Raw genomic sequence first — 72089 nt, 5'->3', positions numbered from 1 at the left:
AGTTAATAAAGCGAGTCAAGCGACACACGAACCAGTGAGACCAATTACCCCTACTGGGAGCTTCTTCACCAAGCTAACGCCGGCTCAAGAGTGGGGGGCAATTTATGAGGGGTAATTTGGTCCTCCCAATCGTATAGCGACACATGGACTTTGGATGACACCTCGGTGCTGAGTCAGCAAACTAGCTCGATAAATTAGCTTGGAGCACCTCGCCCATGCCAACCTCCACCTCGGCAAGACTGAACTAGTAGGCCCCATAAGATTACGACAACCTGTTCTAGGAGCCGGCTGAGCTGTAGAGATTCAAGATGACCTGTGAGTAAGAGCTCGCTAACCACCCCCAACAGTTGTCCGACAAAAGCACCAATTTCTTGATCGTTAGAATGGTCTGCCATATTGCATGCCTCGACTTTACTCGGGAAGACCATAACCTCCACGAGAATCTCGCAACTGATGCATTGACATGCCAAATAAAACGGAAACAGCTCCGCGAGGAGCTCAGGCCCGTTACCACGAGGGCCCTGAGCACTAATGCCTATAAAAGGCACCTATTCCCACTTGAAAAGGTATGCACACTAAGTATTCTAAAGCTCTCTTAATCTCTTAGAAAACTCAGAAGAAAACACATTTTGACTTAAGCATCGGAGTGCCCTCCTCGGGTAAAAGACATCTGGGCACTCTCACCTTCTTCTCCTTACAGCATACAACAGCTCCGTCATCCGAATATTAGCTTGGTCTAGCCAGGCAGACGTCCAAGTTAGAGTTCGAGTCATCGGACATGAGGGAGCTTCTAGATTGCGCGACATCAGTAGTAATATGTAACAATCTCCATCTTAAACGTGGGATCAAAGACAACGACAATCACAAGCACCAAAGAACATTTATCCCAATATTTATCAAATTTTTGCTTCATTCTAATTGCCATTGAACCAGCATACTCTTATTCACTATTTAGCCACTGAAGCAACAGAAGCATGATTGTGCAAATATCGGGAAAAAAAATACAATTGAGGCTGGGGAAGTAGTGCTTGAGAATTTTTTTGTGCAGATGTAAAAAAATGCAAACAATCTCATACCACTGCCCCCATCTCCCATTCCTCCTAAGATGGTAGATTCTTATAGTCATGGTTAAGCTCTACTAGTCAACAAAATGCTTCATTTAACTCTAAAACTATGTCCAACAACCAGCCCTCTTTTTTGTTGTACTTTCTCTTAGCTTCTTACATTGCCAAATTTTTTCTTCTTATGGGGCGTCAGCCTTACATATTTAGCACTTTCTCGAATCTTATGAAAGGATAAGATATCCATCGTATGGACACCCGAATCTTGCGGAATAGATTGGGCGAATTTCAAAAATTTCTCTCCATCCTACTGGGAATCGTATTCCCTATTTTACAAAACATCATATTTTTCAAGGATCAATCTTGAACCAAGAACCGAATCAGATCTGAAAAAAAGAAGTAGATAAGGGATATACCTGATACAGAGAAATAGTATCTCCCAATGGAGGTGTTCACGCCCAAGGAAGGAACCAAAAACTGCTCCCACTGAAGATGGTGCAGTGCAGGATGGAGCAAAATCAGCAGCGTTCTACAAAAGAACCAGATCCTTCGCAAGAATCAGCTGGACGGCACGTGAGCACTTCTTCCAATCAGCCCTTTTCACAAAGGATGGATATCAAAATCCAATCTTGATCACTCCTACTGACAAGAGGAGATCGAACTAGTAGATATGGCGGCGACAGGAAAGAGGCGACAAGAAAGAATTTTCACAGAGGTGCTGAATTCTTTCTTCTGTGATTTCAGCTTTGAAGAGAATGTGAATATGAATTTCTTCTAAAGGCTGCCACCCCTTCCTCCTTTTATCACCTTAAAGGGATCATCTCCTAATCCCATTAGGAGCTGTTGATCCAAATCATATTTGGATCAGAATTCCCTCTAAGTGATAAGGGTAAACCCTTATCTTATCTGCAGATTAGATCAGCCATCTCCTAATCCTATTAGGAGGTTTCCAGATCTGAATCACATTCAGATCTGAAATCTCTGAGTGGATAGGGTTATGACCCAATCCTATCTGCTAATCTAATCTCAGAACTCGCCCCTCATTTAACTGATCAAATCAGCCCAGTTCGAAATGGGTTTTATGCCCAATAAGGTTATGTGCTCACTTAGCCTTCCAAATTGCTGCCCAGTTGGGCTTCCTTGTATGGCATGGGACCCAAACATTGATCTACACATCAGCCACATGGGTTCAGCCCAGCCTTTGTTACAAGGCCTAGCCGAATACACTATTATGGACAGTGCACCCCCTGAAACCCATCACATGGGATCTATGGGCCCAACACTTACCCTAAGTAGTCCCTGGGCCAAGCCACCTTGTAACACCCAGGGACTGTAGGCAGATGCAAGATTAGCCCATCAGGTATTACCCTCAATGGCCTTACACTTAACCTCTCAGCCCTTAATGATCAAACACTGCCCGACAAGAGAGGACCTCTCCCTCGGCTGCAAGGAACAGTGTTGCACACATAATTTCAACGATTGAAATCGGCTGCCAGCAGTCTTGGTTTCCATCAGAGAGAGTGCATCCCCGATCATTACCTTTGTCCGACAAAGGGGCTGATCCTGTCACTATGATCACTCACTCAGATGAATTCTCGGACTATCCCAACATACCCAAGTTTTGACCCCCGCTAAGGATCTCACTGATTGGCATATCAAAGACAGCCCAATCCAAGGTCCAGGGCAATACTGAAAATCTAGTCCGGTTCAGATATTTAATTAATCCTACACTACATGTGCCTTGGGTCTCACCCTAGCGGATGAGACATGCCACCCCAACATTTGGCAACACACCATTGTCAGCCTTGGCAGGATAAATCTCCCTAGACTTATCCAACGGCTGTGAACATTCTAAACTAACACGAGTCTCATAAGTGTCCAGTTTAAGAGTATTACACAGAAACACACCACAGGAACATGAATCAAATATGTACTTTATTCATTTACAATAAATTCATAAGTACATTATTCTGATTAGAGCAAAGGGCATACAACTGTTTAACAGCTCCCACTTGCACTTAGGTCTAGTCTGGTATAAGCCAGAGTCTCATACTTTCCACATGTTTCTCAAACACTTTTTGTGTCAGTGGCTTAGTCAATGGGTCTGCTACATTCTCCACTAATTCTACCTTCTGAATCATGACGTCCCCTCTACCAACAATCTCACACAGTACATGGTACTTCGTCTCGATGTGCTTCGACTTCGAGTGGGCTCGTGGCTCCTTAGCCTGAGTAATCGCTTCATTGTTGTCACACAACAATGGGATTGATGATATGCTGGATGGAACTACTCCCAATTTGTGAACGAACTTTTTCATCCACACGGCTTCCTTGGCAGCTTCACTTGCAGCAATATATTCGGCTTCGGTTGTGGAGTTTGTCGTGGACCCCTGTTTGCTGCTTTTCCAGCAAACAGCACACGATCCTATCGTGAAAACATACCCAGATGTAGACTTTCTATCATTTGGATCTGACTGGAAATCGGCATCAGTATTCCCTTGGATCAGTAGTGAGCTACCATCGAATACCAGACAAAACTCTTTTGTCCTTCGAAGGTACTTAAGTATGTTTTTCACAACAGTCTAGTGCTCCTGCCCTGGGTTGGCCTGAAATCTGCTTACCACACTCACTACTTGAGCAATGTCAGGACGAGTGCACAATATGGCATACATGATGCTCCCTACGGCTGAGGCATAGGGAACGTCCTTCATGCCCTCAATCTCCTCAGAGGTCTTGGGAGACATCTTCTTGGAGAGAGTGACTCCGTGCTTGAAAGGAACATTTCCCTTCTTGGAGTTCTCCATGCTATATCTCTTGACAATTTTGTCAATGTAAGCAGATTGGGATAATCCTACTATCCGCTTCGATCTATCTCTATAGAGTCGAAGACCCAGTATATAGGAGGCTTCTCCAAAATCTTTCATGGAGAATTGTTGTGAAAGCCATACTTTCACCGTAGTCAACATTTCTACATCATTCCCAATGAGTAGAATGTCATCTACATACAGAACCAAGAACGTAACCTTGTCCCCACTCGTCTTCCTGTAAACACAGGGCTCATTTAGATTCTGCTCAAAGTCAAACGTTTTGACGGTAGAGTCAAATCGGATGTTCCAACTCCTACAAGCTTGCTTAAGTTCATATATGGATTTATTTAGTTTACATACCATGTGTTCCTGACCCGCAGCTATGAAGCCTTGCGGCTGCTGCATATATATATCTTCAGTAAGATCTTCATTCAGGAACGTAGTTTTGACATCCAATTGCCAAATCTCATAGTCATGGTATGCTGCTACAGCTAGCAGGATCCTAATGGATTTAAGAATGGCCACAGGCGAAAAGGTTTCCTCATAATCGATGCCCTCTTTCTGAGTGTACTCTTTCACCACCAGACAAGCTTTGTAGGTCTCAACCATGCCATCGGGGCCCTTCTTCCTCTTATAGATCCATTTGCAACTAATTGCTTTTACCCCGGGGGCAGATCTACTAGAGTCCAGACTCCACTGGTCTCCATTGAGTCCATCTCAACTCTCATGGCATCTACCCACTTAAGGGAGTCTATGTCCAACATAGCTTCCGCATAAGTCACGGGATCCACCTCACTAGTCAAAGCTTCCATCAGGTAACTATCCTGGTCATAACCAAAACGGACTGGTGGCTTGGATACCCGGGTAGATCTTCTAGGTTGGTCACTACCTAGAACTTGTGGGACACCTCCCACTACATCTGAGCTCTCCTCATCAAGAACAATTTCCTGACGATGATTGTTCAGGATGTAATCATTTTCCAAGAATTGTGCATTTCGACTGTAGAACACCTTCTACTCACTTGGGTCATAGAATAGGTAACCCACAGAGCCTTTTGGGTAGCCTAAAAATAGGCAATGATTGGTCTTGGATTCCAATTTGTTCGGACTCGTTCTTTTAACGTGTGTCGGACAACCCAAAATCTTCAAGTGTCGTACACTTGGTTTCTTTCTGGTCCAAAGCTCATAGGGAGTCTTTGGAACTGATTTGGTTGGAACCCGGTTCAGCACGTATATCATAGTCTCCAATGCGTATCCCCAAAAGGATGTGGGTAAATCTGAATGGACGAGAAGTGACCGGACCATATCCAATAAGGTCCTATTCCTCCTCTCTAAAACACCATTAAGTTGTGGTGTAGCAGGAGGAGCTAATTGTGATACTATCCCGTTGACCTTCAAGTAGTCCCTAAATTTGTCAGAGAGATACTCGCCACCTCGATCCGATCGAATGGTCTTAATTTCTCTCCCTAACTGTTTCTCGACCTCTTGTCTGAACTCTTTGAACTTTTCAAAGGATTCAGACTTATGTCTCATTAAGTACACGTAACCATACCGAGAATAATCATTGGTAAATGTAATAAAGTACACATGCTGGTTACAGGTCCTAATACTCAGGGGACCACATACATCAGTATGTATAAGGTCAAGTGTATCTGTACATCTTTCAGGCTTACCGTTAAATGGCCTCTTTGTCATCTTACCCTAAAGGCAAGGCTCACAAGTGGGAAGATTTTCTACAGTTAGAAAATCCAAAGGACCATCCTTTACCAGTCTTGTGATTCGGTCAACACCGATATGGCCAAGTCGGTAATGCCACGAGCACGTGGGATTCATCGTATCACGTACTCTTTTCTTGGGGATATAAGCCGACGTAGTTTCGGCTATGTTAGTTTCTAGAGAAGAATGTAGAGCATAGAGACCATTCTCCAGTTCCCCGTATGCGATGAATTTATTGTTTTTTTTAATAGTAATCATATTACTAAAAAAGACAGAATATCCATCCGCACACAGTTTAGAGACAGAAGTCAAATTTCTTCTGAAGTTTTGCACAAAAAGACAATCTTTAAGTACAATGGATCATTATCTAAAAAATAACTCTACGGTTCCTATTGTCGTAGCTGCAACACTTGCAGAAGTCCCCAAGTAGAGCATCACTTCACCTTCATTCAGCCTTCTACTTACCTTGAACTCCTATAGTGAGTTACACGCATGAGTTGAAGCCCCGGAGTCAATACACCAGGACGCAGAAGCCACCAATAAATTGGTTTCTATGACACAAGATTCGAAATTACCCTTCTTGGATTCCAGGTATTTAGGACAATTCCTCTTCCAGTGGCCGGTCTGTTTGTAGAAGTGACACGCATCCGATGCTCTGTATTTCTTCTGCTCTTGGGTTTGGCAGCTTTTTCTGAGACTTCTTTGCCTTCCTCTTTTTCTTGCCCGATTTGCTAGCTTCAGCAAGCATAGACATAGGCTCATCCTTCTTAATCAAATCCTCGGCCATCTGCAACATGTTGCTGAGTTCCTGGATGCTGACATTCAACTTGTTCATATTGTAATTCATTATGAACGGATTGAATGAAGAAGGCAAAGAGTTAAGGATGGCATCCACTTGCGTGCCAAGATCTAGCCCGGATCCAAGGGCTTCAAGCTTGTTGATATAACCCATCATCCGAAGACAATGGTCGTGAACCTGTTGCCCCTTGGACATCTGAGCGGTAATGAATTGTTTCAAGACCTTCTGCCGATTAGAACGATTCTGCTCTTCGTACATTGTCTTTAAACTATCCAATTTGTCCTTGGCTAGTTCGATCTGATCGAACTGCCTCTGTATTGGATTGTCCAGGGAGGCAATGACATAGCAGCGGGCTAGGGAGTTTTTATCCTCCCAATCTTGGAATTCCCTCATTCGGGCCTCAGAAGCCTTGTCACTCGGACGCTCCGGGGCAGGATTTTTGACTACCTTATCCAATTTTTCAAATGTTAAGACCAGCATGAGGTTACGGTACCAATAAGCATAGTTTAGGCTCTTAAGCTTGTTGTCGTCAAGAAGCTTTGCAAATTGTCCGTTTGCCATTTTCTGGTAAAACAACAAACATTAGTCAACAACCTAATTTGATTCATGTTCATTACATAGATATGGCTTTTAATCTATGTTCCATTCCCATTTTTTCATCTCTGAGATTTCCCTCCCATCTCTTTTAAATACTGATAAAAGAGAATTAAGAATCAGTCAGATAGGGTTGTTCGCACAATCCATCCTACAAAACAGAGGTTAGATCATAGTTTGCAGTTTCATAAACTGCAAATCGCAGATGGTGATTTTCCCATCTGCGAAATCTCCTTCCTTGCGCCGCCATCTTCGATCCAAAATAAAATTAAATAGAAAACCTAAGTTCTATTAATATTACATTAGATCGAATGCCTATACATTCAGTCTAAAAAAAAAATTATTTTACAGACCAAATGTAATAAAATAATCAAGAAACTACAAAATCGTAGGTTCACTGCGCCAATCAAGATTTCGATCTCCATGTGTACGAACAACCCATAAATCAAGAAAATTATAAAGAACAATTCTAAATAATAATTAGATTTATAAAAATTAATTTTAGATTAATCGCCCATTAATTGGAAACAAATTTTCCAGAAAAACCTTATATCTGCGCAAATCGGGTAGAATGCCTTCTACCCATTAGCGTAGGTTTAGATTTGATCCAATTCGGGTCAAGACTTGAACCATGGCTCTGATACCACTGAAGGGATGAGATATCCATCGTATGGACACCCGAATCTTGCGGAATAGATTGGGCGAATTTAAAAAATTTCTCTCCATCCTACTGGGAATCGTATTCCCTATTTTAGAAAAAATCATATTTTTCAAGGATCAATCTTTAACCAAGAACCAAAGCAGATCTGAAGAAAAGTAGTAGGAAAGGGATTTACCTGATACAGAGAAATAGTATCTCCCAATGGAGGTGTTCACGCCCAAGGAAGGAACCAAAAACTGCTCCCACTGAAGATGGCGCAGTGCAGGCTGGAGCAGAATTAGCAGTGTTCTTCAAAAGAACCAGATCCTTCGCAAGAATCAGCTGGATGACACGTGAGCACTTCTTCCAATCAGCCCTTTCACAAAGGACTGATATCAAGATCCAATCTTGATCACTCCTACTGACAAGAGGAGATCAAACTGGTAGATATGGCGGCGGCAGGAAAGAGGCAGCAAGAAAGAATTTTCGCAGAGGTGCTGAATTCTTTCTTCTGTGATTTCAGCTCTGAAGAGAATATGAATATGAATTTCTTCTAAAGGCTGCCGTCCCTTCCACCTTTTATCACCTTAAAGGGATCATCTCCTAATCCCATTAGGAGCTGCTGATCCAAATCATATTTGGATCAGAATTCCCTCTAGGTGATAAGGGTAAACCCTTATCTTATCTGCAGATTAGATCAGCCCTCTCCTAATCCTATTAGGAGGTTTCCAGATCTGAATGTGATTCAGATCTGGACTCTCTGAGTGGATAGGGTTATGACCCAATCCTATCTGCTAATCTAATCTCATAATTCGCCCCTCATTTAACTGATCAAATCAGCCCAGTTCGAAATGGGCTTTAAGCCCAATAAGGTTATGTGCTCACTTAGCCTTCCAAACTGCTGCCCAATTGGGCTTTCTTGTATGGCATGGGACCCAAACATTAATCTACACATCAGCCACATGGGTTCAACTCAGCCTTTGTTACAAGGCCTGGCCGAATACACTGTTATGGATAGTGCACCCCCTGAAACCCATCACATGGGATCTATGGGCCCAACATTTACCCTAAGTGGTCCCTAGGCCAAGCCACCTTGTAACACCCAGGGACTGTGGGCAGATGCAAGATTAGCCCATCAGGTATTACCCTCAACGGCCTTACATTTAACCTCTCAGCCCATAATGATCAAACACTGCTCGACAAGAGAGGACCTCTCCCTCGGCTGCAAGGAATCGTATTCCCTATTTTAGAAAAAATCATATTTTTCAAGGATCAATCTTTAACCAAGAACCAAAGCAGATCTGAAGAAAAGTAGTAGGAAAGGGATTTACCTGATACAGAGAAATAGTATCTCCCAATGGAGGTGTTCACGCCCAAGGAAGGAACCAAAAACTGCTCCCACTGAAGATGGCGCAGTGCAGGCTGGAGCAGAATTAGCAGTGTTCTTCAAAAGAACCAGATCCTTCGCAAGAATCAGCTGGATGACACGTGAGCACTTCTTCCAATCAGCCCTTTCACAAAGGACTGATATCAAGATCCAATCTTGATCACTCCTACTGACAAGAGGAGATCAAACTGGTAGATATGGCGGCGGCAGGAAAGAGGCAGCAAGAAAGAATTTTCGCAGAGGTGCTGAATTCTTTCTTCTGTGATTTCAGCTCTGAAGAGAATATGAATATGAATTTCTTCTAAAGGCTGCCGTCCCTTCCACCTTTTATCACCTTAAAGGGATCATCTCCTAATCCCATTAGGAGCTGCTGATCCAAATCATATTTGGATCAGAATTCCCTCTAGGTGATAAGGGTAAACCCTTATCTTATCTGCAGATTAGATCAGCCCTCTCCTAATCCTATTAGGAGGTTTCCAGATCTGAATGTGATTCAGATCTGGACTCTCTGAGTGGATAGGGTTATGACCCAATCCTATCTGCTAATCTAATCTCATAATTCGCCCCTCATTTAACTGATCAAATCAGCCCAGTTCGAAATGGGCTTTAAGCCCAATAAGGTTATGTGCTCACTTAGCCTTCCAAACTGCTGCCCAATTGGGCTTTCTTGTATGGCATGGGACCCAAACATTAATCTACACATCAGCCACATGGGTTCAACTCAGCCTTTGTTACAAGGCCTGGCCGAATACACTGTTATGGATAGTGCACCCCCTGAAACCCATCACATGGGATCTATGGGCCCAACATTTACCCTAAGTGGTCCCTAGGCCAAGCCACCTTGTAACACCCAGGGACTGTGGGCAGATGCAAGATTAGCCCATCAGGTATTACCCTCAACGGCCTTACATTTAACCTCTCAGCCCATAATGATCAAACACTGCTCGACAAGAGAGGACCTCTCCCTCGGCTGCAAGGAATCGTATTCCCTATTTTAGAAAAAATCATATTTTTCAAGGATCAATCTTTAACCAAGAACCAAAGCAGATCTGAAGAAAAGTAGTAGGAAAGGGATTTACCTGATACAGAGAAATAGTATCTCCCAATGGAGGTGTTCACGCCCAAGGAAGGAACCAAAAACTGCTCCCACTGAAGATGGCGCAGTGCAGGCTGGAGCAGAATTAGCAGTGTTCTTCAAAAGAACCAGATCCTTCGCAAGAATCAGCTGGATGACACGTGAGCACTTCTTCCAATCAGCCCTTTCACAAAGGACTGATATCAAGATCCAATCTTGATCACTCCTACTGACAAGAGGAGATCAAACTGGTAGATATGGCGGCGGCAGGAAAGAGGCAGCAAGAAAGAATTTTCGCAGAGGTGCTGAATTCTTTCTTCTGTGATTTCAGCTCTGAAGAGAATATGAATATGAATTTCTTCTAAAGGCTGCCGTCCCTTCCACCTTTTATCACCTTAAAGGGATCATCTCCTAATCCCATTAGGAGCTGCTGATCCAAATCATATTTGGATCAGAATTCCCTCTAGGTGATAAGGGTAAACCCTTATCTTATCTGCAGATTAGATCAGCCCTCTCCTAATCCTATTAGGAGGTTTCCAGATCTGAATGTGATTCAGATCTGGACTCTCTGAGTGGATAGGGTTATGACCCAATCCTATCTGCTAATCTAATCTCATAATTCGCCCCTCATTTAACTGATCAAATCAGCCCAGTTCGAAATGGGCTTTAAGCCCAATAAGGTTATGTGCTCACTTAGCCTTCCAAACTGCTGCCCAATTGGGCTTTCTTGTATGGCATGGGACCCAAACATTAATCTACACATCAGCCACATGGGTTCAACTCAGCCTTTGTTACAAGGCCTGGCCGAATACACTGTTATGGATAGTGCACCCCCTGAAACCCATCACATGGGATCTATGGGCCCAACATTTACCCTAAGTGGTCCCTAGGCCAAGCCACCTTGTAACACCCAGGGACTGTGGGCAGATGCAAGATTAGCCCATCAGGTATTACCCTCAACGGCCTTACATTTAACCTCTCAGCCCATAATGATCAAACACTGCTCGACAAGAGAGGACCTCTCCCTCGGCTGCAAGGAATCGTATTCCCTATTTTAGAAAAAAACATATTTTTCAAGGATCAATCTTTAACCAAGAACCAAAGCAGATCTGAAGAAAAGTAGTAGGAAAGGGATTTACCTGATACAGAGAAATAGTATCTCCCAATGGAGGTGTTCACGCCCAAGGAAGGAACCAAAAACTGCTCCCACTGAAGATGGCGCAGTGCAGGCTGGAGCAGAATTAGCAGTGTTCTTCAAAAGAACCAGATCCTTCGCAAGAATCAGCTGGATGACACGTGAGCACTTCTTCCAATCAGCCCTTTCACAAAGGACTGATATCAAGATCCAATCTTGATCACTCCTACTGACAAGAGGAGATCAAACTGGTAGATATGGCGGCGGCAGGAAAGAGGCAGCAAGAAAGAATTTTCGCAGAGGTGCTGAATTCTTTCTTCTGTGATTTCAGCTCTGAAGAGAATATGAATATGAATTTCTTCTAAAGGCTGCCGTCCCTTCCACCTTTTATCACCTTAAAGGGATCATCTCCTAATCCCATTAGGAGCTGCTGATCCAAATCATATTTGGATCAGAATTCCCTCTAGGTGATAAGGGTAAACCCTTATCTTATCTGCAGATTAGATCAGCCCTCTCCTAATCCTATTAGGAGGTTTCCAGATCTGAATGTGATTCAGATCTGGACTCTCTGAGTGGATAGGGTTATGACCCAATCCTATCTGCTAATCTAATCTCATAATTCGCCCCTCATTTAACTGATCAAATCAGCCCAGTTCGAAATGGGCTTTAAGCCCAATAAGGTTATGTGCTCACTTAGCCTTCCAAACTGCTGCCCAATTGGGCTTTCTTGTATGGCATGGGACCCAAACATTAATCTACACATCAGCCACATGGGTTCAACTCAGCCTTTGTTACAAGGCCTGGCCGAATACACTGTTATGGATAGTGCACCCCCTGAAACCCATCACATGGGATCTATGGGCCCAACATTTACCCTAAGTGGTCCCTAGGCCAAGCCACCTTGTAACACCCAGGGACTGTGGGCAGATGCAAGATTAGCCCATCAGGTATTACCCTCAACGGCCTTACATTTAACCTCTCAGCCCATAATGATCAAACACTGCTCGACAAGAGAGGACCTCTCCCTCGGCTGCAAGCAATAGTGTTGCACTCTCTACTCACATGGATCCCGGGAATTAAAACCTTTTGCAAACGTTTGGAAACCATAATACATATATGTATATCAGTATATAAATATATTTTGCAAAACAAAATTTCAACGATAGAAATCGGCTGCCGGCAGTCTTGGTTTCCTTTAGAGAGAGTGCATCCCCGATCATTACCTTTGTTTGACAAAGGGGCTGATCCTATCACTATGATCACCCACTCAGATGAATTCTCGGACTGTCCCAACATACCCAGGTTTTGACCCCCACTAAGGATCTCACTGATTGGCATATCAAAGACAGTCCAATCCGACACCTAGTGCAGTATCATAATCGAGTCTAGGGGCCAGGTGTAACTTTCCAGTTTTGCCCATCAATCTCCAAGGTTCAGGGCAATACTGGAAATCTGGTCCGGTTCAAAGATTCAATTAATCCTACACTACATGTGCCTTGGGTCTCACCCTAGCGGCTGAGACAGGCCACCTCAACATTTAGTAGCACACTAGTGTCAGATTTGGTAGGATAAATCTCCCTAGACTTATCCAACGGTTGTGAACATTCTAAACTAATACGAGTCTCATAAGTATCCAGTTTAAGGGTATTAAATAGAAAAACACCACAGGAAATGAATCAAATATGTACTTTATTAATTTACAATAAATTCATAATGTACATTATTTTGATTGGAGCTAAGGGCATGCAACTATCTAACATCTTATGCAACAATGGTGATATTTCTCTCAACCCATCTTGAACAATAAGATTCAAGATGTGAGCAGCACATATCACATGAAATAGCTTACCATTCAAAGAAGCAAACCCTTAACATAGAGCCGATTATTTAGCTCTCCAACCATAACATCATTGTTAGAGGCATTGTCAACTGTTATAGAACATATTTTTTTATCAATGTTCCAAGTCAACAACCTCTCCATAACAACTTCATACAGAGTATTTCCATCATGGGGACAACTGCCATAAATGCAATAATTTTCTTCTTTAGCTCCCACCCATCATCTATAAAATGTATTGTTAAACAACAATACCCCAAATTCTACTCCGAAGTCCACATAACAGTGGTTAAGCTAATTCGATAATCCAAACAATCAAAATATTTGTACAACTTCTCCTTTTCATCTAAATAAATCTTCATGGCATCATTCTTTATTGTATTCCAAAAACAAACCTAAATGATGGCTATCTAAAAAAAATTCTTCTTCAACTATGTTAAATGGATGCCCATGCTTCATTATGCTCCTATCTTGGTCAAATTTAAACTCCATTTCAGCTTATTTTAGTGCATATTTCCTTCATTTCAGGACATCTTGATAAATGACTCAATAGGTGGCTTGTCCCTTTACTACTTCCTCCCATATACTGTTTTCCACAATATATAGAAACAGCTTTCTCCTCCCTAGAATCCAATCTTATTTTTTTAAAGTATTCCTAAGCTTTAGATCTAGTCCTCCTTCGACTAGAACTCGATGCACAGATGTTTCATTGACATCTTCAGAATTGCTTGCATTCTCAATGCTTGGTTCATTCATCCTTGATACATAAAGATAAAAAAAACAACATAATATGAATATGTTATTCTAATTCACATAAAATCAAATAGAACATGAAATATCTAGAGGGAACTACAAGAAGAGACAGCAAATGGTCCACTTGAAATCCATATAAAAAAGAAAACAAATATATATTAGAATTAAAAAAACAAAGAGGCACGCACAGAGAGAGGACGAGAAATTTGATTCTTTTGGAATTCCCGAATGACAAAGTTAGTTCTGGAAATTTGATTGAAAAATGACAATTATTTAGTAATACAAGCCAAAAAAATTAAAGCGATTTGGAAATCAGAAGTCTAAAAAGCATTGTTTAAACAGAGGGATAAAATGAGAAGCGCTTGCAAACGATTTTCAAATTGCAAATGAAACATGAAAATAAATGGTATAACCGATGAATCAATAAACAGATTAAATGAAATAACAATAATTAAAACAAATAAACAAAAATTATATCACCAAACTAAAAATGCATGGGAATATAGGGAGAGGGATTTGGAAACGATCTGACAATGAGTTTCAATATTGGGTAGTAAATCCAGCAAAAGCACAAAAACGTGAATGCCATTAGAAGAATATTTGAATCTATTGAAAGAAACCCATAAAAGAACAAAACCAAAAAAATTCAGAGAGAGAGAGAGAAAAAGAAAGAGACCTGAAGTGAGGGAGAGAATGCTTGCCAGAGAGTGAGATAATCCTAGTTCCATTCTTCTAGATTTTTAGAGTTTCTTCGAACTGCTGGAGAAGAGTTGCTTTGAACGTTCGAACAGGATTTTTAGACCTTCAAACCTTGAACAAAGTTTCTAAACTTTGAGCATTCGAAGGTTTCTTTCAGAGTCCAAACGGTTTCAGTTTTGACTTTCGATAGTTTCAAATTGGTAGGGTTTGGCAATCGAACTATTGGAGTTTTGGTTTAGGATTGACTCGAACCAATAAGAATACGGACGACTTTATTTTGGGTTTGGCCCAATCCAACATGTATTATGGACCGTCTAAAACCGATTTAATAAGGTTTGGATCAACCTAAAACTGGTCCATTGACACCCCTACACACACACCATTGGCCATTCTTTCATACCAGATTTCATCCTCCATGAACTACACCATCCATTGTCTTTGTCTATGGTGAAAAAAACCGTTAAGTACATCACCTGTATTACTATTTTTTTTCTATTTATTTTATCATAACACAGAAAATAGCTCCAATGGTGAACACCATGTTTGCAATCCTACAATTATTTTTTTCCTCTTAGAGTCAAAACCTTCTCAAAACTACAAATCCAAGTAAGTAAGTCATATAACAAACTTCCTTTGAATACCTTATTTTGACAAAGAAAAATATTTTCTTTTGTTTAAGAGTTTTTCCCTTCTTCTAGACTTTGCTGGTTTAAAATTTAAATAGTAAATCAACTGACTTGATGAACCAAAAACCTGACCAAACTAGAAACAAGACAGATGGTGAAACTCGGCTCCCAAGTCCCAAATGATGAAGCGGTGGTTTGTGGGATGGGCTATTCCCCAAAGGTGCAATTTGGGGGGGCTTGGACTGGCCTTTTGTCAAAATTTGAATGGGCCAAGCCTGAAACAGCGTTAAATGCTAATTTAGGGCAACCCGAGTTGCACGGCTACTAATACTATTCCCCGGTGTGTAACCCCATGGAAACAAAAAATTAAAAAAAAAATAAAAGCTATGATTTGCATTATTTGGATTTTTTTTCTGATTATGAATTGTTTGAGCTAAAATAAAACTGTTGGGTTTGCATTTTATTAGGCACAAAATGGCTAAGAATCTCAATCAATTGATATATATTAATATTGATTAAAAGCATTTTTAAAAATAATACATTTTTGCCGATACAACAGTTGTTTTTGCTTTAAAAGAAAGACCATTTGTCATATTGGCAAACACCCCCCTAATAATGATCTTATCTTCTGCTTAAGAAAATAATAATTATGATGTTACTTTACAATTTAATCGGCACAAATGTTTTTGCTATGGATTTATTTTTGGTTTCACTATTGGAAGAATCCATTTAATTGATCATGACTAGATATTCTTTCTTCATCACTAAACACTAATGAAGAAATACCAGCAATATTATTAATTGCATGTCTTACAATAAAAGGAAAAATATTGATTGAGCTTCATGGTGTGGTTGCATTGACTTGAGGCCTTGTTCAAGTTTCAGCATGACGTAACGACTCTTCTACTTGTGAGATCCACCAAATTCCGTTACCATCTTATCCTTCGGGGAAGGGAAAACGTCCATCCATAAAAACTGATCACCTGAAGTACTGGGTCATCGGTAGGATTTTAAAGCTATGGATTGGGCCTTGGGTAGCATGCATGAGCTCAGCCTTGAGCTATAGATTGGACCTGAACCAAAAATAAAATGTTGGGCTTGATTCGTTATCAAGATGGAATTGGGCTAAGGCCTTGAGTAGCATTAGCTAGCCCAACCAGATCCAGCCATTTTTCTTATTCAACTAATTAAACTACCTCTGAGTCTAAATGAAAAGCTTTACTCAACGGTATTATTGAGTTATAATACTTAAAAATAAACCTAACAACACTGAACAAAGCCAATAAGTTTACCCTGACTCAATATTGTGTAAGAAGCACAGCAATGATAAAAACAGGTAGATGAGATCTATATATAGTATATATTGATGAACACATATAAGCTCCACATAGAATAGAAACATAATTAAATGCTTCAAATCCCAAATTGACATCAAATTGGTAAAAGCCTAGCTCCTTTACTATGATTTTGATATTCTAATGAAGCAACAGAGAACTCTAAATTAAACAAAGGTGCAATAGTTTGATCAAAGGCGAGGTAGAGGAAGGAATCCGTGATGCAGAGCTGCACGCCAAATCTTCTCTACATCAAGCATTGTATCTCCACATTCATGTACTTCCAATCCTTCCAGAGCATGCACAATTCCTGCTATTCTCCATGCACTCATCACCCTTCTCGGCAACCAATTCTGTTAGAGCCATTCATTCATATAGAAGAAATGTATGGTTAATTTGACATTGGTATCGATCAATGCTTGCTTAACATCGCATATGATCGATTCGCCGATGGATCATTTAACAAAAGTTCTAAATGCCACACACACACACTTAACTTAGTTCCTGTAACTCTCATTGTTACAGTATGTAAAAAAAAAAAAAGTCTAACGGAGAATGGATAAGCTGACAAACCTCACAAGAATGCACGTTCTCAAAAGCTTTGGGGATGGCCATGACTGGTGTGTTAGTAAACACAGTCCTTGCACAACTTCTTGAGTGGAAATTGAGAGAATGGAATGAAGTGTGTCCCTTCAACTGCTTTCTTCTGTTCTTCATCTGTCATTACTTCATTGTCCATCAACCATACCTACAATCACCCCATAAATTATCATTTTATATAACTTACAAGCTAAAGATCGATAGTCATAATTAAGTTAACCATATATCCAACCATCCAACTTCTATTTAAGATAATTTGTTTATTAATATAATTTTCAAATAACTGTTAATCTTCTCAAGAGTGAACTTTCTTTACCTTCTGTTTATAGCTATTTGAGAGGATTAAGAAAATCGACAACTCTGTAGGGAGTTGCAATTTAAGCCTCTGAAAATCATCTTTGCTTGTTACAGCTACCTGTTTCATTTTAGCAATGTGAGATGATGGAAAAACCATGACGGCTAAACCTATATTTTACCTACTTGCTGAGGATATAATTTAATATTGGAGTAACTTCCTAATTAATTTTCCTGACAGATTTTATGTACTTATTATTAACTGTCCACATTAAGCTTCACATTGTTGTTCCATTTAACTGGAATCATTTAAACTTCTTCAGGAGCTGAAATCACTTGATTTCACATATATTCAAAATCAAATACTACAATGACATTAATGATTAAGCATGCTAATATTGACTCTTGGGTGCCTAATAAAAAATTAATATGCAATAATGAACCGGTTGGTTCATTTACCGAAGAAAGTTCTTATTGAGAATAAGAGAGGCTACTTTTCGGTAAGTTACTCAGTTGGGTAAATGCACTTACCTGAGTAAGTGTTTACAAGGAAAGATTTACCCAGATGAGTGCATTTATCCATATTCTTTTATTTTCCATGTAAATAAGGCGATGATCATTTTGGCCATAAAAATACAATATTAAAAGGAGAATTTTTGTCTTATTCAAGTGTTGGCAATATGGGTAAGTGATATCTAAAAAAATAAACAATCCTTGGTCAATGGGAATCAAAATCCGATTGACCATCTTTCCCCCCTCTCAAAATCCAAAAAAAAAAAAAAAAACAAAAAGAACACCCCCTTAATGAGTGTGATTTCATATATTGCCTTGATAATAAAGAAAGATGAAAAGGTGAATATACCTGGATTCCTCTTCGGCATAAAACTAAGTTAATGGCTGAAACTACTTTAGAAAGCTTTCCCCTTATAAGTACTTGTTGTGTTCCCTTTGGAATGCTATTAAGTACAATAGCAACCACTAAGCTACTGCCATCCACAAGCGATCTTGAGGTTTGGATGCCTCTGAATATAGAGTTTGCCATTTTCATTCAATTCCTCTCCCTACCAATACTTATCAAATTATGTGATGAAGAGAATGAAACCTGTTGCATAAAACCTTTGAATTTCTATTATGCTACTGCTTCTCTACATGCATGTATTTAACATTTCTAAATCAAAATCACAAATACTTCTCCAAAAGTCCAAAGCAGTATAACAGATTCGAATTCTTGCCATCTGGCCTGGTCTAAGAGAATAATTATCTAAGTACTTTAAAGGAATTTCTCATTTGGCCATTTTCTTGCATCAGATGCAATCTAGGAAATGGAATTTCTTGGAGAGAATCCTCAGCATGACAGTATAATAAAACTTCGAATACCTACACTTCTGAAACCAATCCCTTTGTATTAGCATCAATTCCCAGGAGTATCACAGTGTTACTGTTCCCAACTGTATGGTGAAGTAAAAATTTGTGAGCTAGGTGGGGGTAAATGAAGATCCCCACCACCCTGTCCGAAGTTAGAGGCCAAGGTTTCTCACTTATTCTATGAAAACAGTGATTTTCTCATACTAGTAGAACTCCAGAATTAATAAAAAAATAGTGGTTCCTATATGATCTTAGGTATTTGGACCAATGTTTTCAACCGTCTTGGATGCATGGTCACTGTTTGAATTGTCACCCGGTCTTATTTTTAGGTCTGGTTTTCATAAAACCTAAAAATTGACAAAAAGTCGTCGGCTTTGTCAATTCAACCCAATCATTGAGTCATGTGTTACACGGTAAAAATGTGTTGAAACTTATGGAGGTTATAACTTTGTTTTGATTGTTCAATTGGGATGATTTTGTTTTTTATTTTCGATAAATTTTGGAGATATATGTGCATGCCAAGCCTATTATTTTTGCCAAAGAACTATGTTTATTATATTTTTTATTTATAAAAAATTTAAAACTGAAATAAATATATAATATATGTCCTCTCTCTCTCTCTATATATATAATGATCTCAGCATTTCATGGTGAAATAACAAGACAACGCTTTCTTTTCTTTTCTTTTTTTTTTTAATTGTTTTAAATATTTATTTGATAAGATGGCTTTTAACATCCACCACGAAGAAAACAGTACCTACAACAGAGTAGGAGCGAAATAAAGCTCAGAATTAATAGCATATATAGTAAACTCATTTATATCACCCACCTGCTTTTTGTAGAATCTGGTATCCAACAATACTAGTCATATCACAGTATTGCCACTTGTCCTAAACACATGAAATTTGTGTATTTTGTTTTAATTTCAAAACTAACATGCCTTGAGAACAAGTGGCATAAATATATGATATTCCTAAGGTTGTTTTCAACAAGCATATTTGGTTGGGTAGATTCTGAATCTCATTCCCATTCTTGGTGGAATGGTATTCCTTCATTTGAGAGAATAGTCATTCATTACCCTTCCTTCGGGAATAAAATCTCATTCCTATTGATTCCTATTTTCATTTCTGTATGAACTAAACAAACTATGAGAATAAACCATTTCGATTTTGATTCTAACTGCAAACGAAACGAACCATTGAAAGGATAAGATGATTAAAAACTGAACCCATCTGAACAAACCTAGGAACAACTTTAATAAGTGATAAAATGAAAGAAAATAAATTAAGATGGTTTCATCACATATAGAGAAAACGAGTTCAGATCAGCTACCAACATACGGTCCTAACAACATCACACCCAGCCATTTCAGCTGCACATTGGGAACATCTGCCCATGAATGACAAGGAAGATGTTCTCAATGTGCAGCTGAAATGGGCTGTTGGGACAGCATTGGGTGCAATTTGTTGGTAGCTGATTCCTATCCGGAGAGAATCATCTATAACATCTAGTGATGCATTATAAGTTGAAAGCGGCTAGAAGAACTAAGGTTATGTTTGGTTTAAAGGAAAAAGTAAGGAAAGGAAGGGAAAGGTAAGGAAAATTTTTATAAACCTTGTGTAGGTTTCCCTACCTTCCCTTACTTTCCCTACTTTTTAACAAATGCAGGATGCTCCTGTTCCACCGTGCATATCACAATTAGAAGGTAGCCTTGTTCAAGTGGCAATAGAAGTGGAGGACCGAGCACAACGTTCTGCTCTTACAAGTAATTATACTTTTAACATAATCATTTTCTCTATATTCTATTTATAAGCAATCTAACATTCTTTAGATTTTCTAGCATTAATTTAAATGGATTTTACATTTTTTGCTGAAACACCAACTACTTATATGAAAAAGACCATTGATGATTCTCCTAATGAGTTATTCTTTTGGCCTTGCATGCAGCTTCCAAATAAACATTTTCATGTTATATGAACTGTTACCATGCTCTAATTCTTATGAGTAGCAATGAATGGACTGGTTTTCTTTAAGAACACCCAGACCGGCTTAGAAATTCAACATTCATAAAATGAATTGACCAATTTCTCTGTTGGATTCAGTTTTAATCTATTAATAGGTTCTTAATCCTGGATCCATGGAACTATTTCTCTGTTATTTTTTTTTTTTGATTTTCAAGCAAACAAGATTTGTTGAAACAGGGAACTACTGTATGCTGCTATTTATAACAATTTTAACATGGATGCTATTTGAAAGTCTTTAAGGTTGGAGTTTTCCTTGTTTTTTGTCAAGTAACTAAGCAGTACTGCAAAATGTCACTTTTATAGAATGCCCTGGAAGTATCTTGAAACAAGTAATCAGGATCATTAATTGAATTGGCAAATGTGTTATGGTGGGCATAAGCACCACCTTGACATGTGATGATTTTCTTCTTTTCCCAGGCTTGGCACTGGGTATATAAAGTTAACTTGTTGGAATCACCAAGCAAGAACAGGTGAACCTTCCCAGTGATTCTATGTTCCAAGAGAAAATTGTTTGGACCTCTTTTGATGGTTTGATCAGATTCTTTATCTTAAATATTTCCTACAGGAGGCAATTTTTAGGGTTGTGGCACCAATTCTTCACCTTGGTAATATCGATTTTTCTAAAGGAAAGGAGATTGATTCCTCTATTGTAAAGGATGAAAAGTCTAGATTCCATCTTAAAATGACAGCTGAACTTCTGAAGTACATCCAATCCATTCCATATCTGTATTTGAAATATTTGCCTGTTTTGTTTTCTTGGTTGTTTGATTATGTTACTCTGGGGTTCTACCCTTCCTGTGAGGAACCAAGGGTGGCTGGGCCAGATGGCTCAGTTTCTTACTCCTAAAGAGGAGTGTATTTTAACTATTTTTACCTATACTTAGTTTTCTAATAAAGCTTCTTGATTTGTTAATGATAAATAAAATAATGTTTCTACTAACCTATGTTGCCTAATAGGTGCAATGCCCAGAGCTTGGAGGATGCACTTATAAAAAGTGTCTTGGTGACACCTGAAGAAGTTATTACAAGAACTCTTGATCATGTGGCTGCAGTGGGTAGTAGAGATGCTTCAGCTAAAACAATATATTCACATCTATTTGATTGGTAAGAGCTTAAAAAATACTCCCTCCTTTTCTCTCATCTTGGACACAAGCTTATGGGTTTAGTTTTGCAAAGTGGTTTCTTAGAATGTTTTTAGGTTATATGACAAGTTCATATATTTTTACAGGATTTGTGGAGAAAATCAACATTTCAATTGGGTAGGATCCCAACTCAAAGTCATTAATTGGAGTTCTTGATATTTATGGTTTTGAAAGTTTTAAGTGCAATGGGTAAGGATGGAAATTCATTTTGAAAAAAATCTTTGATGCTAAACAATTGTCAAAATAAGAAAACTTGGCTGGTTTTTGATATGCTTGTCATTTCATGTAAAACAATTTTGAGCTGTTCTGTATCAACTTTACAAATGAGAAACTACAACAACATTTCAACCAGGTTAGCTTGCTTAGTTAGTTCATTATATGGAGATTGCTTTTTGTTTGCTTTATTAAATTTATTGATTATGGTTTTCTGTTTGCAGCATGTCTTTAAAATGGAACAAGAAGAATACACCAAGGAGGAAATCAATTGGAGCTACATAGAATTTGTTGATAACCAAGATGTTTTGGATCTGATTGAGAAGGTATTAACTATGCATGCGATATATAATACACAAGAACATAATTGTAAGATATGCAATTATATTCTCCATATATGAAAATATAAAAGTTTGTCACATTTTGAGATTTATACCATTGCATTCTGACCATGAAAACTAACAAGATATTAGTATTGAGAAGTATGTAAATTGAGATGAAAAAAAGATGCCTATATCCAAGGTTAAAAAAGCAATACACCTGATATGCATGGATTTGTGTATCATGTGTTTAAGATGATACACTACTTTTGATAATTTTAGCATTCCCAGGTAAGGATTTGCTTCTCAGAAGAAGCAGTCTCCTCAAGCCACCGAAAAATACAATGTGCACTCCTATATGAGAGCACCGGAAAACACAAACTCGGGGCAAAAGACTTGAGGGCAGTTCTGAAGATCGACCCTGGTAACAGGATTACAATAAGTACCATTCACCATTTAACCAAACTAGTTGACTAGATAATACCTCCCCTTGAACTTTGGATTGGACAATTCTTATTTGGTCTTTTTTGCATTTATAAGATGCATTAGTTTTGTTTTCTTTACATAGAATCCATCTCGAGCATAGAAACAAAATACCTTTTTCACTTGGAAGCATGGGTTATCTACCAATGATTTGATACCTAACGAATCAACTCAACATCTATAGGATTTGGCACCATCAACTGATGAAGTTACACATCAAACCAAACCAAGGGTTCTAGGAATCATGAAGCTCCTCTTCTCCATTCAGATGGTGGTATTCGGATGACAAGAGTTCTAGGAATCATCCACATCCAGAGGATGAAAGTGTAGGCTTTACTGAGCCACAGTTTGAATCATTTTGCATGGCAAATATTCAACAAACCGCAAGTGTTTTGAGAATGGACGATGAAAATTGTACTAGAGAATGTATCAATTTGAAAAAAGAAAAAAGATTTAGCGGTAGTCACAACTGTAGCTAAAAACACTTTTAGTGGCAGGTAGAACTTCTAGCAATAGTTCTTTTAGCAGCAGTTTGTCGGCTACCGGTAAAGTCTTTAGCGGCAGTTTTAGGGACCTTTAGTGGCAGTCGAAACTACCGCTAAAAGTCATTTTTCTTGTAGTATTTGCGAACATCATGGCTGAATGCACATCATTGCCATGATGCCTATAGATCATTGGATGATCTCCCCTTTTCAATGGGCTCCTGATCAGCTTCCTCCACAAGAGGAACCCTGTAGAACCCTAGTCCATTTTGGGCCCATTTGAATCTGACTTTATGAAAGTCAGTGGAAGCCACTTTGGTACGACATAAATCAGATCTAGGGATTGTTTTTGTACCCTCCAGATTAATATAAGTGCAAGTGATGAGAATATCATATGATAAATTCTCTAAAGGCCTGTCATTAGTATGAAGGCGGGCTGAACCGGTAGGTGGAGATGCACCACAAAATTGGATTATCCATTTTGTTGGTCTAGTCAGTTAGATTGCTTCATGAGATGATAGGAGCGTCATAGACCGATGTAGGAGAGGCCTATCCTAAAATGAAACTCTTTCACGGTACCTTGGGGTCCACGATATGATGGCTCAGCACTTAGTAGACATAAATGATTAACCTAAAATGGCAATGAACCTTGTTTGATGGAGGCCAAAGGAAAAGTTCATTGGATGCGTGGATTTGATCCTTCATAGAAAGTGGTGGGGTTTTGCAGCTGAAATAGTTGGCTCCATGCACTTGTGTGGTTTCCTAGATTTTCAGGGACATGCACCGTGTTCCCATCACTAAGATAGGAGGGAAATCTCAGATATGAATAAATGGAGAAATATAGATAGAAGACCATTCTATGTAAGATAACATGAATCAATTTTAGGTCATGGACTAATATCTGTTGTTTGTTATCAGAAATGGCACACGGATAATTCACCAAATTGTTGGATGATAACAAACTTAAGGGACCCAACTATGCTGACTGGTACCGTAACCTTAATCTGGTTTTAACGTCCGAGAAATTGGACAAGGTTGCCAAGAACCCTACTCCGGAACGTCTAGGTGATAGAGCTTCTGAGGCTCGCAGAAGGGAATATCAAGAATGGGAGGAGAAAAATTCTCTTGCCTAGTGTTATGTCGTAACATCTTTAGATAATGCTATCCAGAGGCAATTCGATAAGATTGAAGTCTGCAAAGACATCCTGGATAGCCTAAAGACTATGTATGAGGAGCAGAATCATTCTGCTCATCAAAAGGTCATCAAGCTGTAGATAACCACATGGATGACCGAGAGCTAACAGGTCCATGACCACACCATGCGGATGATGGGGTATATTAACGAACTGGGGGCTCTTGGATCCCAGTTATGAAAGGATGGTGGGATCCAGAGAAGACACCAAGATCCGCTCCTGCTGAAGATGACACAGCAAGTGTGGAACGGAACCAGCAGTGTTCGTCCTATGAACCAGGTTCTTCAGAAGAACTCGATGGAAGATTGTGTGCAACACTAGAACAATCAAGAACCCTTCTTGATTTTCTCGAACTGGGAGAGAAAGGGCGACGGCTGTTAATGGAGGAGAATGCTAGAGAAGAAGAGGGTGAACTGCTATCTTCTCTCTAGGGTTTATGAGATCCAATCTCAAGAGAGCAGGTGTTATTATCTGTGAAAACCCCTTAGGTTCGAATTCTTGTAATTCGAATTAGGGTCATTCTCCTCTTTTCTTCATGATTAAGAAAACCTCCTGATCATATCAGGAGTTGCCCTTATCCTAATCTGTATTTGAATTAAGCTCTTCTTAATCTTATCTGCAGATTATATTGGCTTCAGGGCTCATCTTAATCTCAGATTAGCCCCCTTAATTAACTAATCAAATCAGCCCAGATCAAAATGGGCTTTAGGCCCATTAAGTGATAACTGCTCAAAAGTCTTCCGAACTGCTGCTCAGTTGGGCTTCTTTGTATGGTGTGGGACCCAAGAATTGATCTACACATCAGCCACATGGGTTCGGTCCAGCCTTTGTTACAAGGCCTGGCCGAATTCACTGGAGAGCCCAGTGAACCCCTTAAGCCCAACATTTACACTAAGTGGTCCTTGGGCCAAGACATCTTATAAAAACCCAGGGACTGTGGGCAGGTGCAAGATTAGCCCATCAGGTATTATCCCAAATGGCCTTACACTTAACCTCTCAGCCCATAATGATCAAGCACTGCCTGACAAGAGAGGACCTCTCCCTCGGCTGCTAGGAACAGTGTTGCAATCTCTACTTACATGGATCCTGGAAATTAAAACCTTTTGCAAATGATTAGAAATCATAATATGTATATACTTTTATATCTCATAAAATATATTTTGCAAAACAAATCTCAACGATTGAAATCGGTTGTCGGTAGTCTTGGTTTCCATCAGAGAGAGCGCATCCCCGATCATTACCTTTGTTCGACAAAGGGGCTGATCTGGTCACTATGATCACCCACTCAGATGAATTCTCAGACTGTCCCAACATACCCAGGTTTTGACCCCCGCTAAGGATCTCACTAATTGGCATATGAAAGACAGCCTAATCCGACACCTAGTGCAGTACCATAATCGGGTCTAGGGGTTGAGTGTAACTTTCCAGTTTTGCCCATCTATCTCCAAGGTCTAGGGCAACACTAGAAATCTGGTCCGGTTCAAGGGTTCAAGTAATCATCCCACACTACATGTGCCTTGGGTCTCACCCTGGCGGCTGAGACAAGCCACCCCAACTGTTGGCAGCACACCAGTGTCAACCTTGGTAGGATAAATCTCCCAGACTTATCCAACGGCTGTGAACATTTAAAACCAACACAAGTCTCATTAAGTGTCCAGTTTTAGGGTCTTACACAGAAACATACCACACAACATGAATCAAACATGTACTTCATTTATTTACATTAAATATCAAAAGTACATCAGAAATGATTGAAGCTAAGGGCATACAAAAACTGTCCAAGAAGCTAGACGATGACACCAAAACTGATGCCATCCTAAACTCTCTTCCTCCCTCATTCAATCAGTTTGTCATGAATTACAACATGAACAAGCTAATGGTTAGCCTTCTAAAACTCAGCAATATGTTGTAGATGGCCAAAGAGCTGATAAAGAAGGAAAGCTGATATCCATGCTTGTTGAAAGTGGCAAATCTGGCAAGAGAAAGAGGAAGGGCAAGAAAAGGCCTCAGAAGAAAGCGAACAAGCTGAAAATGCAGTTTTCTAAAATAGGGAATGCGATTCCCAGATGGGAGAGAGAGAAATTTTTGAAATTTCACCCAACCTTCCTGTAGGGTTCGGCCATCCATATGATGGATCTCTCATCCCTTCAATATCAACATAGATTATATCACAAGATTGGTAAGGATAGTTATTTGGATTTTCTAATTGTACAAGATCTTTCAACTAGTGAACCTTGCCTTCAGGGTAAGATGATAAAACGACCATTTATGAAAATGCCTGAAAGATCTACGGGCATGCTTGACCTGATACATACTGATGTATGTGGTCCCATGTATGTTAAGACACGGAACCAATACTGTTATTTCGTAACTTTCACCGATGACTATTCTCGGTATGGTTACGTGTACTTAATGAGACATAAGTTTGAATTGTTTGAAAAGTTCAAGGAGTTCAAACAAGAAGTCGAGAAATAGTTGGGGAGACAGATCAAAGCCCTTCGATCAAATCGAGGAGGTGAATATCTCTTCGATGAATTCAGGGACTATCTTAAGGATAATGGGATTATATCCCAGTTGTCTCCTCTTGCTACACCACAATTAAATAGTGTGTCGGAGAGGAGAAACCAAACTCTATTAGATATGGTCCGATCACTCCTCGTACATTTAGAACTACCTATATCCTTTTGGGGACACACATTGGAGACTCTTATATACGTGTTGAATCGGATTCTAATCAAATCCGTTCCTAAGACTCCCTATGAGCTATGGGCCGGTAAGAAACCAAGTGTAAGACACTTGAAGATTTGGGGTTGTCAAGAACATGTTAAAAGAACAAGTGCAAACAAATTGGAATCCAAGAACAGTTGTTGTTTATTTGTAGGCTACCCCAAAGGCTCTATAGGGTACCTCTTCTATGACCCAAGAGAACAAAAAGTGTTTTGTAGTCGTAATGCCTATTTCTTGGAAGAAGATTACATCTTGAACGATCATCGTCAGGACATTGTTCTTGATGAGGAGAGTTCAGGAGTAGTGAGAAATGCCCCACAGGTTCCAGATAATACCCAACCTAGAAGACCTGTCCGGATATCTAGGCCTCTAGTTCTCTATGGTTATAATCAAGAAAATTACTTGATGGAAGCCACAATCAGTGAGAAAGATCCCATGACTTATGTAGAAGATATGTTGGACATAAATTCCTTAAAGTGGGTTGATGCCATGAAAGTTAAGATGGACTCAATGAAAACCAATGGAGTTTAGACTCTCGTAGATCTGTCCCCTGGAGTAAGTTGCAAATGGATCTACAAGAGGATGAAGGGTCCTGATGGAAAGGTTGAGACCTATAAAGCTAACCTTGTAGTGAAAGGGTACACTTAGAAAGATGGAGTCAATTATGAGGAAACCTTTTCGCCAGTGGCCATGCTTAAATCCATGTGGATCCTGCTAGCTGTAGTAGCACACAATTTGACTCTACGGTCAAACAATTTGACTTTGAGAAGAATCCAAATGAGTCATGTGTTTATAGGAAATTAGTAAGAGATAAGGTTATGCTCCTCGTTTTGTATGTAGACGACATTCTACTCATTGGAAATGATGTAGGAATGTTGAATACGGTGAAGGTATGGCTTTCACAACAATTTTCCATGAAAGATCTTGAAGAGGCCTCCTACATCTTTGGACTTCGACTCTATAGAGATAGATCGAAGAGGATAATAGGATTTTCCCAATCTACTTACATTGACAAGATTGTCAACAAATACAACATGGAGAACTCCAAAAAGGGATTTGTCCCTTTCAGACACAGAGTCACTCTTTCCAAGGGTATGTCTTCCAAGACTCCGGAGGAGATTGAGGGCATGAGAGAGGTTCCCTATGCCTTAGCCATAGGGAGTATCATGTATGCCAAGTTGTGTACTCAACCAAACATTGCTCAGGGTGTGAGTGTAGTAAATAGATACTAGTCTAACATAGGACAGGGCCATTGAATTGTTGTAAAGAACATAATCAAATACCTTCAGAGGACAAAAGAGTTTTGTCTTATCTTTGATGGTAGTTCCCTATAGATCATCAGGTATACTGATGCTGACTTCCAATCAGATCCAAATTTAAGAAAGTCTACATCTGGTTACATCATCATGATAGGGTCCTGTGCAGTTAGCTGGAAAAATAGCAAACAAGGGTCCATAGCAGATTCCACGACCGAGGCCGAGTACATTGCTGCAAGTAAAGCTGTCAAGGAAGCAGTGTGGATGAATAAGTTCATTCACGAATTAAGAGTTGTTTCATCCAACACATCACCCATTCCACTGTTGTGTGACAATATTGGAGCCATTGCTCAGGCTAAGGAGTCAAGAGCCCACTCGAAGTCAAAGCACATCGAGAGGAAGTATCATGTACTTCGGAAGATTGCTGGTAGAGGGGACGTCTAGATTTAGAAGGTAGCATCAACAGAGAATGTGGCAAACCCATTGACTAAGCCACTTACACAAAGTGTTTGAGAAACACGTGGACAATATGGGACTTCGACTAGTACTCAATTGGACCTAAGTGCAAGTGGGAGCTTCTTATACAGTGTATGCCCTTAGCTTTAATTAGATTGATATACTGATGCATTTATTGTAAATGAATAAAAGTACATAATTGATTTGTGCTATAATTGGTGTGTTTTTGTGTAATTACCCTTAAACTGGACACTTATGAGACTCGTGTTAGTTTAGAATGTTCTCAGCCATTAAATAAACTTGGGGAAGTTTATCCTACCAAGGCTAACACTAGTGTGCTGCCAAGAAGGTTGGGACAACCTGTCTCAGTTGCCAGGGTTGGACCTGAAGCACATGTAGTGTGTGTTTGTTTGAAATACTGAACCCGGACCAATTTCTAGTTATGCCCTGAACCTTGGAGACTAGTGGGCAAAACTGGAAAGTTACACATAACCCCTAGACTCGATTATGGTACTGCACTGGGTGTCGGATTGTGTTGTCTTTGATATGCCAATCAATGAGATCCTTTAGGGGTCAAAACCTAAGTATGTTGGGGCAGTCTGAGAATTCACTCGAGTGGGTGATCATATTGATAGGATTAGCCTCTTTGTCGAACAAAGTGAATGATCAGGACTGCACTCATTTTGATGGAAACCAAAACTATCGACAATCGATTTCAAACTTGTTTAAGATTTTTTTGCAAAATATATTTATATGATATATATATATATATTATGTTTTAAGAAAAAGGTTGGCAAAAGGTTTTAATTCTCGGGACCCATCCGAGCAAAGAGTGCAACACTACACCTTGCAGCCAGGGGAGAGATCCTTCTCTATTGGGCAGTGTTTGATCATTGTGGGTTGAGAGGTTGAGTGTAAGAGACCATTAAGGGCTGTTTACCTAATGGGCTATATCTTACTTAAGCCCATTATCCTTGGGCCTTCATAGGATGGCTGGACTCAAGGATCATTAAACTGTAAATGTTGGGCTCATTTTGAGCCCATACTGATGAACTCAGGGGCTTACTGTGCTTGATAGTGAATTCGGCCAGGCCTTTTCACAGAGGGCCTTCTGAAGGGATGAGAGATCCATCATATGGATGGCCGAATCCTATAGGAAGGTTGGGCGAAATTTCAAAAATTTCACTCTCCCATGTGGGAATCACATTCCCTATTTTAGAAAACTGCATTTTCAAGGATCAATCTTGAAACCAAACCGGACTAGATCTGAAACCAAAAGAAAGTAGAGGGATATACCTGATACGGAGTAATAGTAAACCCCCAATGAAGGTGTTCACGCCCAAGGAGAAGACCAAAGACTGCTTCCACCGAAGATGACAGTGTGACGTGAAGTAGAAGACAGGAGCAATCAAATTCTTTAACAAGAATATGATGGAGGGCTAGTGAGCACGACTTCAGATTGCCTCTTCTAGCAAGAAGCAATATCAAGAACAATTATTGATCACTCCCACAGGTGGAGATCGAACTGGGTAGGGGCGGCAAGAACAGGAAGAAAAGAGCAGAAGACAGGAGCAATCAAACTGTGTGTTGTCTTCTCTCTTGATTCAGCAGACTATGAGTTCATTTGGAGGTCCGCCCTGCTCTCCTATTTATAACTTTAAAGAGAGGTTCTCCTAATCCTATTAGGAGTTTCCTAATCCAAATCTTATATTTGGATTTGGACTCTCTTTAAGAGATAAGGATAATCCCTTATCTTATCTGCAGATAAAGCAATCATGTGACATGGGCAAATATGGGTATGGATTAGCAATTAGGATAAGAGTGTTAGACAGTTTTGTATGCCCTTAGCTTCAATCAGAATGATGTACATTATGAGTTTATTGTAAATGAATAAAAGTACATATTTGATTCATGTTCCCTTGGTATGTTTCTGTGCAATGAGACTCATGTTAGTTTAGAATGTTCACAGCCAGTGCGTCGGTCTGGGGAGACCTATCCTGATAAGGCTAACACTGATGTGCCACCAAGTCGGTTGGGGTGGTCTGTCTCAGCCGCCAGGGTGAGACCCTAGGCACATGCACTGTAGGATCAATTGAATCTTTGAACCGGACCAGATTTCCAGTATTGCCCTGGACCTTGGAGATTAATGGGCAAAACTGGAAAGTTACACCCGACCCCTAGACTCGATTATGATACTGCACTAGGTGTCGGATTGGATTGTCTTTGATGTTCCAATCAGTGTGATCCTTAGCGGGGGTCAAAACCTGGGTATGTTGGGACAGTTTAAGAATTCATCTGAGTGGGTGATCATAGTGACAGGATCAGCCCCTTTGTCGGACAAAGGTAATGATCGGGGATGCACTCTCTCTGATGGAAACCAAGACTGCCGGCAGCCGATTTCAATCGTTGTGATTTGTCTTGCAAAATATATTTTATATGAGATGTAAAATTATATATAGTATGGTTTCTAAAATGTTTGCAAAAGGTTTTAATTCCCGGGATCCATATAAGCAGAGGGTGCAACACTGTTCCTTGCAGCTGAGGGAGAGGTCATCTCTTCTCGGGCAGTGTTTGATCATTATGGGCTGAGAGATTAAGTGTAAGACCATTAAGGATAATACCTGATGGGCTAATCTTGCATATGCCCAGTCCTTGGGTGTTACAAGGTGACTTGGCCCAGGGACCACTTAGGGTAATTGTTGGGCCCATAGAGCCCATTTGATGGGTTTCAGGGGGTGCACTGTCCATAACAGTGTATTCAGCCAGGCCTTGTAACAGAGGCTGGGCTAAACCCATGTGGCTAATGTGTAGATCAATGCTTGGGTCTCACGCCATACAAAGAAGCCCAACTGAGGAGTAGTTAGGAAGGCTAAGTGAGCACATAACCCTAATGGGCCTTAAGCCCATTTCGAATTGGGCTAGTTTAAGCAGTTAAATTAAGGGGGCAAATTCTAGGATTGGATTAGTAGATGGGATTGGGTCTGAACCCTATCCACTCAGAGAGACCAGATCTAAATATGATTCAGATCTAGAAACCTCCTAATGAGATTAGGAGAAGGTTGATCCAATATGGAGATAGAATAATGGTTTACCCTTATCACTTAGGGAAGTCTGATCCAAATATGATTTGGATCAGCAACTCCTAATGAGATTAGGATGGTCCCTTTAAGGTTATAAAAGGAGGAGGGGACGGCAACTTTTAGACACACCACAACATCACTACAAGTCTTTAAAGCTAAGATCTCAAGAAGAAAGAATTCAGCATACATGCGGAATTCTTTCTTGTCGCCTCCTTCCTGCAGCCGCCTCATCTGCCAGCTCGACCTCCATTCAGTAGGAGATATCAAGATTCAATCTTGATATCAGTTTCTTGTGAAGGGACTGGTAGAAAGCAGTGCTCACGTGCCATCCCGCTATTTCTTGCGAAGGACTAGGTTCTTGGAGAAGAACATTGTTGATTCTGCTCCATCCTACACTGCGCCATCTTCAGTGGGAGCAGTTTTTGAATCCTTCATTGGGCGTGAACACCTTCATTAGGAGATATTACTTCTTCGTATCAGGTATAATCCTCTCTTACTGCTTTTGTTCAGATCTAGTTCAGTTTATGGTTCAAGATTGATCCTTGAAAATATGATTTTTTAAATAGGGAATACGATTCCCAGTTGAAAGGGAGAAAAATTTTTGAAATTCGCCCACCTTATTCCGCAAGGTTTGGGCGTCCATACGATGGATCTCTCATCCCTTCAGAGAGGATAAGTCTTATCCACTTAAAGAGTCCAGATCCAAACAAAGATTTGGATTAGAATCCTCCTAATTGGATTAGGAGTGTTGATCCTTAAGGCTTATAAAAGGAAGAGAGTGAACTGCTCCAGTTTAATCACATCTGAACTCAGTTCTCTCCTTTTGCTTTTGCCGCCCAAAACCCTAGTTCGTTCTCCATCTTGTGACTGATCTTGATCAGTCGAGGTTTTTGATTTTGCAAAAAAAAATCAGATTCAATTCGTGCTCACCTCCCTTGCTCGATCAAAGTTGTTGGATTACAGTTCTTGCTAAAGGACTGTGTTGCTGAACTGGCTTCAACCTAAGCCGTGCAATCTTCAGTGGAAGATGGTTTTGATACCCTCTTTCGGCGTGAACTACCACTTTGGGAGCTACACTTGTGGATTCCGTATCAGGTATGCTTCTCCCTTTTGGTTTCAGATCTGGTCTGGTTTGGTGCAAGAACGATCCTTGAAAAATGCAGTTTTTATAAAACTGTGAATACGATTCTTGAAAGGGTAAAAGAAAATTTTTGAAAATTTTCCCAACCATCTAACATGGTTCAGCCATCCATATGATAGATTTCCCTTTCCTTAAAGGTCACATTGCCACACATTGACAAAGATGGTGCATTAGATGCTTGTTAGTCATTATTCATTTTGCTAATAGATGTAGTTATGTCTGAATGTCATACCTTGTACTAATGCTAGGAATTGATTTGGCATTCATATTCTATTTATCTGGACTATTAACCCATTGCAGGGGACAATGATAACTTGTCATATTTTATGTAAAAGAGTTACTCCATTTACTCACCTAAGCTGCGCACAGAATCATGAATGGAGTATACTACTATGCTTAGTGATTAGGCATATACTCCTAAATGAGCTGCCGTATTCATTTTGGAACTGAATTTTCGATAGGTTGAATTTTATCTTTTGTAAAATTCAGTTTCTCTCAAACCAGTTTTGAGGTCAACACTCTGACACAATTTGGTTTGATCTTTTATTTTATTGGTTTTCTTCATGACTTTACACTACGAAACATAGCAAATTACAGAAAAATGTCCTCTAGATGTGCAGGACTACCTCAAGACCTTTTATGCTTTCTAATATCATTGATATTGCTTTTGAATACCTGACTTTTATCTGTTTCTTTCCCATCCATTGCCTGATTTAATCTGTAACTTTTCTTCTGGCTGCTGGATGAAAGTAGTTCTAATAGATGTAGTTATAGCTGGATGTCATACTTTGTACCATTGCTAGGAATTTGGCTCAGATTTAGTCATCTTGATCTGTAGATCAAGAATATGGCTCAAAACTTTACCCTAGTGATTTCTGGATACTGCTACTCCAAAGTCCAAATGCACCTGGGTTCCTTCCAATAGAACTTCTGCCAAATTTGAGTTTGATAAAATGGATGGATGGAGACCCCCATTGTAAAGGAGGTATTCCTAACCAATGGCATTGACAACAGGAAGAAAGTTTCAAGAACAAAACACTACCATGAGAGTAAAAGGCTCAGAAGCTCCTTTTCTTTCTTAAACACACCATCCCATGGAAAATTGTTATTGGTAACAAAATTCCTTACTTAAGAAGGAAGTAGAGGTGATTCATGCTTGGTTATTGCTGAGGGGAAATGAAACTAATAAATTTGAAGGACAAGTGATGATTTTGCATAATATGGAAGAGAAGAAACCATCATATTGGGTTTAGTTTAGATGAAAATACCTGCTCAATTTCTGTTTAATTTTTCTGAGTTCTACTAGATTTGGATATTATGTTTCACCATTACACATGGGATTTTATTATGGGTTTATAGGAATTGGGATGCATTGTGTCCGAATTTGCTATCCCAATGATTGATTAGTATTCGACATGTTTCCTTGTGGTTTTTGGAACTGTTACTTGCTTCCAATTTCCAACAACCTAGATATTTGGATGCAGGAAAGAAATACTTATACTGTAAGTTTTCTTAACATCCTAATTAACTAACCATATTGGAGTATTAAGAGACACAACAATGAAAATAAAGGAGTTCAAATCCCAATTCCCAACTTTTACTTGTTAAAAAAAATAAATAAATAAAGAAACAATTACAAAACTAGGTAATTAAGATTCATATATTGGAAATAAACTCGACATAGAAACATAATTGTATGCTTCAAATCCCAATTCCCAACTTGGAGTATTAAGAGACGAACGACCAAATAGTGTTTATATATAGGGAAACGAGTTCAAGTATCACATAACATGTTGTAGTACTTAATGTCAACATCAAATTGGTGAAAGCCCAACTCCTTTATTATGATCGATGTTATTCTGAGCAACAAGGAACCCTCAATAGCAGTCTTGAGGTAGAGGAAGGAATCCATGATGCAGAGCTGCACGCCAAACCTTCTCTACATCAAGAATTGTGTCTCCGCATTCATGTGCATCCAATCCCTCCAGAGCATGCACAATTCCTCCTATTCTCCATGCACTCATCACCCTTCTCGGCAGCCAATTCTGTGAGAACCATTCATTCATATATATGTCAAGATAGAAGAAATTAATGGTTATTCTGTCAAAAGTAAAGCAAGAGAAGGAGCACAAACCTCACAAGAATGCACGTTCTCAAAAGCTTTGGGGATGGCCATGGCTGGTGTGTTGTAGTAAACACAGTCCTTCCGCACCTTCTTGAGTGGAAGTTGAGACAATGGAATGAAGTATGTCCCTTCAACTGCTTTCTGCTGTTCTTTATCTGTCATTGTTTCATTATCCACCAACCATACCTACAATGACTCCATAAATTATCATTAATTTCCAAATGCATCTGCTAAGCTTCTCATCAACAGTAAACTTTCTTTACCTTCTGTTTATAGCTACTTGAGAGGATCAACAAACTTGACAACTCTGCAGGGAGTTGCAATTTAAGCTTCTCAAAATCGTCCTTGCTTGCTACAGCTACCTGTTCCATTTTAGCAATGTGAGAGGACGGAAAAACCATATATGATGTCTAAGCCTATATTTTACCTACTTGGTGAAGATTTAATATTGGACTAACTTCCTATTTATAGCTAGCTAGTTAAATTTCATTAGCTGCCCAAATTAAACCTCACATTGTAATGCCAGTTTATTGGAATCAATTAATCTTTAATTTTTTCAAGAGCTGAAATCACTTGATTTCACATTCAAAATTAATCAAATGCTAGCATCAATTAGAAGGAAAGAATGTACCTGGATTCCTCTTCGGCATAAAAGCAAGGAAATGGCTGAAACTACTTTAGAAAGTTTCCCCCTTATAAGTACTTGCTGTGTTCCCTTTGGAATGCTATTAAGTACAATAGCAACCACTAAGCTACTACCATCCACAAGCTTGATCTTGAGTTTTGGATGTCTCTGAACATAGAGTTCGCCATTTCGATTCAATTCCTCTCCCTGTCAATTACGAAATTATATTAGTGGTGAGAGAGATGTTGGAAAATAATACAACTGTTAATTCCTTTCTGTTCAATGAGTAGAAGAAAACCCATACATCCCACTTGAACAAATGAAGGAGAAAAAGCAGAAACAAAACAACCAACAGACCCATTACCCAACTTAGTGTTTGTTGCTGCTATCTTAATTACCTGACTTCTATTATATCAATAGCAATAAATTTACTTAATCAATGCAGCAAATTTAAGGGGCCGTTGAATAACGGCTGAAGTGGCTGAACAGAATAGTTTTCTTGTACCCCATTTATACAAAAGAAAAGTAGTGTAGGATATCTGGAATTAATCCTGGGAAATTAATCAAGCCTAAATTTGAAATAAACAATGGTTTTTTATTTTTATTTTTATTTTTTTGTAGAAGAAAAGAAATGATGAGAAAATTTCCTAGCTGTAATAACAAAACAATAGAAAGCACAACTATTAGCTACTTGCCTGGTTTAGAAGACCTAAACTCATCACCTTTACTCCCGCCTCATTAGCCTCTAGTATGGCTTTCTCAATCAAAGTATTGATTGCATTTCTTTTCCAGGATAACAAATACTGTAATAACAAAATTTGGAATTAATTATTTTGCTTATTTTTAAAAGATGAAGTGTACATAATCATCATTTTTTTAATAAAATGAGTAAAAAGAAAAAAAAAAGAAGTGAAGAATATGTACATTAATTTCTTACTTGGTAACTGTATCTTGGTATAGCCCATGTTTGCATCTTGAGTTCATTGAACATATTCCTCTCCACAGTAAAGGTGGAATCAAAGATCCATGTCAACAGCATGGACCCATATGTCACTGGCCATAACATCCACATATACCATTTTGAAGTTGAATCGTAGGGGTATGAAGCCAATGAAGCAAATCCTGGCCGTAGATAGTAGATGGATTCTAATGTAGTCAGATGTGTGAGATGGACTATGTCTGGGGTCTCTTTCTTTCCTTTCACAGAGGCTTCATATAGTGTATCCGAGGTGTCATCCACGGTACCGTACATGTAATCGTACATAGGCATGAAGAGACAGTAATTGGTCCGGAATTTGGTGTGATGAAGAGAATGAAACCTGTTGCATAGAACCTTTGAATTTCTATTATGCTACTGCTTCTCTAATGCATGTATTTAGCATTTCTAAATCAAAATCACAAATACGTCTCCAAAAGTCCAAAGCAGTATAACATATTCGAATTCTTGCCATCTGGCCTGGTCTAAGAGAATAATTATCTAAGTACTTTAAAGGAATTTCTCATTTGGCCATTTTCTTGCATCAGATGCAATCTAGGAAATGGAATTTCTTGGAGAGAATCCTCATCATGACAGTATAATAAAACTTCGAATACCTACACTTCTGAAACCAACCCCTTTGTATTAGCATCAATTCCCAGGAGTATCACAGTGTCACTGCTCCCAACTGTATGGTGAAGTAAAAATTTGTGAATTAGAGGCCAAGGTTTCTCACTTGTTCTATGAAAACAGTGATTTTCTCATACTAGAACTCCAGAATTAATAAAAAAATAGTGGTTCCTATATGATCTTAGGTATTTGGACCAATGTTTTCAACTGTCTTGGATGCATGGTCACTGTCTGAATTGTCACCCGGTCTTATTTTTAGGTCTGGTTTTCATAAAACCTAAAAATTGACAAAAAATCGTCGGCTTTGTCAATTCAACCCAATCATTGAGTCATGTGTTACACGGTAAAAATGTGTTGAAACTTACGGAGTCCATAACTTTGCTTTTGGTTGTTCAATTGGGGTGATTTTGTTTTTTATTTTGGGTAAATTTTGGAGATATATGTACATGCCAAGCCTATTATTTTTGCCAAAGAACTATGTTTATTATATTTTTTATTTATAAAAAATTTAAAACTAAAATAAATATATAATATATGTACATATATTATATCCTCTCTCTCTCTCTATATATATACTGATCTCAGCATTTCATGGTGAAATAAGAAGGCAACGCTTTCTTTTCTTTTCTTTTTTTTTTTTTTTTTTGAATTGTTTTAAATATTTATTTGATAAGATGGCTTTTAACATCCACCACGAAGAAAACAGTACCTACAACAGAATCTGGTATCCAACAATACTAGTCGTATCACAGTATTGCCACTTGTCCTAAACACATGAAATTTGTGTATTTTGTTTTAATTTCAAAACTACCATGCCTTAAGAACAAGTGGCATAAATATATGATATTCCTAATGTTGTTTTCAACAAGCATATTTGGTTGGGCGGATTCGAAATTTCATTTCCATTCTTAGTAGAATGGTATTCCTTCATTTGAGAGAATAGTCATGCATTGCCCCTCTTTGGGGAATGAAATCTCATTCCTGTTGATTCCTATACTCATTTTTGTATGAACTAAACAAACTATGAGAATAAACTATTTCGATTTTGATTTTAACTGCGAACGAAATGAACCATTGAAAGGATAAGATGATTAAAAACTGAACCCATCTGAACAAACCTAGTAACAACTTTAATAAGTGATAAAATGAAAGAAAATAAATTAAGATGGTTTCATCACATATAGAGAAAACGAGTTCAGATCAGCTACCAACATATGGTCCCAACAACATCCCACCCAGCCATTTCAGCTGCACATTGGGAACATCTGCCCATGAATGACAAGGAAGATGTTCTCAATGTACAACTGAAATGGGCTGTTGGGACACCATTGGGAGCACTTTGTTGGTAGCTGATTCCTATCTGGGGAGAATCATCTATAACATCTAGTGATGCATTATAAGTTGAAAGCGGCTAGAAGAACTAAGCTATGTTTGGTTTAAAGGAAAAAGTAGGGAAAGAAAGGAAATGATAGAAAATTTTTTATAAATCTTGTGTAGATTCCCTACCTTTTCTTTCATTTCTCTACTTTTTCCTTCAAACCAAATACAGCTTAAGGGTTTAAGGCTAAAAAAAGGATGGATTGAACTTGTAAGAAATGATTTAATGGCTATAGGTTAACAATGCATGAGCATGACATTGGACGAATTATGAATTAAATGAGATTGATTCATGTAACTGACACACTTGGGACAAGGCTTAAATAATGATGACACATAGCCTAAGAAAATCTGAGGCTGATGATAAATGTGAAAAAGATTGGTTGGAGCAGAGTATCCACACCATATACAAAATGAAGACAAATTATCAAGTCCTTATCAAGTCCATCTGTCCAATGTCCCAATAAGGACCGTCATAGTTAATTGTCCTTTATATGATAAAGATAATAGTAGAAGTGGTTTCTACAATCAACTATTCGATCAGAACCACCATCCAATGGGTCCCATCTAAAGGCTAAAGTTCAATCCGATGGATGACTGTAACCCTAACCCAGTAATTTAAAATTACTACTTGGACGATGGAACCTAAATGAGAACTGTGGTATGATAACAGTGTTCATGTACAGTTGCTGTGACCATCGTTCCAGCATTTTGGTGTGACGCTTTAAACAGACATATATCAAATGTGAATGATTCAATGATAAAGTGACATGTTTCATTGGCATTTTTAATGTGATTAATAGTAAATTAATAACATATAAATGAACCATGTGACATTAATTTTTAGGAAAAATTTTCAATTAGTACCTTGTATTTTGAGCTTAATGCCATTTTAGTCCCCGAACTTTAATATGTAACAATTCAATACCGAAACTTTTAAAACGTGGCGATCTAGTATTTGTCGTTAACTAGCTGTTAATCAGTCGTTAAGTGACATTTGAAAAAGATATAAATGTCCTTCAAGTATTATTTAATTTTTCTTTATCAACCATTTAAATGTTGACAAAAAATTAATAGTCCTAAATACTTGCCTTTTTTATTCAAGAAAATTGAGGTCATGCTTGAATGGGTATCCTGGTGACCCCAACTTTCTTAAATAGAAGATGCAAGGATTTGAGTTGTTAATTTTTTTTTCAATATTTGGATGGTTGATAAAGAAAATTAGACGACACTCGAAAGGCACTTGTATCTTTTTCAAATGTCACTTAACACTGGTTAACAGTTATTTAACAGTAGGTGCTGGATTGCCATGTTTTAAAAGTTTGGATACTGAATTGTCGCGTTTTAAAGTTTGGGAACCAAAGTGGCACTAAGCCCAAAATACAAGATACTAATCTAAAATTTTCCCTAATTTTTAATATAATTGTTTGAAATCTTTATATAACTTCAAAAAAATGAAATACATTAAACTTTTAAATACTTTGGTGTTTTCATGACTCCATGCATTATAATGGGTCACGGGTTGCATGAAAGTGATGCGACTGTGGTCATAATAAACTCACAATAAATGTGCAAAGCCACAGAGAAACTTGGGAGAAATCAAATTCATCAAAATTCACAAAACAGAAAAATATTCGTAATCTTAATTATTGTGTGAAGTTGGACTTACGATGGAGTATAGACGAGATACTTGAGAAGGGGGAATAATTCGAAGAGGCGCTTGGGAATTAACTCAAAGTTGCAGTGCCCCATATAGTTCATGAAGTCGACGTAGGTTATGTATCCCGCAAGTGCTGCTATTGAAAGAGTCCCTGTGACCAACATGACTACCATTGGGATTGCAAAGAGAAGGAAATAAGAGATATGTTCTGCGAATGGATGAATCACAGCTGCCACATACAAGAAACAAAGGAAGTTAATGATATAATTGCATTTGATTAATATTAACATGCAAGGATATACAGATAGAATACTTAAGTAGAAGGTTCAGATCTCCATTACCTTTTGCCTACAAATTTATTTCCATTCAATGTATCCTATCACATGAGTATTCTCTCATGTATGGGTATTTATTAGGGATGATCATTTTTTATTTTAGTGAAATAATTTTAGGGATTTTTGGACCTCAGATATATTTTTTGCAGCCCCCTCCTAGTCTATTAATAACTCCCCTATAAACCATATCCTACCCATGAATTTAACATCAATCCATGAACAGATTCAATCCATCCCTAAAAAATCTTAGCAACACCTATGAGTGGACTGAATCATAAAAACCCCATAATTTTAACAACTTGGATTGACAAACCCAGATGCCTGACATCATCCCAAGACCAGACATATATTATAAGTCCTCAGGATGTACTCAAGCCGAGCTCCAATATTAAAGTAATGCCCTCAGATTAGAGAGTTTATCCTTCAGACACAATTGACTCCATTCTCTAGAAGTGCTAGTTTTAGACATGTGGCTATTCATAAAAAAATCCCACTTCAAAGGATGTAACAGTAACACCTATCTTATTCACTCTATTACTTCTGATAATATTAATTATTGAGGCTTAGTTCCAAACTGAGAATAAGAAAAAAGGAGTACACAAGAGGCATGAAAGCTTACAGACCTTCTTTCCAAGTTAGTTTTCTAATTCAAATAAAAGACCCAGTATAAAGATTTTTCATTGGTGTGGATCTATTATGTTGTTAATTATAAAATCAACCTGATTTAATCTTTTAAATCAAATAAAAATTTATATATCCAAAAATCAATAAAATAAAATAAAACCTAATAAGGTTCCTGGTGTAGTGGAGACTTTGGGATCAAATACCACTGCCACCGGGTTATGCAAATATGGGGGATGGGTAAACAAATAAAAAGAATAATTTTGTTGGGTAGGGTATGATAGTGTATCATGGGGTCTAATTGTATCTGTTGCACTTTACTGCACTTCATGTATGTATATTTATGATATCAATCAGCAAACAATAAACCCTAACAGTGATGGTTTCTTTTTAATAGTGAAACACTGATGCTCAAACAATTAATAAACACTAACAGTGATGGGTTTCTTTTCGATAGTGAATCACTGATTCTCAAACAATTAATAAACCCTAACAGTGATGAGTCTCTTTATGATAATAGTGAATCATTGAATGCAAGAAAAGCTTAGTTAATCAACATCTCCCTACTGGAAAAAGGGAGGCACTCTCCAAAACCTGGGCCAACTAGAGTTAAGAGATGTTAATGCATGTATAACATATATGTGATATATATGTGAAGCATATATAGAATCACATGCATGCATGACAGAGTTATTAGTTATTACATGTTATGGGCTCTGTAACAATGGAGGAATGATGATGGGAATGATAGCGGGAGTAGAGGATGTGATGGTGCAATGCTCTATGAAGCCAGTAGTAGAGGAACTCCACAAGACCCGCATGAAGGAGTGATGTAAGAAGTATGCCATCCCATCTAAACATTGGAATTCTAGACGCCCCAGGCAGCAGATTAATTGCAAGGTAGTATAGAATACCATTAAAAATGATCTGGTCATCCCTGCCACCATATATTTAGTTTCCTCGTCAAACAGCTAGCTGATGTTTTAAAGAATGTAATTCCATCAAGAGAAAACAGAATTAATAGGAATATATATTTATATATATATTAACCAGTTTCTTTCTCTGTCCACTTGTTCAAATTCGATTCCTTTGTGGACTATCCTGTGTTTGCTCTCCGCAGTCCTGTTACGAGCTAAGCTTATCCATATCTGGGCATGGAGCATCCTCCAGAGCAAAAATGGGAAGACAAGAGAGTAGCCCAAATCCCTCTCTTTTTCATCCTTGGTCACAAATTGATGAGTGCTGTGAACAGCCCACGGCGCCAAAATCACATACTACTTCAACCAGACAAAGAGAAAACAGAAGAAAGATTATTACTTGGACAAAGAAAGAAAAGAGGATAACATGAACATCCATTCAATTTGAAGCATGCACAAAACCAAAAACCAATAAAAACACAGACACAGTAGAGGAACTCCCACAGCTAATTCTGACTCAGAATCCATGCATAAAATGGAAATGCAATAGAATGAAGTGCCTACTTTGAAGTTTCCTAGCTTTTTCCATGGCCAGTTTGTTAGGGGACCTGGTCTTGAAGCCATCTTTTCTTCTTTAGACTTTTGGGTTAGCTAGTGAATAGCAGGGAGGCAGGCACCAGGTTAGGAATTTATAGTACCTACTGAGGAATTTAACTTGGTAAATTCCTACTGAGGAATTTATAGCCTTTTGGGTTAGCTAGTGTAATGGGACACATGTCACAGACTCGAAGGAAGAGTTAAAATTGCAGTAGATCTGGCCTATTTATTGCTGCTCCAAACAAAATTGCTGCAGCAATTATTTATATGGGTCTTAGGTTTGCAACGGTCTCTATTTGTCTTAGATTTATTTTCCAATCCATTGGTTTTGATGGCTTCCAGGAAAATGCTAAGAAAACTTAAGTATCATTACTTGTATTATGATCCTTTTTCTTTTGATTCGTCGGTACATTTGTGATGTGAGAAAGACAACACACAGGAATACTTTATTCGACAAGGTGCATGGCATTTGGTTGCTGGTAGTATGTTTATGGTATTCAGTAAGTTAATAATAAAAAAAGTAGTTTATAATTAGCAAATTCGTTTGCAGCCAAATACACATTAATTTGTCTTTGTTTTTTTACTTTCTATATATTGATGGTTAGTTGACATCAGTAAAAAAGCTACGTATCAGTAGAAGTAGAAGAGTATAGTGTTTTGTTCTTTTCCGCCGTTGATTGTTCCCTGATTGCTAGTGCACTTCCAAACGGGTTCTGTTTGGTATCATTGTTGTATCTACGTTCTATAATATTAAATGTTTTGTGTTAATGGGTACAATTTGGTGAAAAATATAGATTGTCTGGTCACATTTGAGTGTCATTTCAGCTTAGAAGAATGGTTAAATTAACTTAATACCATGAGCAAGAAAATCAATTTCACGTTTCTACAGTCTTTCACACATGAATTTTTAAGGAATATGTGTGCTATCTTTACTCCTTGAATGCATTCTATTGATGGTCGCATAATTAGGTTGGAAGTGGGTGGAAAAAATTTCAAGCCTTAATGCAATGCTACATATAGTTATGAATCCATCAGTTCTGCATCAGAAAATATTAATACATGTAATGGGGGGCACTTGTTAGTTGTTAGTCTCTACTACTGAATAATAGAAAAAATTTCGAACCCTTTCGCCCTGCCTCATGTATAGCGTACCTATTTCCAGTTGATATTATATGTATGGGTTTGGGCTGCTGTGCCAACGGGTTAAGACCGGCCCAATTCTAACCCGGTGGTAGATTGGGTCAGTGTGGGTTTACCACCTAACCTGACCCACTGACATTCCTAGTCCCTATTGATGTTACATGTTAGTAGGTCCGGTTAAATCAGGTCAGGGTACTAGTCAGCCTTATTTGGGCTGCTGACTTGCTGAGGTCAACTTATACCAAACCGAGCCTTTATCAAGTTATAAACAGAGCCTTTATCAAGTTATAAACAGAGCCTTTATCAAGTACTAGAGCAACATTTGTGGGATGAATACGGACCGGGTTTAATGCCTATTTTATTCAGTTGGGTCAGGTCGGATTGCTGAGTGGCTTTGGGTTGGGGTTAGACAAGATTCGTGTGAACACATAGATCCAGTTGACAATCCTATAACTGAGTGGCTTTGTGTTTTTAATTTTTTTTTTTTTTTGTCTGAATGGGGTGCAGAACAGACGATTGGACCGTTCAACCACGGGAACCAGATCAAGAAGGATTATTTGTCCGGTCTGATTTTAAAAACCTTGGTCTTAACTTTTAATTTACTTCTTATGCTTGTACATATTTTCTCTTGTTTTTAATGAACCCATATACCTTACCACTTAAAAGTAAAAGGCTTGTAGTTATCTAATGAACCGGTCTGGTAGTGAAATAGGTAAGATTGGCTTGGCAGAGTGCATTTATGAGTGTATAATATATTCTACTGTAATATAGATTGATTCAGTTTGAAAAGAATACATATACAAAATATAAGGTTTTGCATTCTGCATATCCTTCCAAATTGAGCCATTGTAGTAAATGCAAGAAAATCAACTTTTAGGCTCAGTTTGAAAGGAGTATTAATACAAATATGTAAAGTATAAAACTTTATATTTTGTATTAATTTGTACATATTTGTATTGTATATATTTGTATTTGTACTGTCTCCAAACTTACAAATGTAAATATGTAAAACGCAGAATCTTGTATTTTATATTATTTTACTTGTATTTGCACTGTATAAATTTGCACTTGTACTCCTTCCAAACTGAGCCTTGTACAAATTTAGTGACAAGGACAAATAGGTTTTATAAGCGATGACTTGTGACTAGAACCAGCAGGGAGTTGAGTACATATCTAAAAGATTGCTCATAATATAGCATTCTCTCTTATTTAGATAGTATTTGGTATTGATGTAGCTTTTGGAAGCAATGTGTCAGTTCAGCATTATGGTGCCTGGAGGCGCTGAGGTATAAAAAATTGTACATAACGTTTAAAGCAGATTTGGTCTCATTTTTTAAGACAAAATGGTACAAAATGTTTATTTTATAAATGGATGGATACCAAACCACCACTTAATTGGTTGAAGGAATCTTATTTTCTACAAGACAACAAAAGAGTCCTACTATGGTCGAGTTAAGTCACGGTAAAAGCTATTGACAATAAATCTTTTGACTGTTTTCCGTTAATTTGGACATTACTTCTAATGATGATGCAGCTCGTCTATTACCACCTAAAGGTAGTTCTGGGATTCCTCTGAATGGAGAAACTGAGGCCGGATCTGCTCCTTGCACTATGCGTCTCACACCAACCTCACAGCATGTCCTGGCCGCATATAGGGAATATTTCCCGTCCTTGAATTGATTATTCATGAGGAGAAGTTCCCAATACATGATAGGATGTGGCTGTGAAGTTGGTGTGAAGCATGCTATGTGAGGGGCAGATCCCAATTCAGAGAACCCCCCCCTTTGGTTGATAATCTTTGTTTTGAGTTTGTTGGCCTGTTTTTTGTTTTTGCTTTTTGTATTCTTCTTTTTTCTCTTTCCCTCTTTTACTTTTTTGCATTTTGCTTCTATTTCTAATAAAAAAAAGTTATCATAAAAAAACCTCATTTTATAGGGATTGATGTAAGAGGGCAACTTACCAAATTTAAGGGGAAGAGGGTGTATGAATGTATTGTGACTTTCAAGTTAGATTTTGTCTAATGGAAATGAATACTGTTAGAAGAAAGACCTCTCATATCATGGGAATTGACATTAGGGGTGCAAGTCGAGTTGGCCTGAGTTAACAATTTACATTGTTTCAAGCTCGGGCTTCGAGTTGGGCCCATTGAAATTTTGATAACATCCCAACCCTAACCCAGAAAAGTTACATTCCTAATTGACATCACAAGTTAGCAACTTATCAATTTACCTAAGAGGGTACGTGGTTCATAGGAGGTTGGATCTCCTAGCCACAAGGATCCTAATCGGACCTATCCATAGGATAATAAAACTATACATTGGGAATATCTTCCGTATTTATATATTACCATTCATGGGGAATGTTCCCAATATACAACTGTAGTGTTGGTAGGTAAGTGTGGATAGGATTCTTGTGGGTAGGAGATCCAGATTGGGTTCACTGAAACGTGCTTTTAAGATAAAGTTTGAAAATCAAACTTAACGGTAGCATTTAACAAAAGGGATAAGTAGACTGTACTCCCTCTTAGAAATATGAAATTATAGCCACCTCCTAGTCTACTTGTAGCCCCCTATAAACCACATCCTGCTCGTGGATTTGACATCAATTCACGATCAAGATTCATTCCACCTCTAGGGTGGATCTAAGATTTCTACGGGTGGACTGAACAGTTAAAACCCCTTAACAAAAACAATTTAACTAACATTTTTATTTTTATGATTTCTAGCCGTAAGGGCAACTTTTTGCCCTTAATATCAATAAAAATAATATTTCTATATAATAACCGAAATGAGATATCTTTTTTTTTTTGAAAAATATCAAATAAGGGCATTCAACTTCCTCATCTAGTGGCTTCTCCGTTAACGGTTGCCATCGATAACTCTAAGTCGAGTGAACTATTGGACAGTTTTTGTATGCCCTTAGCTTCAATCAGTTTTGATGTACTTTTGATATTTAATGTAAATAAATGAAGTACATGTTTGATTCATGTTGTGTGGTATACTTCTGTGTAACACCCTAAAACTGGACACTTAATGATACTTGTGTTGGTTTTGAATGTTCACGGCCGTTGGATAAGTCTGGGGAGATTTATCCTGTCAAGGCTGACACTAGTGTGCTGCCAAGTGTTGGGGTGGCTTGTCTCAGCCGCCAGGGTGAGACCCAAGGCACATGCAGTGTAGGATTAATTGAACCCTTGAACCGGACCAGATTTTCAGTAATGCCCTGGACCTTGGAGATTGATGGGCAAGACTGGAAAGTTACACTTGACCCCTAGACCCGACTGTGGTACTGCACTAGGTGTCGGATTGGACTATCTTTGATATGCCTATCACTGAGATCCTTAACCGGGGTTAAAACCTGGGTATGTTGGGACAGTCTGAGAATTCATCTAAGTGGGTGATCATAATGACGGGTGTTAGACAGTTTTGTATGCCCTTAGCTTCAATCCGTTTTGATGTACTTTTGTTATTTAGTGGAAATAAATAAAGTGCATGTTTGATTCATGTTGTTTGGTTTAATTCTGTGTAAGACCCTAAAACTGGACACTTATAGACGTGTTAGTTTTAAATGTTCACAGCCATTGGATAAGTCTGGGGAGATTTATCCTACCAAGGCTGATACTGGTGTGCCACCAAGTGTTGGGATGGCCTGTCTCGGCCACTAGGGTAAGACCCAAGGCACATGCAGTATGGAATTACTCGAATCCTTGAACCGGACCAGATTTTCAGTATTGCCCTGGACCTTGGAGATAGATAGGCAAAACTGGAAAGTTACACCTAACCCCAAAACTCGATTATGACACTTCACTAGGTGTCGGATCGGGCTGTCTTTGATATGCCAATCAACAAGATCCTTAGATGGGGATCAAAACCTGGGTATGTTGGGACAGTCTGAGAATTCATCTAAGTGGGTGATCATAGTGACAGGATCAGCCCCTTTGTCGGACAAAGGTAATAATCGGGAATGCACTCTTGAAGGGATGAGAAATCCATCCCATGGACGCCCAAAGATTGCGAAATAAGGGGCAAATTTCAAAAATTTTTTCTCTCCCTTCAACTGGGAATCGCATTCCCTATTTAGAAAATCATATTTTCAAGGATCATTCTTGAACGTTAAACTGAATCAGATCTGAACCAAAAGGAGTAAGAGAGAATTATACCTGATACGGAGAATTAGTATCTCCCAACGAAGGTGTTCATGCCCAAGGAAGGATCCAAAAACTGCTCCCACTGAAGATGGCGTAGTGCAGGATGGAGCAGAATCAGCAGTGTTCTTCTCCAAGAACTTTGTCCTTCGCAAGAATCAGCAGGATGGTACGTGAGCACAACTTCCTTTCAATCCTTTCTTAAAGAACTGATGTCAAGATCCAATCTTGACTTCTCCCACAACTAGAGATCGAACTGGCAAACAAGGCGGCAAGAGAGTATTCGTAGGGTGCAGAATTCTCTCTTCTTGGTTTCAGCACTAAAGAAAATCTGATGATCTGTGTCATTAAGGCTGCCGCCCCCTCCTTCTTTTGTTAACCTAAAAGATCAGCTCCTAATCCAATTAGGAGCAGCTTATCCAAATCATATTTGGATAAGACTTCTCTTTAGGTGATAGGGATAAACCCTTATCTTATCTGCAGATTAGATTAGCTTTCTCCTAATCTCATTAGGAGGTTTCTAGATCTGAATCATATTCAGATCTGAACTCTCTGAGTGGATAGGATTAAGACCCTATCCTATCTGCTACTCCATCTCAGAATTCGCCCCTTTAGTTAACTAAATAAATAGCCCAGTTCGAAATGCGCTTTAGGCCCATTAATCTTATGTGCTCACTTAACCTTCCTAACTGCTACCCAGTTGGGCTTACTTGTATGGCGTGGGACCCAAGCATTGATCTACACATCAGCCACATGGGTTCGGCCCAACCTTTGTTACAAGGCTTGGCCGAATACACTGTTAAAGACAGTGCACCCCCTGAAACCCATCGAATGGGCTCTATGGGCCCAACACTTACCCTAAGTGCTCCCTGGGCCAAGCCACCTTGTAACACCCAGGGACTGTGGGCAGATGCAAGATTAGCCCATCAGGTATTATCCTCAATGGTCTTACACTTAACCTCTCAGCCCATAATGATCACACACTACACGACAAGAGAGGACCTCTCCCTCGGCTGCAAGGAACAGTGTTGCACTCTCCACTTATCTGGATCACGGGAATTAAAACCTTCTTGCAAACATTTTAGAAACCATAATGTATATACTTTTATATCTCATATAAAATATATTTTGCAAAACAAATCTCAACGGTTGAAATCGGCTGCCGGTAGTCTTGGTTTCCATCAGTGAGAGTGCATCCCCGATCATTACCTTTGTCCGACAAAGGGGCTGATCCTGTCACTATGATCACCCACTCAGATGAATTCTCGGACTGTCCCAACATACCCAGGTTTTGAGCCCCGCTAAGGATCTCACTGATTGGTACATCAAAGACAGCCCGATCCGACACTTAGTGCAGTATCATAATCGAGTCTAGGGGTCGAGTGTAACTTTCTAGTTTTGCCCATCAATCTCCAAGGTCCAGGGCAATACTGGAAATCTGGTCCAGTTCATAGATTCAATTAATCCTACACTGTATGTGCCAAGGGTCTCACCTTGGCAATTGAGACAGGCCACCCCAATCGACTTGGTGGCACCACAGTGTCAACCTTGTCAGGATAGGTCTCCCCAGACCGACGCACTGGCTGTGAACATTCTAAACTAACACGAGTCTCATTAAGTGTCCAGTTTACGGGTATTACACAGAAACATACCAAGGAAACATGAATCAAATATGCACTTTTGTTCATTTACAATAAACTCATAAAGTACATCATTCTGATTAAAACTAAGGGCATACAAAACTGTCTAACAACTCTCTCTGATGGAAACAAAACTGCCGGCAGTTGATTTCAATCGTTGGAATTTTGTTTTGCAAAATTAATATATTTATATATATATATATGTATGGTTTCAAAATGTTTGCAAATGGTTTTAATTCCCAGGATCCATGTGAGTGGAGAGTGTGGCACTGTTCCTTGCAGCCGAGGGAGAGGTCCTCTCTTGTCGGGCAGTGCTTGATCATTAAAGGCTGAGAGGTTAAGTGTAAGACCATTTAGGATAATACCTAATGGGCTAATCTTGCACCTGCCCACAGTCCATGGGTTTTTATAAGATGGCTTGGCCCAGGGACCACTTAATGTAAGTGTTGGGCCCATAGGGTCCATGTGATGGACTCAGGGGTTCACTGAGTTTTTTAGTGAATTCGGCTGGGCCTTGTAATAAAGGCTGGGCCGAACCTATGTGGTTGGTGTGTAGATCAATGCTTGGGTCCCACGCCATACAAAGAAGCCCAACTAGGCAGCAGATTGGAAACTAGTTAAACACTGAACACTTAATGGGCCAAAAGCCCATTTCGAGCTGGGCTGATATGATCACCCATCTATGGGGCGAATCTGAGATTAATTTTAGTATAAGGATAGGGCCTTTAACCTTATCCACTCTGGGAGACCAAATTCAAAATAGATTTGAATCTGGTAACCTCCCGATAAGATCAGGAATAAGCTAACTTAATCTGAAGATAGGATTAAGATAATCCCCTATCCAAATACAGATTTGGATTGGGATAACTCCTAATTAGGAGGTTTCTTAATCAAGAAGAAAGGAGGAGAAACCCAAGAGAAATATATCAGATTTCGAACCAAGGGTTTTTAGAAAAAAAAAACCCCTTGCGAACGGAGATTAGATCTCATACAAAACTCTAGAGAGAAGAGAAGCAGTTCAGCCATCTTCATCCCAAGAGTTCTCCTCCAGCCGCCACCATTCCCTCTTGCAATATTTGATCTTTGCAGCAATAGGGAGTCAAGAAATCAGTTCTTGACATTAGTCTTGCGAAAAAGACTAAGAAAGATTCAGTGTTCAGAGTTTCCAGAGGATTCTTGCGAAGGATCCAGTGTGTAGGACGCACCCTGCTGGTTCCGTTCCATCCACAGTTGTGTCATCTTCAGCAGGAGCGGATCTTGGTTTCTTCTTTGGGCGTGAACACCAACTTTGGGAGATACTGCTTCCCCGGATCAGGTATATTCCTCCCTTTTTCTTTTTGGTTCAGATCTGGTTCGATCATGGTTCAAGTAAGATCCTTGAATATAGTATTCTAAATTCAGGGAATATGATTCCCAGTTGGGAGAAGGTAGGAAAATTTTTGAAATTTGCCCACCCATTCCGCAACCTTTTGGCATCCATTAGATGGATCCTACCATTCTTTCAGTGGTATCAGAGCCACAGGTTCGAATCTTGAACCAAAAGAAAATCAGATCTGACCCTGCACAGATGGATAGAAAATGTTCTACCAAGATTTGCGCAAATTGCTTTCTTTTTTTTTTTTCAAGAAATGGTTTCTTGTTAAGGGAGATTGATCTGAAATTAATTTTTGTTAGATCCAAAATTTATTTAGAATTGTTCTTTATTTTTTTTGATTTAATGGACTGTTTGAACTTGGAGATCGCAGTGCAGATTTGGCGCAGATGGTCTACGCACCCTTTTTCATTTATTTCATTCAATTCGGTCTGTAAATAATTTTTTTTTATTTTCTAGACTGAATGTATAGGATTTGATCAAGGATGTAATTAATTAATAGAAATAGGATTTATGTTATTTATTTTCTTGATTAAAGAAGAAGGAAGAAGATGGCGGCCCTGGAGATTTGCAAATGGAGAAATCGCTTCCTGCGATTTGCAGTTTGTGAAACTGCAACATTAGTGATTAACCTATGTTTTGCAGGTGGTGCGAACAGTCCATAGTTGATTTGTGATTGTTTAAAATCAAGATTATTAATTTCAGATCTTTCATGAATTAATTCTTGAATTGAAAATCAGTTTTGGACCATTTCGGACTAGATTGGACCAAAAAACTGTTTGGAATAGGAGGAATAGGACGTTGTGGGACATAGTCCGGTCACTTCTCGTACGCTCAGAATTACCCACATCCTTTTGGAGATACGCATTAGAGACTGCTATCTACGTGCTGAATCGGGTTCCAACCAAATCAGTTCCGAAAACTCCATATGAATTTTGGACCGGAAGGAAGCCAAGTGTAAGACACTTAAAGATTTGGGGTTGTCCTGCACACGTTAAAAGAACAAGTGCGGACAAGTTGGAATCCAAAACCAGTCGTTGCCTGTCTATAGGCTACCCAAAAGATTCGGTGGGTTATCTATTCTATGACCCAAGTGAGCAGAAAGTGTTCTGCAGTCGAAACGCTCAATTCTTAGAAACCGAATACATCCTAGACACCCATCGTCAGGAAATAGTTCTTGATGAGGAGAGCTCATGAGCAGTGGGAGATGTCCCACAAGTTCCAGGCAGTGACCAACCTAGAAGGTCCACCCGGGTATCCAGGCCACCAGTCTGATATGGTTATGACTAGGATAGTTACCTGGTGGATGCCTTGACTAGTGAGGAAGATCCCGTAACTTATGCGGAAGCTATGTTAGACATAGATTCCCAGAAGTGGGTGGAGGCCATGAGAGCTGAGATGGACTTGATGGAGACCAATGGAGCCTGGACTCTAGTAGATCCGCCCTCCGGGGTAAAAGCAATTGGTTGCAAATGGATCTACAAGAGGAAAAAGGGCCCCGATGGCAGGATTGAGACCTACAAAGCTCGTTTGGTGGTGAAAGGGTATACTCAGAAAGAAGGCATCGTTTATGAGGAAACCTTTTCGCCCGTGGCCATGCTTAAATCCATTAGGATCCTGCTAGCTGTAGCAGCGTACCATGACTAAGAGATTTGGTAGATGGATGTCAAAATCGCGTTCCTGAATGTAGGTCTTAATGAAGATATCTACATTAGCAGCCGCAAGGCTTCATTGCTGCTGGTCAGGAACACATGGTATGTAAACTCAATAGATCCATATATAGACTTAAGCAGGCTTCTAGGAGTTGGAACATCCGTTTTGATTCAGTCATCAAAACATTTGACTTTGAGCAGAATCCGGATGAGCCCTGTGTTTACAAGAAGTCCAGTGGGGATAAAGATCACCTTTTTGGTGTTGTATGTGGACGATATCCTACTCATTGGGAATGATGTAGGAATGTTGATTTCGGTCAAAGTATGGCTGTAACAGCAGTTCTCCATGAAAGATCTTGGAGAAGCTTCATATATACTGGGTCTTCGACTCTATAGAGATAGATCAAAGCAGATAATTAGATTATCCCAGGCTGCTTATATTGACAAAACTGTCAAAAGATACAGCATGGAGAACTCCAAGAAAGGAAATGTTCCTTTCAGGCACGGAGTCACTCTCTCCAAGAAGATGTCTCCCAAGACTTCTGAGGAGATTAAGGGCATGAGAGACGTTCCCTATGCCTCAGCCGTAGGGAGCATCATGTATGCCATGCTGTGCACTCGCCCGGACATTGCACAGGCGATGAGTGTGGTAAGCAGATTCCAGGCCAACACAGGGCAGGAGCATTGAACTGTTGTGAAGAACATACTCAAATACCTTCAAAGGACAAAAGAGTTTTGTTTGGTATTCGATGGTAATTCACTGCAAGTTCTAGGGTATACTGATGCCGATTTCCAGTCGGATCCAGATGATAGAAAGTCTACATCTGGGTATGTTTTCACGATAGGATCGTGTGCTGTTTGCTAGAAAAGCAACAAACAGGGATCCACTGCAGATTCCACAACCGAGGCCGAGTACATTGTCGCAAGTGAAGCTGCCAAGGAAGCCATGTGGATGAAGAAATTCATACACGAATTGGGAGTGATACCGTCCAGCACATCACCCATCCTGTTGTTGTGTGACAACAATTGAGCGATTGCCCAGGCTAAAGAACCTCGAGCCCACTCGAGGTCAAATCACATCGAGATGAAGTACCATGTATTGCGGGAGATCGTTGGTAGAGGGGACGTCCTATTTCAGAAGGTAGCATCAGCGGATAATGTGGCAGACCAATTGACTAAGCCACTGACATAGAAGGTGTTTGAGAAACACGTGGAAAGTATGGGACTCCAGCTTGTACCAGATTGGACCTAAGTGCAAGTAGGAGCTGTTAGATAGTTTTGTATGCCCTTAGCTTCAATCCGTTTTGATGTACTTTTGTTATTTAGTGGAAATAAATAAAGTGCATGTTTGATTCATGTTGTTTGGTTTAATTCTGTGTAAGACCGTAAAACTGGACACTTATAGAGACTCGTGTTAGTTTTAAATGTTCACAGCCATTGGATAAGTCTGGGGAGATTTATCCTGCCAAGGCTAATACTGGTGTGCCACCAAGTGTTGGGATGGCCTGTCTCGGCCACTAGGGTAAGACCCAAGGCACATGCAATATGGGATTACTCGAATCCTTGAACCGGACCAGATTTCCAGTATTGCCCTGGACCTTGGAGATAGATAGGCAAAACTGGAAAGTTACACCTGACCCCTAGACTCGATTATGACACTTCACTAGGTGTCGGATTGGGCTGTCTTTGATATGCCAATCAGTGAGATCCTTAGATGGGGATCAAAACCTGGGTATGTTGGGACAGTTTGAGAATTCATCTGAGTGAGTGATCATCGTGACAGGATCAGCCCCTTTGTCAGACAAAGGTAATGATCGGGAATGCACTCTCTGATGGAAACCAAACTGCCGACAGTTGATTTCAATCGTTGGAATTTTGTTTTGTAAAATTAATATATTTATATATATATGTATTGTTTCAAAATGTTTGCAAATGGTTTTAATTCCCGGGATCCATGTGAGTGGAGAATGCGGCACTATTCCTTGCAGCCGAGGGAGAGGTCCTCTCTTGTCGGGCAGTGCTTGATCATTAAGGGCTGAGAGGTTAAGTGTATGACCATTTAGGATAATACCTGATGGGCTAATCTTGCACCTGCCCACAGTCCCTAGGTTTTTATAAGATGGATTGGCCCAGGGACCACTTAATGTAAGTGTTGGGCCCATAGGGTCCATGTGATGGACTCAGGGGTTCACTGAGTTTTTCAGTGAATTCGGCTTGGCCTTGTTATAAAGGCTAGGCCGAACCCATGTGGCTGGTCTGTAGATCAATGCTTGGGTCCCACGCCATACAAAGAAGCCCAACTGGGCAGCTGATTGGAAACTATACTTGGGGACTTCTGCAAGTGTTGCAGCTACGGCAATAGGAACCGTAGAATTAAATTTTAGAGAAGGGATTCCTGTACTGAAAGATTGTCTTTATGTACAAAATCTAAGAAGAAATTTGATTTTTGTTTCTAAACTGTGTAGATGGATATATTGTCTCCTTTAGTAATATGATTACTATCAAAAGGAACAACAAATTCATCGCATGCGGGGAATTGGAGAAAGGTCTCTATGTTCTACATCTTTCTCTAGAAACTAATCTAACCAAAACTACGTCAGTCGAAATCCCCAAGAAAAGGACTCGTGACATGGTAAGTCCCATGTGCCTGTGGCATTACCGTCTTGGCCACATCGGTATTGACCAAATCACAAGATTGGTAAAGGATGGTCCTTTGGGTTTTCTAACCGTAGAAAACCTTCCCACTTGTGAGCCTTGTCTTAGAGGCAAGATGACAAAGCGGCCATTTAATGGTAAGCCTGAAAGATGTACAGGCACACTTGACCTTATACATAGTGATGTATGTGGTCCCCTGAGTGTTAGGACACGCAATCAACACGTGTATTTTATCACCTTTACCGATGATTTTTCACGATATGGTTATGTGTACATAATGAGACATAAAACTGAATCCTTTGAAAAGTTCAAAGAGTTCAGACAAGAGGTCAAGAAACAGTTAGGGAGAGAAATTAAGGCCCTTCGATCGGATCGAGGTGGCAAATATCTCTCTGACGAATTCAGGGACTACTTGAAGGCCAATGGGATTATCTCACAGTTGGCTCCTCCTGCAACACCCCAGCATAACGGTGTTTCAGAGATAAGGAATAGGACACTGCTAGACATGGTCCGGTCACTTCTCACACGCTTAGAATTGCCTACATCCTTTTGGGGGTATGCGTTGGAGACCGCAATTTACGTGTTGAATAGGGTTTCAACCAAATCGGTTCCAAAAACTCTATACGAACTATGGACCGAAAGAAACCAAGTGTCAGACACTTGAAGATTTGGGGTTGTCCTGCGCAAGTTAAAAGAACGAGTGCGGACAAAGGATTCAGTGGGCTATATTTTCTATGACCCAAGTGAGCAGAAAGTGTCCTGTAGTCGAAATGCCATGTTCTTAGAGACGGATTATATCTTGGACACTCATCGTCAGGAAATAGTTCTTGATGATGAGAGCTCAGGATCAATGGGAGATGTCCCGCAGGTTCCAGGTAGTGATCAATCTAGAAGATCCACCCGGGTATCCAGGCCACCAGTCCGTTATGGTTATGACCAGGATAGTTACTTGGTGGAAGCCTTGACTAGTGATGAGGATCCCGTGACTTACGCGGAAGCTATGTTGGACATAGATTCTCAGAAGTGGGTGGAGGCCATGAGAGCTGAGTTGGAGTCAATGGAGGACAATGGAGTCTGGACTCTAGTAGATCCGCCCTCCGGGGTAAAAGCAATTGGTTGCAAATGGATTTATAAGAGGAAAAAGGGCCCCAATGGTAGGATTGAGACCTACAAAGCTTGTTTGGTGGCGAAAGGGTATACTCAGAAAGAATGCATCGACTATGAGGAAACCTTTTCGCTTGTGGCCATGCTTAAATCCATTAGGATCCTGCTAGCTGTAGCAGCATACCATGACTACGAGATTTGGAAAATGGATGTCAAAACTGTGTTCCTGAATAGAGATCTTAGTGAAGATATCTACATGCAGCAGCCGCAAGGCTTCATTGCTGCTAGTCAGGAACACATGGTATGTAAACTTAATAGATCCATATATGGACTTAAGCAGGCTTCTAGGAGTTGGAACGTTCATTTTGACTCTACCATCAAATCGTTTGACTTTGAGCAGAATCCGGATGAGCCCTGTGTTTACAAGAAGTCCAGTGGGGATAAGATCACCTTTATGGTGTTATATGTGAATGATATCCTACTCATTGGGAATGATGTAGGAATGTTGACTTTGGTCAAGGTATGACTTTCGCAGCAGTTCTCCATGAAAGATCTTGGAGATGCTTTCTATATACTGGGCCTTCGACTCTATAGAGATAGATTGAAGCGAATAATTGGAATATCCCAGGCTGCTTACATTGACAAAATTGTCAAAAGGTATAGCATGGAGAACTCCAAGAAAGGAAACGTTCCTTTCAGGCACAGAGTCACTCTCTCCAAGAAGATGTCTCCCAAGACTTCTGAGGAGATTGAGGGCATGAAAGACGTTCCCTATGCCTTAGCCGTAGGGAGCATCATGTATGCCATGCTGTGCACTTGCCCTGACATTGCTCAGGCAGTGAGTGTTGTAAGCAGGTTACAGGCCAACCCAAGGCAGGAGCATTGGACAGCTATTAAGAACATACTTAAATACCTTCGTAGGACAAAAGAGTTTTGTCTGGTATTCGATGGTAGTTCACTACAAATTCTGGGGTATACTGATGTCGATTTCTAGTCGGATCTAGATGATAGAAAGTCTACATCTGGGTATATTTTCATGATAGGATCGTGTGTTGTTTGTTGAAAAAGAAGTAACAGGGGTCCACGATAGACTCCACAACCGAAGCCAAGTAGATTGCCACAAGTAAAGCTACCAAGGAAGCTGTGTGCATGAAGAAGTCCGTTCATAAATTATGAGTGGTTCCGTACAACACATCACCCATCCCATTGTTGTGTGACAACAATGGAGCGATCGCCCAGGCTAAGGAGCCTCGGACCCACTCAAAGTCAAAGCACATCGAGAGGAAGTGCCATGTACTACGGGAGATCGCTGGTAGAGGGGACGTCCTGATTCAGAAGGTAACATCAGCAGATAATGTGGCCGACCCATTAACTAAGCCACTCACACAGAAGGTGTGTGAGAAACACGTGGAAAGTATGGGACTCCGGCTTGTACCAGATTGGACCTAAGTGCAAGTGGGAGCTGTTGGACAGTTTTTGTATGCCCTTAGCTTCAATCAGTTTTGATGTACTTTTGATATTTAATGTAAATAAATGAAGTACATGTTTGATTCATGTTGTGTGGTATACTTCTGTGTAACACCCTAAAACTAGACACTTATTGATACTTGTGTTGGTTTTGAATGTTCACAGCCGTTGGATAAGTCTGGGGAGATTTATCCTGCCAAGGCTGACACTGGTGTGCTGCCAAGTGTTGGGGTGGCTTGTCTTACCCGCCAGGGTGAGACCCAAGGCACATGCAGTGTAGGATTAATTGAACCCTTGAACTGGACCAGATTTCCAGTATTGCCCTAGACCTTGGAGATTGATGGGCAAGACTGGAAAATTACACTTGACCCCTAGACCTGATTATGGTACTGCACTAGGTGTCAGATTGGGCTGTCTTCGATATGCCAATCAGTGAGATCCTTAGCGGGGGTCAAAACCTGGGTATGTTGGGACAGTCTGAGAATTCATCTGAGTGAGTGATCATAGTGACAGGATCAGCCCCTTTGTCGGACAAAGATAATGATCGGTGATGCACTCTCTCTGATGGAAACCAAACTGCTGGCATTTGATTTCAATCATCGGAATTTTGTTTTGCAAAATTTATATATATGATATATATTTAAGTATGGTTTCAAAATGTTTGCAAATGGTTTTAATTCCTGGGATCCATGTAAGTAGAGAGTGCAGCACTATTCCTTGCAGCTAAGGGATAGGTCCTCTCTTGTCGGGCAGTGCTTGATAATTATGGGCTGAGAGGTTAAGTGTAAGGCCATTTGGGATGATACCTGATGGGCTGAGAGGTTAAGTGTAAGGCCATAAGGGGCAACTCCTGATATGATCAAGAAAACCTTTCTTAATCATTAAGCAATTGGAAGAAACCCTAATTGAATTACATGAATTCGAACCCTTGGGAGACAGAACACATTCTGCAGTTTTGTGAGATAGGATCTCAGAAACCCTAGAGAAAAGAAAAGCAGTTCACCTTCTATTTCTCTAGCTTCCTCCAGTTGCAGCCGCCACCCCATCTGTTGCAGTTCGTTTTCTCTGCTAGGGAAAGATCAAGAAAAGTTCTTGATATCAGTCTTTCTTGAAAGGCTGATTCAGTTTGGTGCTCATTGTCATCCAGAGGATTCTTGTGAAGGATTCAGTTTGTAGGACGCACCCTACTAGTTCTGTTCCACAGTTGCTGTGTCATCTTCAGCAGGAGCAGATCTTGGTTCCTCCTTTGGGTGTGAACACCAACTTTGGGAGAAATTGTTTTCTCTGGATCAGGTATAATTACTCCCTTCACTTTTGGTTCAGATCTGGTTCGGTTCTGGTTTAAGTAGGATCCTTGAATCTTGATTCTAAAATTAGGGAATGCGATTCCCAGTTGAAAGGCAGGTAGAAAATTTTTGAAATTTGCCCACCCATTCCGCAACTGTTATGGCGTCCATACGATGGATTTTACCATCCCTTTCATAATAGAGACTAGCGTTTGCTGGGATTATTTCCCCTTTACTCATCAATCATCAACATTGTAACCAACCCTCCTTCATACAGTGAACATAACAGTGACTAGAGTGGGTTGTGTGGTGTTATTGTCAAATGGTTTTGGAGATTTCACAAAGTTTGGACACCTGCGTCACAGCGTCAGCATCGGCAACACATCACGCTTTCATTTTCCGCTTTTGGAGAGAGAAGAAAGACAAAGAAGTTGATCATTTGATTAAACGAGCGTTGTGTCTTGGGTCCGAGTGGCACCTCAAGTTCCTGATATTTCAAGTCGGACACAAGGTGTGCCTAAGGAAAGAGATGGCTTTTGTTCAAATGAAGTACGTGATGGATTCGCTATTGAAGCAGTTCGAGTTCGAGCCTATTTTTGTTCCACTCTTGATGGCACAAATGGCCGATGGATTGAAGGTCCTGGTCTGGCTGAGAGGTCGTTACTCAACTTAGAGTTGTCGACGGCAAACGTTAACAGAGAAGCCAGAGGAGGAAGACAAATGCCTTTATTTGATATTTTTCAAAAAAGTTATCTTATTTCAGTTATTATATAAAAAAGTATTACTTTTATTGATATTAAGGGCAAAAAGTTTCCCTTAACGGCTAGAAACCCTTATTTTTATTCAGTCTATGACAAGTCTCCCATCACAGGTTGCACAGAAATGCATGAAAAAGTGTAAGAAGACCCAAGAAAAAAAACAAAACAAAAACATGATAGCATCTTTCACATACACAATGGGGATATACAATAAGGTTAGGACAACCCTCAAAACTCTATACCCCCAGCCATTTATTTTGTTATTCCGTTTGGTTTCCATTTGGTTTCAAGTATGTTACAACTTTAGTGAATGTTTGGTTGGGGGAATGGATTTATATCAAAATCCCTTATTGATTTTGAGGGATTTGGGGAATCATTAATTTTTCCAAGAGATGCATTATTTGATAGAGATGATGTTGATGAGATAACTTTTGTTAAAACTTAGTTACATAAAGAGAGTGATTGGAGCTCTAAGGGGCATATCTAAAGACACTATCTTCAAAATATGCCTTTGCCCTTGCTTAGTAGATTGAGTTTCTTGTTGTGTTATAGGCAAATTTAGATTAACTAACAAGGTTAACTCTTTCAGAGAAACCTTCTATAAAGTAATAATAATTTGGATTGAGAGAAATAAGTATAAAGAGGAAATTCTGTGTACAAAAAGCAACTTGACTTACACCCATTTATTGATTCTAGGGAATCACTTTGAAAAGTTTTGACACTCTCCATATATGCCCTTTTTTTTTTTTTGCTACGATCTCCATATGTGCTATTTAAGAAGTGTAAATAAGGTCTCAATAAGTTCAAAAAAACCTTATAATTTTCTTACGTGGGAGTAGGTAGAAAAGAGAAAACAAAAATTAATTTTGGTGGAAAAATTCAAAATCTTAGAAAGTTCTACAAACCAATAATCATTCAATCAAACCCATCAAATTTAATTTCTATGAGATTAAATCTCAACAATTTCTTTAAAAAAATGTAACTACCACAACATCATTGAGTTGCACATTATTGGCATAAGCACATCACTTGCATGTAGGAAATCAATTTGAAAATTACCCCTTGATTTGCTAATCTATTTCCCAAAGCTTTGAACATCTCAAATCATGGAAATCAGGATTAATTGGTTCTACTGATTAGTGAGGAATTTATCTTACGAAATGGAAGTCTTCACATGTTCGGGGAATAGTTGTTGTGGGAAATTTGAAAATTGGAATTTGCAAATCAATCTCTAATTAGGATGATGGTTGGCATCGAAGATGATCCTGAAAGACACTGCAATGTCGGAGTCACATCAGTGTTATAGGAATCGACGTTGAAATTTCTATTTGGTGGTCAATTTTGGTGATTTTCAGGAAATCAGCCAAAAAATTAATTATTAAAATCAATCCTTTTCAAGGATCACCTTTTCTTGGTGATTTCTTGATTTCTAGCTGATTTTGATTTGTTGAAAATGACATGGCATCCAACATGCATTGAATAATAACTCTAATACAAAAATAATCATCCCTTGAAAATCAGTACCAAACAGACTCAAAGTCAATTTTTTACATGGCATAAATGATACCAAATAACAATTTTTGGTGATTTCTAGATAATCAACAAGGAGGAATCCTCATTGATGCCAAACATCACCAAAAAGTCTCTTAAACTTTGCATGTGTATCTTGTCTCCATATAAAATAGCTACCCTTGTTCATGAGGATCTGGACTGTATAGGCCTCAAATATTTCAAAAAGAAGATGATGATGTGCGATTTGGTTGCTCCTAGCTGGAAGGCAGCTCGGACATTGGTCTACTAGGTGGCTGGGTCAAACTGCAAGGCAAGTAGATCAGAGGTCCCGGGGTGCTTTACCTGGTGTGGGCACTCCAATGCTTAAGTTAGCGAAGATTTTGTAGCAAGCTTGATTTTCTTTGAGAGTAATAGAAAGTGAGAGGTAAATCGCACGTACCTTATAAGGCTAGAGGTGGTGCCCTTATATAGGTGAGCTTCCGTAGGCCTATGAAACATATCTGAGATCTCCGACCTGCGTAACCAGGAGTCCATTTCGCACCAAGAGATGGACTTCGTATGAGCTGATAAGGCTTATCGAGTTCGTCCAATCCGAGTGGGATAAGGATAAGGCCCGCTAATGTATACTGTGATTCTGGAAAGGTTGGAGACGGTTAGCTAGCTTCTAGAAGAGGGCTATGTGGCACCTCGACAGGTTGGGACACCACAAGCTGCTCTGACCTCGGTCTTGCTCGAGGTGCCTGAGCTGACCTAGCTTGCTGAGATGTTGTCTAATCATCAAGTCATTCCACGTGTTTGCGTGCAAATGGTCGGGCCAAATTACCACTCATCAATTGCCTCCCACTCCTGTGCTTGAGGTGCTCAACTCGTGGCGGGAGTTCATGACGAGTCTGGGCAAATTTGGCCCAGCCTCTAGTTTGGCCAAGGCCCGACCTACGGGTCAAACCTGATCGACCCAACTGGCTCAACCATAGGGCAAGATCGTGTCTTAGGAACGCACGGACATTATGTAGACTATGAACTCCGCGGACATCAAACATGTGCTCAACCGAGTTTAACCTTGAAATCTGAGCAATTGCCCTCTTGGGAGCCGTTGGATTTGATTGATCTGGGTCGTCCATGATCTGCTATATCGGCTATAAATAGGGGCATTTGGGGCCCATTTTCCTTCATCTTACTTGAGCTCTCATGCAATCGGAGGTCATGGAGTGTGCATCTTTGGTGTAGCTAGGTCAGTCATTGAGGTCAGTCTTTCTCTCTTCTTCGGTAAGTTGTCTTCCCTACTCGCTACATTTCTTTGCCTTTGCTTTTAAGTATGTCAGATAGTGGTTTAAGTAGGGCTAAGGCTAGGTTGGGGAGTGGTTTCTTTGAAAGATAGAGAAAGACCGAGAGTTACAGTGGAATTGGATCTCAAGCTAGGGCGTTAAGCTTGAATGGTAGGGTTGGGAGTCGATGGCAAAGGTGCTTGATTGCTGAATGAATTTCAATACAAGGAGGATTTCAATTTATGGAGGAGATCCTGAGATCCTAAAAGGTAGGAGATAAACATGCTCATCTCCTATTAGGAAAGGGGATATTGGGTTTACTATCGATCATTAAGTGCACCACTAGGGTTTCGCCACGTGTCCCATGGGGATCTTTCTGAGGATCGGCTTTCCTTTTGCTTCGGGAACCCTCATTATCCACATGTGCTACTACCTTTTGCATGCCTTACTTAATTGACGTGGCACCCATGACGTCACCGTCTGGTAAATGCTGTCTTGTTAGCCTTATGTGGTGCCTCATTGCCTTCGCCCCTCTTGACATTGCGCATTTAGGTGACACCTAGACATGGTTCTATAGAGGGGCACGACGTCGTGGCAGTTGAGGGTTTATCGCATGTTCGAATGTATTCCAACCTCATTGTGGGTTCAGACCAGGTTTGCCTTGGCTCAAGCTACGAGTGGGCTCATTGAGAGTGTGAGATGAACTGCGGATTTATCGCGGTTCTGCGATGTGCGCTATGGGTTCGTCATGGGACTATGCTGCACCACAGGTTCATCACAGAGGAAAGGTTAATTGGAGGCTGATTGCAGGCATCCATGTGATATCAATATAGTGTTCAATGTGCTCTGAAGGACTGAATGAACACTATATACATACATTAGCCCCCTGCTTATTGGTAAGTGGGAGCTTATCAATAAGCACTTCGCTTTCGCATTTGTTTTTTAGGTCTTGTGGTGGGTTCGTTTGTGTGCGTTGGGTCTATGAATTTACCTTATTTGGTAGGTTTGTGTCGATGATGTGCACCTTGTTTCTGCGATGGGGTTTTCTTGCATTCCATGGTTTAGCCCCCCTGTCTTTTGATGATTCACTTTTCGTTAATCGGGCAGTGTTGTGCCTCTCACCCGAGGTGTGGCCCAAACGTCTTAGGGAGAGTTCTATGGGTGAAGTCCCCAAGGAGATTTGGAGCATTATGGATATCCGGACCTGCCTCTTCAAGAGCAAGGAGGCCACCTTCCCTAAAGAGATCTCCTAGTTTACTGAGGTGTTGCCTGCCAAGATGGGTGCAAAGATAATGCATTGTGCCATGGTGGTATGTTCCCGAGCTCATTATTGTGTTGTTGTCAAGGTGCTTTTTTTGGTACATACAAAATTTATTTCCTTCTCCAGGTAAACTCTACGGCTCATGCTTTCTTGAAGCAGTTGGAGCAGAACTTCCAGAAGGTTAATGAGATCAAGGCGGTGGCAACTAAGTATAAGTCCAGGGTGGAGTGGGCTATCAAGCTCACCGGCAAGTTGAAAGGCAAGATGATGCCTGTTAGGAGGCGCAACGAAGAGCTGGAGATCGGCCATATGCAGCTTAAGAAGGATCTTGAGGAGAAAGAGGTCGCATTCGCCAAACGTGAGACTATCCTAATTAACACCATCAAAGAGGCCAAGGTCCATGCTATCAAAGAATACAAGGCCTTGTTGGAGTATCATAAGGTGATACAAGACCTCGGCACCAAGGCCTTCCCTAAGGGTTTCAAGCTCTATCAGATGGTAATGAGACTGGTGTACCCCAAGGTCAACCATGGACCTATCACTTCTTCGGCTTGCACCAAGGAGATGACTGATAGGGTTAATGAGGATCCAAACATTGAGGAGGAGGAAGGCGACGAGATTGACGAGGATGCTATAAAGGAGGCCGACCTGGATGCTGTAGGAGAGGACGCTATGGAGGAAGAAGCTACTGAGGAAGATGTTGTCATTGCTGTAGGAGATGGGGGCGAGGAGCCCTGAGATGTCTAATGGCCTTTTCGCTTCTTTTCTTGGACCCCCCTTGTATACACATGTATTGCACCGAGCCTCCAATCTTGGTATGACAAACTCTTCTCTCTCTTTTGTCTTAAAACACTTGATGGAAAGAATTTTTTGAAGTAATGAATGAAAGGGGCCCTTAGGCGTAGGGATCCTTAGACTTAGAGCAACTTGACGTCCACTCCTTGGTACGTAGTTTAGTCGATGTGCACTCCTTGCAAGGTGGCTTGACCAGGTTGCCAAAGCAGGTGGATTTCCATACTTAAAATAATTTTATTGGTGTTGTGAATGCTTGAATCCCGAGCTTATAAGTAGTACTCCCTTAAGTTGTTGACGTTCCAATCGTGGGGTGCCTACCTCCCCTCCAACATCTCGAGCTCGTACATCCCTTTACCATAGACCCATCGTACTCTATAAAGTCTTTCCCAGTTCAATCCCAGCTTACCTACATCGGGATCAGGCACCATCACTTTTTGGAGTACAAGGTCACTCACTCGGAAGTGGCATCACTTAACTTGGGCATTATAGTACCAAGCTACTTGCTTTGGGTAAGTTGTAGTCAGGATATAGGCCAGGTCGTGTACTTCTTTGATCAGGTCGAGATTGGTTTGTAGCTCATCATAAAGTAGTCAATCGCCATTATAGTACCAAGCTGTAATTGTCACTAGTGGCTCGGCCTCCACCACTTCGTAAAGTAGTCAACTGCCATGACCAAGAACCTTCCCTACCCGGTTAACAGTTGGAATGGATTGAGGATCTATTCCCCACTAGGCGAAGGGCCACATGCTAGTCAAGTACTTAAGGTTAGCGGTAGGCTGGTGAAGTATGTTGATGTGCCTGTAGCAGTTATCACACTTTCGAATGAGCTCGAGTGCATCAACCTTCGTCGTAGACCAATACTAACATTGCCTTAGCGCCTTTTGGGTGAGTGCTCTGCCCCTAGGTGTCCTCCACAAAGAAGATAACAAGCAAACTGACACTCTACCCTCCAAGCCACATTGTGATCTGCTAGTAGGGTCCCGTATAGTAGATAATCAACAAGTGGATCTATCTAGCTTACTTCTACTATCAACGTAGGAGTGACCTCTTCTACGTCCCTCGTGATGCTAGTTGCGGTAGGTCTTCAACATTCCTTTTTGTGACATTGCTTGAACTGGCAAGCTTTGAAAGCACATCAGCCTCTACGTTCTTTATCCTTGGTACTTGACAGATGAGCCAAGAGTGGAAGCCAGGCATGATTTCTCTCACCTTGGCCAAATAAGCCATCATGGCGGGCTCCCGAGCCTCGTACTCTCCATTCACCTAATTCACGACTAGCTGAGAGCCACTTCACACCACAACATTTTTCGCACTGACCTCCCTCACCAAAGTTAGCTTGGCTATTAATACATCAAACTCTGCCTCGTTGTTCGACACCTTGAACGTAAAATAGAGAGCAAAATCCAGCTTCATCTCGCTACACCCGTAGAGTATAAGTTTGACTCCGCTTCCTCACTGATTAGACGAGCCACCGACGTGGAGGATCTAGGGCTTCTCATCCTAGGTCGAGATAGGTGCCACACTGGTTGATGCCTCTGACGTGTTAATTGGCTTAATCACCTCAGGGGTCGGTGTGTTGAAAGTACACCCAGTAACGAAGTCTGCCAAGAAATGTGCCTTAATTTTTGTGCACGGCTCGAGCCGGATGTCTTATTCGCTCAACTCGATTGCCCACTTCGTCAATTGCCCTAAGACCTCGGGCTTCTAAAGAACATGCCTCAGAGGTCGATCAATTAAGAAAACAATTGTGTGGGCTTGGAAGTAGGGACATATCTTCCAAGAGGCTAAGACTAAGGCAAAGGCCAGCTTCTCGATGTCAGGGTACTTGGTCTCAACTACATGCAAAACTTACTTATATAATAGATAGATCTTTGGACCTAGTCTACTTCCCTTATTAGCACCAAGTTCACTACCTCACCACTCATAGAAAGGTAGAGTTTTAGCTCGTCTCCTGGCTCAGATCGGGTTAGCATAGGTGGGAAACTTAAGTATTTTTTATCTTGTCGAACGCGAACAGGCACTCCTCAGACCATTCAATGTCCTCATTCAATTTTATTGCCTTAAAGAAAGGTAAACATCATCTGGCCAACTTGGACATAAATCGGTTCAGGGCTACAATTCGGCTAATTAACCTTTGTACCTATTTTATTGACCTAGGTGGTCTCGTATCTAAGATTGCATGGATTTTTGCCCAACATGACCCCGAAGACACAACTGTTTGGGTTGAGCTTCATGTTATACTTTCTTATAATTTGAAAAATGCATATTAAATCATTAATTTGAAAATTGGGTCTTCACGACCATGTCATCAACATATCATTCAATTTTATTTCCAATAAGTGGTTCAAAAAATTTATTTACAAGACGTTGGAAAGTTGTTATAACATTTTTCAATCCAAAGGGCATAACTTTGTAACAATATAGCCTGAGTTCAGCTACAAAGGCAGTTTTCTCCTGGTCAACTTAGTCAATCTGGATCTAGTTGTAGTTGGAGTAAGCGTTCATGAAGCTCAACAACTCATGCCCCGAGGTCGCGCCCACTAGGCAGTATATTCTGGGAAGCGGGAAACTATCCTTTGGGTGGGCTTTGTTGAGGCTAGTGTAGTTGACGCACAAGAGCCACTTACTATTGGCCTTTTTCACGAGTACAGGATTGGCTACCCAACTCGGGTACTGGACCTCTCTAACAAAGTCTACTGCATGGAGCTTCCCGACCTCCTCATCTACTACCCTCCACCTCTCTGGGGTGAGGTTTCTCTTTCTTTGCCTGACTAGCCTAACTAAAGGGTCCTCTTTAATTTGTGAGTTATCACAATTGGGTCTATGTCGAGCGTTTTTGCTGCCTACCATGCAAAGACATTTAAATTATTAAGAAACTTAGCAATGTAGACCAAAGTGATTACTTAAGGCGAGCTCCAATCTAGATAATCTTCATGGGATCAGTATCAAACATCGGGACCAGGTTGTATCCTCAACCAGTGCAGCTCGCTCATCAATGTGCTCGAGGAGGGGGGGGGGCGGATCCAACTCAACGTCATTTGCCAGCTTCGCTTTGCCCTTCAATGCCATGATGTAGCACTTCCAGGATTCCAACTGGTCATCCCATATGACTCCTACTCCATTCCTTGTTGAAAATTTCATCGATAGGTAGTAGGTTGACACCACCGCAAGAAGTGCATGCAAGATGGGCTAACCCAAATTTTCAATATAGCGGGACGAGGTGGCAACCACCAGGAAGGTGTGCTCTAACTAAAATGTGTTGGGCTCCATCCTAGTTGTGACTGACACTTTGATCCTACCAAGGGGCTTCACTACATCTCCATTGAAGCCGACGAGTGGTACGTTTGCCAGTTGCAAGTCATTCCAATCTAGTCCCATCCTTTCAAAGGCCTCCAAAAAAAGAATGTCCATCGAACTCCCTGAGTTGACTAGAATCTGCTTTACCTCAGAGTCATTTATAATCATTTTGACAATGAGGGCATCATCATGTAGATACTGGATCTCGCGAGCGTCATCCTTGGTGAAGTAAATGACTTCCTCCACCCGAGGTTGCTTCGGTGGGCTCTCGTCTTCATGCTCAAGCTCCCGAGCTGCGTTCTTTTCCACTGCCATGCTGCACCCTACCACTATTGAACCTTCTATGATCATGTTGACCACGCCGTGGATTAGCCTCTTTGCTAGTGGATCCCGAGGTGGTTGGTCATTATCTTGTCGCATGCTTGATTCTGGTGCATCTCTGCGCTAGTTAGTAGGTTGGGAATCTCTCTCATTGTGTTTGATGAATTGCTTGAGGTATCCATGATGGATCAGCTCCTCGATCTCGTCCTTCAAGTTTTGACAACTCTCCATACCATGGCCGATGTCATGGTGAAAGTGGCAGTACTTGTTAAGGTTACGGTTAGTAGGTCCTCATCCTGGAAAGCCATTTGATGTACTTAGTCGTCTTTTTCTGCATCAGAATCACCCCATTTTGCATTTAGGGTGATGTAACTACAGGTCTAACTGGTGGGGTTCTAAATCCCTGGCCTAATCTAGAACTCTGGTGTGGTGATCTGCTCTTCCTTGGGTATCTACTTCACCTACCGCGGGGTGACCAACTTCGCTTCAGTGACTTGCTTCTTTGCCACTATTGCTTATTGCTCCCTGCTTCTTCTTCTAGTCATTTCCTCTTCCCAGACAACTGCAGTTCTAACCAGGATCTGAGGACCTCCTCTGCCTTTGTGAACTTATTCGCCTCAGTGAGTAATGCCTTCATGGAGGTCAGAGGGTTCAACTTGAGCTACCAGTGTAAGTCAGGATGGCGAACACCCTTCACTACCGTAGCGAGTTGTATGGATGGGTCGAGGTTTGGGATCTAGAGGTACTTGAGATTAAATCTCTTAATGTAGTCGCAGAAAGCCTCATTAGGTCATTGGACGATGTTCAGAAGGTTGGTCACAGACTTTGGACACCTTTTGCTCATGGAGAAGTGTGCTGTGAATAAATCCGCGAACTGGTTCAATTTTTAATCAAGCTGGGAGGCAATCCCCGATACCACAATCTATCTGTACCTTGGAATGTTGTTGAAAAATCTATACAGAGGCATGCATCATTTTCCCCATGAAACTACACTAGGGCATGTAAGCTATTGCTATGGTTTATCAGGTCGGTTGTCCTATCGTACGTCTCCAGGCTTGGGGCTTTAAATTTCTTAGGCCATGGAGTCGTAAGAATCTCTAGTGCTAGAGGTGAGGGCTAGGCCACTTGCGAAGTTGTTGGCTACGCGACAATCGAGCTAACCTCACCCTTCGTCTCCTTCTTAGCTTTCTCGTTGCTAGTGGGCACAAGGTTGCTCTTTTTGGTGCCGCGACGTGCGCATCTGCAGCATCTCTTCTTCGACACCTTAGCTATGTTGTTTGCTTCTATGCTTGTCGGTGTTGTGGCTTTGATGTTATCTTCTACCGGGACCTAGTTCCGGTTGTTAGGACGGTGATGAGCCCAGAACTTGATCTTGGTTTCTTATGCTGGGTTGCTAATCGTCGGCCTGCTAGTTGCTCTGTTGGTTGTTCTACTACTGCTGGCTCACATTTAGTCGGGGTGGCTGTGGTTGTTGCAGTTTTTGTGGCTGTTATGGCTGATGTGGCTACTATGGCTGAGGTGGCATGAAGTTGCCAAACCTCTCCTTCATGCCTGCATTTGCAGGTTGATACTCTAGACATACTGCACCAGCTTGTAGAACTTCCGCTGATGGCTCTATTGTGGGAAGAGGGGCGTTCACCTGGTGCAGCGGGAAGGTTGAGTTCAACACCGCTTCCACACAGGGTAGAGTTAATGGCACTATGAACTACCCGATTGTTACAGATGGGGCTTCTAGGTTGACAACGGGCTGCTCTTGCCCCCTGTAAATTGCATGTCATTGTTGGCAGGCTTGTTGTTGCTCGAGGATGCCATTGAATGAACAAGAGTGAATAGAAGGGGGGTGAGAACTTGGGTTACTGTCATTGGTTCCCACAAACGATGCCAATTGATGATGAGCAATCTGGTTGCTCCTAGTTGGAATGTAGCTCGGACGTTGGTTTGCTAAATGGCCGAGTCGAACTGCAAGACAAGTAGATCAGAGGTCTCGGGGTGCTTCACCCGGTGTGGGCACTCCAATGCTTAAGTTAGCGAAGAGTTTGTAGCGAGCTTGATTTGCTTTGAGAGTAATAGAAAGTGAAAGGTAAATCATGCATACCTTATGAGGTTGGAGGTGATGCCCTTATATAGGCGAGTTGTCGTAAGCCTCATGAAGCATATCCGAGATCTCCAGCCCGCATAACCAGGAGTCTGTTTCACACCTAGAGATGGACTCTGTGTGAGCTGATAAGGCTTATCTTGTTCATCCGATCCAGGCAGGGTAAGGATAAGGCTCGCTGACATGCGGTATGATCCCAGAAAGGTTGGAGATGATTGGCTAGCTTCTAGAAGAGGGATATGTGGCAGCTCGATAGGTCAGGACACCACAAGCTGCTCGGTCCTCGGTCTTGGTCGAAGCGCTCGAGGTGCTTGAGCTGACCTGGCCTACTAAGGTGTTTGGAAATGTTGAGCTGTCATCCAATTATCAGGTCATTCCATGTGTCCGCGTGCTAACGGGTTGGACCAAATTACCCCTCATAAGAAGAAAAAGAAGAAGAAGAAAGATGGGTCTCAAATTCCATATAATAAGTAAAAATGAAAGTCCATGAACCACTTGTAGCCACATGGCTTGTCGACCATATTTCTATGGTCACTTCAAGTTTTACAAGGTCATTATTAAAAAAATTAAGGCCATATAAATATCCCACTTTTTTCCAAGTTTTGTATTTACGCCCTGGTATTGTTGGTTGTTTTTATCTTATTGTCTTTCTTATTGATCAAAATATATGTTATCATTTTATTATGATTACAATCATAATAATTGATTGAGTTTTTCCTTTTTCGGTAAATTATAAAGACCCCTCTATATTATAGGGTCTGTGACATTTACCCCCTAAACTTTCATTTGTCACAAAGATCTCCCTGAGCTTTCACTTTGTGATAAATACATTTAGATATTAAGTCAGGAGATGGAATGCATAAATTTACTAATATATCCAATTGAACTTTTCTTATTTTCTTTTCCTCACCATTTTCTCTTAAATCCTAATTGACCCAAAAATAGTTCCATTTTCTTCAAATGAACTAATTAAAATAGCAAGAATCATTTTATTGACATAGAAAAACAAGCTTCTTTAAGTTCTTGTACTTCATGGACATGAATGCCTCTCTTCATCTTAAAATATAAAAACTACTCTTCCTTCTAATAATTCAAGAAAAGCCAAACAAGACCTTAAATTTATATATATTTGAAAGAAACCTTAACCATTTCTTCGGAATATAGAATCCAACCATAAATCTAAAAGATCTATTGGAGAAACTGAGTTGACTTCAATATTATATT

General features: G+C 40.2%; 2 protein-coding genes across 3 annotated transcripts; both read right to left on the bottom strand.

Moving 5' to 3' along the window:
- Nucleotides 1–16452: 16452 nt before the first annotated feature.
- LOC148804284 (very-long-chain aldehyde decarbonylase GL1-6-like) lies at nt 16453–18435 on the bottom strand. Its single transcript, XM_088895698.1, has 4 exons — nt 18219–18435; nt 17379–17477; nt 17036–17210; nt 16453–16815 (listed from the first exon to the last, which is right to left on the bottom strand). The coding sequence occupies exons 1-3, from the start codon at nt 18402–18404 to the stop codon at nt 17088–17090; spliced, it is 408 nt and encodes a 135-aa protein (XP_088751824.1). The 5' UTR covers nt 18405–18435; the 3' UTR covers nt 16453–16815; nt 17036–17087.
- A 16436-nt stretch (nt 18436–34871) lies between these two features.
- Nucleotides 34872–43329, bottom strand: LOC104596254 (very-long-chain aldehyde decarbonylase CER1-like). 2 transcript variants are annotated; one of them, XM_088895696.1, is made up of 10 exons: nt 43069–43329; nt 42638–42861; nt 42292–42524; nt 40641–40860; nt 36926–37307; nt 36680–36791; nt 35995–36191; nt 35627–35725; nt 35373–35549; nt 34872–35283 (listed from the first exon to the last, which is right to left on the bottom strand). In XM_088895696.1, the coding sequence occupies exons 1-10, from the start codon at nt 43126–43128 to the stop codon at nt 35116–35118; spliced, it is 1872 nt and encodes a 623-aa protein (XP_088751822.1). In that variant the 5' UTR covers nt 43129–43329; the 3' UTR covers nt 34872–35115. The 2 variants fall into 2 exon arrangements, with proteins under 2 accessions (XP_088751822.1, XP_088751823.1); XM_088895697.1 differs by having other exon boundaries at nt 42638–42864; nt 43069–43209.
- Nucleotides 43330–72089: the final 28760 nt, after the last annotated feature.

The sequence above is a fragment of the Nelumbo nucifera genome, chromosome 1 (assembly GCF_055504915.1).
Source record: "Nelumbo nucifera cultivar China Antique chromosome 1, China Antique-T2T, whole genome shotgun sequence".
In the NCBI taxonomy this organism is placed as follows: domain Eukaryota; kingdom Viridiplantae; phylum Streptophyta; class Magnoliopsida; order Proteales; family Nelumbonaceae; genus Nelumbo; species Nelumbo nucifera.
Note: the sequence above shows the minus strand (reverse complement) of the source record. Positions and strands in the feature narration are given on the sequence as shown.

Bases quoted from the DNA above. Each gene is read 5' to 3' on its own strand.
- LOC148804284 (XM_088895698.1), bottom strand. From the start codon at position 18,404: ATGAAAATGGCAAACTCTATATTCAGAGGCATCCAAACCTCAAGATCG. The intron at 17,478-18,218 runs GTATATTCACCT...AAAATGAAACAG, and splicing joins TATGCCGAAGAGGAATCCAG to GTAGCTGTAACAAGCAAAGA. The intron at 17,211-17,378 runs GTAAAGAAAGTT...GGGTGATTGTAG, and splicing joins CAAATAGCTATAAACAGAAG to GTATGGTTGATGGACAATGA.
- LOC104596254 (XM_088895696.1), bottom strand. From the start codon at position 43,128: ATGGCTTCAAGACCAGGTCCCCTAACAAACTGGCCATGGAAAAAGCTA. The intron at 40,861-42,291 runs GTAATAACTAAT...TGTATGTGGCAG, and splicing joins TGTTACAGAGCCCATAACAT to CTGTGATTCATCCATTCGCA. The intron at 36,792-36,925 runs GTAAGAAATTAA...TTGTTATTACAG, and splicing joins TACCAAGATACAGTTACCAA to TATTTGTTATCCTGGAAAAG.